We start from the raw sequence: 66,727 nt of genomic DNA on the forward strand, positions 1-66,727 counted from the left end.
ACTAAAAGGGAGGGGAGCGGGGGGCTGGAAATCCTCCCCTCTCGTTTTTTTTTTTTTATTCTTAATTTTCCAAAAGAAAATTATATATATATATATATATATATATATATATATATATATATATATATATATATATATATATATATATATATATATATATATATATATATATATATATATATATATTTTCTTTCAAACTATTCGCCATTTCCCGCGTTAGCAAGGTAGCGTTAAGAACAGAGAACTAGGACTTTGAGGGAATATCCTCACCTGGCCCCATTCTCTGTTCCTTCTTTTGGAAAATTAAAATAAATATATATATATATATATATATATATATATATATATATATATATATATATATATATATATATATATATATATATATATATATATATATATATATATATATATATATACTTGGGAATAGGGGAGAAAGAATACTTCCAACACATGCCTAACGTGTTGTAGAAGTCGACTAAAGGGGACGGGAGCGGGGGGCTGGAAACCCTCCTCTCATTGAATTTTAACTTTCTAAAAGGTGAAACAGATGAAGGAGTCACGCAGGGAGTGCTCATCCTCCTCGGAGGCTCAGATAAGGGTTTCTAAGTGTGTGTGGACGTAACCAACATGAGAGAAAAGGAGCGACAAGTAGTATTTTTGAGGAAAGGAACCTGAATGTTTTGGCTTTGAGTGAGACGAAGCTCAAGGGTAAAGAGGAAGAGTGGTTTGCGAATGTCTTGGGAGTAAAGTCAAGGGTTGGTGAGAGGACAAGAGCAAGGGAAGGAGTAGCACTACCCCTGAAACAGGCGTGGTGGGAATATGTGATAGAGTGTAAGTAAGTAAACTCTGGATTGATATGGGTAAAACTGAAAGTGGATGGAAAGATGTGGGTGATTATTGGTGCATAGTAGTAGTAGTAGTAATAGTAGTAGTAGTAGTAATAGTAGTAGTAGTAGTAATAATAATAATAGCAGTAATAGTAAAAGCAGTAGTAGTAGTAGTAGTAGTAATAGCAGTAGTCATATCATTATCATTATTATAATCGTTAAAATTTCTACTGTTTCCATAGATATTGTTACCATTGTCATCATTGTTAGTCCACTTAAAGTTCAGGTAGGAGTGAACAGTAGAAAAGGAAAACATTCAAATTGTTTCGTGGAAAATATATAAATATGTATTAGATGTTCTTTAGACCTGTGGCCAATGATCAATAATACGAACATAAGTGTTTGGCATAATTACCTCTCATATATCACTGGCCATCAAATCCACTGTGAAAATTTCATGTTAGTGAAGATACCATCACTGGTGTTACTTTTCCCTTCTATCATTGTCCATGAATTACCAGGAACGATGTTTGTTGTCCGTATTTAGATGGTGAAAGTACTTTGTGTCAATAAATGAAAATAATGAGTTCATTAATGATCAGTTTAAGTAAGATGCTGATTAAGAACTCTGAGGTTCATTTTATTGAGGGTTTACGGATCAAAAGGCTCAGTCTTTGATCCAATTAATCCTATGGTACTTAAAAGTGGTCTAGACGTCGATCTAACAAAAGGAAAATGAAGAACTCGTGTCGTGTGTGTTGTAAAGAGAGTGGAGTCACTTACCGAAGAAGTAGAAGCGATCATTATGGCGACGCTCCTCGGCCTGGGTGTGGGGTAGGAACCCAGTCTCGATGACGGAAGTATCTTGAGATTGAAAGTAGATGGTGGCAATCATGGCGACGCATTTGAGGCGCATTTCCCCGCGGGAAAGTGACTGCGGTTGGTTTTGAAGGTGAGACCCAGCACGGCCGTCTCCAGCCCGTCTGGTTCCTTCTGGGGTTCGTACCACCTCAGGAACTCTGGCTGCGTCTGTGAGCACGTCAACTCCGTAGTAGTCAAGTAACAGTCAAGTCACTGGTATAAAACAAAGCTGCAGGTTCAAGCAATAATAAATACAACCTTCCAGACATCATGGTACATTACTGTCATTTTCAGTACAATACTGACAAAACAGGAATCATCATCCTTCACATGAAAAACAACGAAAAAGTCACAACAACACACGCACTTTCATAGAACACATAATACCCTCCAACAACCATGACTCGAACCCAGGACCTTTTGCGTGGTGGTCGGAAACGTTATAGGAGGATATTATGTGTTTTATGACAATCATCGTTCATATGCACTATATTCGTATACATACTAAATCATAGATCTACTTTTCTAAAAGAACTGGGGAAACTATTAGAATTTCTTTATGTTGTTACGAGCCTGCGTGTTCGTTGTGTCTGTGATAGAGAATTTGTATGCTTAGGTAAGCCACGTGGTGACCTGGGAGATCCCAAGAGATTCCTGGGTCGGTACCACGACTACCTGGGATCTGACACACTCAAGCCAGGTGGCCAGATTAGCGGTGTGTCAGATCCCAGGTAGTCGTGGTACCGGCCCAGGAATCTCATTCTCTATCAGAGACACAACGAACACCCAGGCTCGTAACAACGAACACGCAGGTTCGTAACAACGAACACGCAGGTTCGTAACAACGAACACGCAGGTTCGTAACAACGAACACGCAGGCTCGTAACAACGAACACGCAGGTTCGTTCTAATATATGATGAAAAAAGAGAGAGACCTATAGAATGTACAGGGCAAGAGGCAAAAAGAAAGGGAAGATGAGAGACATCAAAGAGGGAAGAGGATGAGCGGCCCAGCCAGAACCTCAGAGAAGTCAGTGATGGGAATGTCAGGCTGCAAGGAATGTACACGAACTCAGACGGACGAGTAGTACATAGTAAAGCACTGGAGTTCAAGGGTCGCAGAGGATAGCAACAAATTTGCAATCTGATTATTAAGCTTGCTGAGCTGCAGGAATAGCGTGGAGGCTTTAAATTTGCCTATTATAAAAGAAAGTAGAGTGAGGGGTGACCTCACAACTGTTAAGCTTTTGAATCACTCTAATGGTACGTAGTGCACAGTTCTTCGTAAGTTGTAGGGACAGCACAACCAGAGACCATAACGTGGAATCAGAGAATGTAAAGAGGAACTTTTATAATGTAAGAATAGTAGATGCATAACATGAACTGGATGAGAATATGATTATTTAGTACAACATACAGAAGCTTAAAACGTTTTATGATGGTAGAAAATATTCAAAGGATGGGGCCCCATAAGTGTGAAACTCCCTCCCCGTAAATGATACATAGGTAGTTACAAACTGATAAGTACACACACACACACACACACACACACACACACACACACACACACACACACACACACACACACACACACACACACACATTTTACGAGGCAAGCACATATAGGGAGAAGATAACTACTTGCAAAGTAGAAACTACCTAACTGGGAGAAACATGGATTTAGGGAGAGGAGGTCCAGTATTACAAACTTCACAGACTTCTATGACAGGGTTAACTACATCTTAGGTCAAAGAGACGGAGGGGTAGACTCTATAGTCCTGAGCTGATTGAAAAATTTTGACACAACCTCCATCCGAGGGTGATTAAAAAGCTTAAACTACAGGAAGGAACATGGGACAAACTCCTGCAATGAATAGATGATCTTAGTGGAAGGGAGCAAAGGACGTGGGTTAGAGGAACATTCCCAAAATAGGTTGGGGTCAGCAGTGGATGCCACAGGGCCATAACGTGGGCCCACTGCTGTTCTCGGTAGGTGTAAATGACCTTGCCTGATTGACTAGACTCTTACGTGAACATGTTTGCGTATGATGCCAAGATCATGAGAGACTTAAAGAATGATGATGATTGCATCAACATACAAAGGTACTTTCCTTAACAAAATTCAAATTTGACCTGATAAAGGGATGGTAAAAATCAGTCCGATTACTTCCAAGCTGAAAGCAAACTGCAGGAACCTATGAGGGAAAGAGGCCTATGGGTAGACATGGTTCCTGGCCTGTCATCCGGGCTCCACATCATATTTGTGAAAGAGGCTCTCTACCTTAAGTCAAACAATAAAAGTTCGTATTATAAGTATATAGAAAAGATGTTTGGTAGACTATTCAAGATACATATTCGACCAAAACCGGACGACGCCTCATAAGTCCGGTTGTTGTACCCAAATGAGTGGAAAGATCCGAGAGAATACATAGGAAAACACCTAAGATGGTACCTGAATTAAGAGAGATGAGGAACAATGAGAGGCTGAGGGCTACAAATTTCTCCACAATGAAGATAAAAAGACTAGATTGGTGACTTGATCACTGCCTTAAGTTTCTGAATGGATTAGATGATGATGATATAGAACAGTTCTTCATGAGAAGCCATACTAGAGTAACCAGAGGCAATGATATGGAGCTTAGCAAGAGGCTTGTTAGAAAGGAAGTGCAGAAGTACTGTTGGGAGTGTAAGGATGGTAGATGGTGGGAATAGAATAAACAAGGAAACTGTTAATGTCAGCGGTATATAGAGGCTTAGAAGGCTACTAAAATGTGATGGAGCCAGGCAGATGGAGAAATCTCTTCCAGTACTGGTCAAATAAGTAATTACAAGTACACACAAGAGAACATATAAAAGTAAAGTTACCTACAAACAAATACACCCTGGCACACAAAAGTGAAAATTGCAAGCAAAAACATAATTACACGATAAGAACACATGTAAAGAATTTGAGAGCGAATACATTTGATTAATCAAAGTTAATAAACATTTACTCATACTGGCAGGTTTAAATTAGCTTTGACTCGTGCATAACTTGCCCTGCTCAAGAGACCTGTTTATAGTCTAGCTCAGGAGATAAACCGTGAAATATTGCAGACATTAAGATCAAATGGTTTAATCCCACAAGTTGTAGGGTTCAGTTAGCAGCAGCAGCAGCAGGGGGAGTAGCTTGCTTCTTAGCCAGCTACCGATAGGCTAAGACGTTGAGCCCACAGTCCGTCTCATGGCCCTGCTCTCCATGTATTCCTGTCATGCTTTATAGTTCCATTTATGTAACCGGTCTGTCCTTACCCCACCAACTTATTGCCAACCAAGGTGACTTATAACACGATTTCTCTCTCCAGATGACACCAGTGTTGCATAAAGATGTATAACTGAGAATTTAATACAGTTACAGTTTGAAGGCACCGCAAGGATACACAATTCATGCATCTATTGATCAGGCAGAATATTGCTGCTTCCGGTAAGCAGTGAATACAAGCAAAGAAAAGCTTGTTGAGACTAAGCTGATTATGGAAGGAAGTTCAATAATGCTGGAGAATTATGGTATGACTGGAGATGCGTAGACAATCGATCAAAAATTTCAGGGCCTTTACTGGGCGATACAGCAGCACAGGAGTCATAGGTACATATATACGTTGATTCTTGCACCCATTGGTCGTGGGACAGGATCATACCGATAGTCTTAAGCTGTTCGTCATGTAGAGGATGATTCTCACGCTGACGCTAGACATGGTGTCTCCTTGTCTGATGGGCTATGGAGTGACAGAAGGTGGCTGAACACCCTCTCACAACATCTTTTAAGACTTACAACTTGATCACCTGCCACATACCATAATGGCACTGGCCTAACATGGTATTCCTCTTCCTTCCTTACTATAGCCATCAAGCCACACTGGCAACGGTCCTCCGCTCTGTGGCCCTGACTGTGTCAGAACTTTGTATGAACCACCATATTACTTTGTCCTAATACAAGTTATGGTTTACGGCACGACTCTGGTATGAAGAATCAGTACAAGTGCAAAGAACTATTCGGTATTTTTCTGGTGTTACAACCCTGCTCATATCCGAGATTGACCATCTGTAACACCCCCCCCCCCGCATACAACACAGTTCTCCATGTAAATGGCCTGAGACTCCATCAAAACTGGACGCTAGCAGAAATCACTTCCATCATTTTCTAGACCCTAGTTCATAACAGTTTTGTAAGTAAGGCCTATAATTTCTAAATTTGCTCAACTGTTCTATCAATTTGTAAGGGAAAGTGCTCGAGCCACATGCAGAAGACGAGCTGGTTCGCTGTATGGGAACAATACGGCCGTAACAATACTGTAATCAGCTAAGTTCAGATTGTTTACCAACTCACTGAAGCAGTTGGTATAATGGGCTGCTTTACCGTACAAGTAGACATCGAGTGTGGTTAGGTTAGGAACCTATGGTTTGATATACTCAGTCTGTTGGGAGAGTAGATAGGATAACCCAATAAACAGAGTCTACAACCCAGCAGCTGATCATCTATATAGATTACTAATTATTACCATTCTCCTTAACTCCTTATGTAATCAAATAGCCTCTTACACCACCTACTTCAGTGAGTTAGTAATCAATTTGAACTTGCCTGATTACAGCAAAGTTATTTCCCTGTTTCACCCTCTGGTTCGCCTCTTCGATCTGATTCAAACAGTACACAACTGTAAACCTGAAATCCCAGAGTGCAACACGGAGAATTATACACCTGCTCAGATCCTACTATTGTTCAAGAAGCCATCTCATTGCGTATGTGTTTTGTACAGGAACAAACCTATCAACTTTACAGATTCATAACATTACCTTCACTGTGAATCATATACATGTAGAGGTAATAATACACCATCCATATGGTTTCATATCTCAGGATTTTACCAAAGACACCATACCTTAGGTCGAGAGACCTGGTGAACTGCAGGTAAAGTTAGGCTTTTAGAGAATAATTAAAAAAAAAGTTGGGATTACCAGTGGCTTGCCCTAAAGCTCGGTCCTGGGACCACTGCTCTTCTTGATCTGTGTATATGACTTGCCGGAAGGACTAAACTAATGATTTCGGACGATGCCAAGTTTATGAAGGAAGGGAAAAATAATGAGGATCACATCAACTCATAAGTGATCCTACACAAAACTGAAAGTTACTCTTATAATCTCATGATGAAATTTACACCGAGTGATTGTAATGAGGATGAGAAATAGTGAAAGGAAGCCTCGATACAAGGATGATCCACAACAAAATATGTTGCTGGAATCTGAATATGAGACTTGGGAGGTGTCATTGTACCTACATAACTTGTCATCAGTGCTCCACGTAAGGAGAATTACAAAAGAGATAAATTATTTCCTGGGAAATAATGAAACTGGTTTTAAGTACATGGATAAGACACGCTCAGGGAACATTCGTAAAGTGTATAGCATTATGCCAAAACTACAAAATGTTTTGCAATATGGTCATCGTACTTGAAAAGGCAGAAAATATTGATATATAAGGTCCAAAGGGAGGCAAAAGAGGTACTATCATGGTTAAGAAAGCCGAGTTACATTGAGGAGCTGGAGGCATAAACTTGCCCTTTACCGAAGAAAGAAGAGTAAGATGTGACTTGATCACAACCTTCAAGTTTCGAAACCAGTTTGATGAAATCGAACAGTTCCTCAAAATATGTAAGGACAGAACAACCAGAGGCCATAACAAGAAATTTGTGGTAGTCGAAAAAATGGATAAATGATAATATATGAAAGTTGACAACATAGAAAAAACAAAAGCTTAGAATATACTTTAATAGCACAGGAACTTTAAGAAATCGAGGCTCAAGAAAGTAGAATCTCGCTCCACACACTGTCAAGATAGGTAATTCCACAAACACACACACACACACACACACACACACACACACACACACACACACACACACACACACACACACACACACAACGAAGACTTATAAGCTATTTCCAATCTTCTGCTAAATATTGTTGATGCATCTCATGTCGTACTTGCCACCTCTCACCACATGTAATCACTCTGGTAATTTGACTTATATGAGGGAATCCTTACCTTACCCAAGACTTAATTATTACACACCACCAGGTCTTCATCCATATCTAGTAGGTCCTCTTATTGTGTAGGTCATCCATAACGTTTTCAGTAACCCACTCTCATAACATGTGCTACACACCTGCATCACATTCGTCACACACCCGTGTCACGCGTCACACACCCAAAACACGTGTTACACACCTAAATCATGTGTTATGTACGCCCAGGCCTCATCACTGAAACTCACACGTACCAAACGTGTCACAAACCTCTACCACATAATATGCCATACGCAAACACCACATACATTACACAATCACTCCATATGTGCTGACCAGGTGGTAGAGTCCTTCTGTGTCGTGTATATATTATAGTGTTGTCATTCAAGATCGTATCAACACTCGATGTGAAGCAGGCTGTCTTTATAGAATACCTATGCTGCTGAATCCTTTTCTTTAGAAATTTACAGACGTCATGTGGACCAGACACCTGATTTTCCATTAGATGATGGGCTGTTCTGTATCAAGGAATTCAATATGGTGTCTCCATATTTCAACACATTATTTCAAAATGATACTAAGAGGTGAAAATTACTAATGACGGTGGAACCACAATTCTTTTTCTTGTTGAATTTGTCTTCCTTCTCATCACAATAACAGATCTTCCTTGCTTTTTATATGCATTTGTCAAGAATCTTTTCACGATAACTAAGTTTTCTTGTGGTATCATAAATGTGATTAAAATCTTCAATGAAGAATTCAGAGTTTTTATAAGAATTTGCGACCCTGATTACAAACCGGTATTAGTAAATATAAATACAAAAAAAAATATTTTAGTATCCTTAGACGTCTTTTGTCAATATAAACAGTGGCAACATAGTGCAAAAGTAGTGAATCGAGCAAAAATTACTACACAGATAATTGATGAAGTGAGATCTACGCCCGAGCGTATATCAAAAGCGCGGATTCGAGAAAGTGACCGCGTTCGAAACTCACCCTTAAAGTACTATCAAATGCGCGGCAAGGTTAATCCGTTCACTCGCTGTGTCATTGAGAATCATTCGGTGTGTCATAATGCTTCACACTGTTCACCGAGACCACCGCGAGTGTCAGAGTGGACAGTACATTGGTGGACGGATGCATTTCTTGGAGATGTACCAACAAGAAATGTAAAGGTAGACTTAGAACAGACGACACAGTGACTGCCATTGTTCCAGTTGATTTGGAGCATAACCATGAAAAAGAAGAAAGAAAACTTGAAAGACAACAACTACGTGCACAGGTGAAACGGAAGGCGACTGACGACATGACGGCAAGGCCATCTAAGCTCATTAGAACGAGTTGCATACATTTCCTGAAAATGAGCTAGAATCAGGTGATCTAAGATCTATAGCACAATCATTATACCGAGAAAGGCGGAAAGCGTATCCTGTATTGCCTAAAACTCGTGAGGAAGTACATCGTGCTCTAAATTCTATGAATACTACTACGACAAAAGGTGAAGATTTCATCCTTGAAAATAATCCATATTCTGGTATGGTTATCATTTCATGTATTACTAATCTTGCATTTCTGGCGAACACTGCTGAAGAGATCTTCGTTGATGGGACCTTCAAGAGCTGTCCGAAGTTCTTCTACCAACTATACACCATACATGGATTGTGTAATGGGCATTATATTCCATTAGTGTATGCCCTCTTGCCAGGTCAGTCTGAAGATATAGAAATCTGTGGAAATGTTTAAATGACATTTGTACCTCAAAGAATATGCAACTGGAACCCTCAGTGATACATGTTGATTTTGAATTTGCCATGCTCACTGTTCTGAGAGAGATATTTCCAACCGCTGTGATCAAATGTTGTCGATTTCATTTAGGCCAGGCATGGTGGAGTTGATCGAGACAGGACAGAGTTTGCCGTGACACAGTACAACAAATTTATCTCTGGGGAAATAAATCGACGCAATTATATGAAGGCCTTGGGAAACAGATTCACAGCAAGAACAAACATATAACTGAGTTTTTATGGAAGAGGAGAAGTGTTTTTATAAAGGATTGCAAGGTGTATGACGAATGTTTTATTACATAAACTGGTTTTATGGACACATATTTTTTATAAAGTTTTTATAAAGTTTTATAAAGTTTTATAAAGCTTTCATAAAGGACTGCAAGGATAAGCCTGTACTAAGGTGCAAGAAGAATATACTTACAAGGACAAGCCTATACTTACTTAACAAATAAGTCCTACTTCCACCTCCCCGTGGTAAGCAGGGGGCAACAGATGATATCATCTGGCTAACGGAAGAGGTGAACGATCGTTAATGAACGTATAAACAATCGGACTTAGACGTGAGTGATAAAACGCGCTTTTGACTCAATATTCTGCCGCGCTTTTGATAGCAATATATCAGCAACGTTTGCCGCGCTTTTGATATGCCAATCCGCGCTTTCGTAAAACGCCGAATCTTCCTCGTATTCCCTCATGACCACAGCGCCAAACCGACTCCCGCCATCAGGCCGAGACGCACAAACATTTCTGACAAAATTGAGACAACCACTTTCGCGTCAGTTTTGACACCAAGTGAATTTATACGACAATTACGTTCAAGATGCTTGGTTTTTCGTTCATGGATTGAACAGAAGCAACCAACGATGGTTGCTACTGCCCAATCCATGAAGTCCCCCCCACCACGGAAAGGTAACCAAGCTTCGGGGGGGATGGGTGTTTACCCTGACGCCAACGGAGAAACTCAATACAATATTTTTATTATAACTTTCCTTAATCTTGAAAAATGAATCAATCAGAGGGAACAATAGCCCCAGTCATATGAAGATTGGCTAACCGAATGTTTATAGTTGTCAGTCCTCCTCAAACTTGTATATTTTCGATCATTAGAGCATCCATCTATTCATATATAAGTGTTGCTAGGACAGTTGTCTATTAGTGCAGAGATCTTTTCCTCGGTAAAGAAAGTGTAGCCGGACTCCGCCCTCATGAGGTTACTGCACGACACCAAAGATCACCCTTTGGGAGGCTGTGCTATAGGCAGCACAGCTCCGTCAAAGATCTCACTCCATAAGTGAACTTATATAGATTCCTTTTTTAACATTTTGTCTTGTCTATAAAGAACTCATCAGTTCTTCTCCAGTGAAAGCAAAAAATCATCGAGAAATTCATTTGCTTCCTCAATATCAGGATCTTGTGGCTCTGTGTGAGGGACGGGGCAGGTGGTCTCTATGGCTGGCTGTGTCTGGAGAGCGGTGCTGGTGGTCTCTGTGACTGGCTGTGTCTGGAGAGCGGTGCTGGTGGTCTCTGTGACTTGCTGTGTCTGGGGAGCGGGGCTGGTTGTCTCTGTGACTGGCTGTGTCTGGAGAGCGGTGCTGGTGGTCTCTGTGACTGGCTGTGTCTGGGAAGCGGGGCTAGTGGTCACTGTGGCTGGCTGTGTCTGGGGAGCGGGGCTGGTGGTCTCTGTGACTGGCTGTGTCTGTAGATCAGGGGAAGTCTTGGGTATAAATTTCAATATACTGTGAGCGATATCGTCTCTCAACCGATTCCTCTCGATCTTCTCTTGCACGGCCTTCATGATACGTTTGGGCGGCTTTCTCCATTTTCTTTGCATTTCAGTTGGTGATCCTGCGCCATCGAGCCACATGATACCAGAATAGTATCGTTCCTGTTTCCCAACGGGTCCAATCTTGGTGTCACACATGATGCCGAGTGAACCCAAATGGCGGCCGATGTTTACGTTGGAAGCCACGGGCTCGTTATGTATCTTGCAGTAACTTTCATACCGTTGCTGCAGCTCTTTCCTGCTGATAAGGTACCGCTTCATAGTAATAGTCTTTCCCTTCATTTGAACGAAGGTATTCATGAAGCTAACAAAGGAAGCCTTTCCTTTGTAATCCCGTTTGTAGTAACAGAAAGCCATTGAAGACGTGGATTGGGTCAGGCGAAGTTACACAGACTAACAAGACAGTCCTATAATCAATGGTCCTGTATCAGCACTGAACTCGAAAAACGTCAGTACGACAATTTCAACCCAGGGCTGGAGGGCTAGTTGATGATATTCTTACGTCTTGCTCAACCAAGTAACCTCGGTTAGACCTTGTTTATATTTAAATATAGTAAAGTTAATATAGTGAAGCTTGATGATTCTATTTATATGTAAGTTGCAATGTAGTTTGTATATATATATATATATATATATATATATATATATATATATATATATATATATATATATATATATATATATATATGTATTTTCAATAATGGATGGAACTCGGCTCCTAAGGTGATTTTGTTGTTGGAGTGGGACCTCCAGCCATTCTGTCCACCTTTTCCCTTTCTGGACATGTGGTGGTGCATTGGGTAGTGTGGCAACCTTCGTCTTCATCTTTTTGGGTGCAGGCTTGCAAACCTCGTGGAGTAGTTGTGGGGTTTGCTTCTTTACTGCACCCGATATAGCCATCTGGGCGTAGCTATCTACCCGGGCTGGTGGGTCAGCCAGCATAGCTACACTCTCACTCGGTACCTGGGCTGGTGGACGAGCAGCCTTCCTTTCTTCCATGGCTACAGTCTGCCTAACGACCTGGGGTTGTGGAACAGCCATCCTTACTACCAACCAGGTTGGTTGGGCAGCCTTCTTTCGTTTCTTTGCTACACCCTTCTGGTTGGGTTGGTTGGGCAACCTTCTTTTTCCTCTTCTTCGATACAACCTGCCAACCGAATTCGTCTGCTGGTGGGTCCGTTTCTTTTATAGATACAACCTCTGTAGCCACTTGGGCTGGCCGGTCAACCTTCGGTTGTAGGTAAAAGTATATATATAGAATAATGTGGTTATCATCAGCAGCCAGAGGCCATTCCTCCCTCCTTGCCTGCAGAGTTCTTGATTTTCTGGAAAGTTCTACGAAATTCTGGTAAGATAAATACTATTGAGAGGACGTTGTTAGGGGACAGTCAGGTTCAGTTTAGAGTTTGTTGTGGGATGGTTCTTTTACTGTGTCGTATCAGCCAGATGGGTATTTCTTTTCACAATTTTCGTTAAAGTTTCTGTTTTCTAGAGGCATAATCTAGAACACTATTTTCCATATGTTTATCATTTTTCTCGTTATATTTTCATTATCATCATTAGTTATGTTATTGTTGACTTTCAGATATTTGATGTTATGTTTGTGATTCCCGTGGAAGCGTCTGACATCTTGCTAGAAGACTTTCTGGTCACAATATTTCTGCACTGGGGAGTTGATCGTATTCTTTTATTGCAGGTTTTGTTATTATCTTGCTTTACATTAAGGTCTACTGGAGGTTTTCCCAATGTTGGTTGAACATATGTCCAGCAACAGGAGATGGAGTAAGATACAGTATTGATGAGATTTATCTATCTATATAACTATCTAAATATTGCTCTATCAATCTATCAATCTAACTATCTATCTATCTATCTGTCTATATATCTATCTTTATCTGAAAGTCAACAATAATAAAATCAATGATATATGAAGTATAACAATGTCCTCTCAATGGCAATTATCTCACCAGAATCTTCTAGAACCTTCCAGAAAACTATGAACTCTGCAGGCAAGGAGGGAGGAATGGTCTCTGGCTATTGATAAAACCATATTATTCCATATATATGTTTATATATAAATATTTATGTATATATATGAATGTATACATAACGTACAGAATAATGCTGTCATCATCAGTATCGAAGAAAACTGAAAAGATGAGTTCCCACCGAGATTCGAACTCGGATTGCTGGATCCAAAGTCCAGAGTGCTAACCCTTACACCATGGGACCTGGTAAGAACAGATGTGATTTCATCTAAATGTTTTACATATAATCAACCAGAGGCCATTCCTCCCTCCCTGCCTGCAGGGTTCAAGGTTTTCTAGAAGGTTCTCGAAGATTCTGGGTAGGAACTGCCATTGAGAGGACGTAGTTATACGTATCATTAATGATATTGTTGTTGACTTTCTGATTTAGAAAGATAGATAGATGGATAGATAGATAGATAGATAGGTAAAAAACAGATATTAGATAGATCGATAGATACGTAAGGCAGTATATGTCAATTTTCACAGAAATCATTGATATCTGCGTTATTCTGCAAGAAATACATGTACATGGATGTAGTGATAATATGGGTTAGGTATAAGACCAGTCGTGTTGAGATTGTAGTGAATGTGACCATTGACTTCAACCTTAATGGTTTAGTGAAGATAAAGTTGTAGTGAAGATAAATCTTGAAGTGACTCATAAGGTTGTTGTGAGTATAAGGATGCATCGTAAATGAGTACTTCCTACCTGAAAGTCAACAATTACAAAATTGATCAAGTATAACAACATCCTCGGACAACCAACTACAAACACCAACCATAGAGTGAACCTGACTGTTACCTAACGACGACCTCTCAAAGGTAATGATCTTACCAGAATCTTCGAGAACCTTCTAGAAAACCTTGAACCCTGCAGGCAGGGAGGGAGGAATGGCCTCTGGTTGATTATATGTAAAACATTTAGATGAAATCACATCTTTTCTTATCAGGTCCCATGGTGTAAGGGTTAGCACTCTGGACTTTGGATCCAGCAATCCGAGTTCGAATCTCGGTGGGAACTCATCTTTTCAGTTTTCTTCGATACTGATGATGACAGCATTATTCTGTACGTTATGTATACATTCATATATATAAATAAATATTTATATATAAACATATATATGGAATAATATGGTTTTATCAATAGCCAGAGACCATTCCTCCCTCCTTGCATGCAGAGTTCATAGTTTTCTGGAAGGTTCTAGAAGATTCTGGTGAGATAATTGCCATTGAGAGGACATTGTTATACTTCATATATCATTGATTTTATTATTGTTGACTTTCAGATAAAGATAGATATATAGACAGATAGATAGATAGATAGATAGTTAGATTGATAGATTGATAGAGCAATATTTAGATAGTTATATAGATAGATAAATCTCATCAATACTGTATCTTACTCCATCTCCTGTTGCTGGACATATGTTCAACCAACATTGGGAAAACCTCCAGTAGACCTTAATGTAAAGCAAGATAATAACAAAACCTGCAATAAAAGAATACGATCAACTCCCCAGTGCAGAAATATTGTGACCAGAAAGTCTTCTAGCAAGATGTCAGACGCTTCCACGGGAATCACAAACATAACATCAAATATCTGAAAGTCAACAATAACATAACTAATGATGATAATGAAAATATAACGAGAAAAATGATAAACATATGGAAAATAGTGCTCTAGATTATGCCTCTAGAAACCAAACTTTAACGAAAACTGTGAAAAGAAATACCCATCTGGCTGATACGACACAGTAAAAGAACCATCCCACAACAAACTCTAAACTGAACCTGACTGTCCCCTAACAACGTCCTCTCAATAGTATTTATCTTACCAGAATTTCGTAGAACTTTCCAGAAAATCAAGCACTCTGCAGGCAAGGAGGGAGGAATGGCCTCTGGCTGCTGATGATAACCACATTATTCTATATATATACTTTTACCTACAACCGAAGGTTGACCGGCCAGCCCAAGTGGCTACAGAGGTTGTATCCATGAAAGAAACGGACCCACCAGCAGACGAATTCGGTTGGCAGGTTGTATCGAAGAAGAGGAAAAAGAAGGTTGCCCAACCAACCCAACCAGAAGGGTGTAGCAAAGAAACGAAAGAAGGCTGCCCAACCAACCTGGGTGGTAGTAAGGATGGCTGCTCCACAACCCCAGGTCGTTAGGCAGACTGTAGCTATGGAAGAAAGGAAGGCTGCTCGTCCACCAGCCCAGGTACCGAGTGAGCGTGTAGCTATGCTGGCTGACCCACCAGCCCGGGTAGATAGCTACGCCCAGATGGCTATATCGGGTGCAGTAAAGAAGCAAACCAAACAACTACTCCACGAGGTTTACAAGCCTGCACCCAAAAAGATGAAGACGAAGGTTGCCACACTACCCAATGCACCACCACATGTCCGGAAAGGGAAAAGGTGGACAGAATGGCTGGAGGTCCCACTCCAACAACAAAATCACCTTAGGAGCCGAGTTCCATCCATTATTGAAAATACATACATACATATATATATATATATATATATATATATATATATATATATATATATATATATATATATATATATATATACATATATATATATATATACATATATATATATATATATATATATATATATATATATATATATATATATATATATATATATATATATATATATATATATATACAAACTACATTGCAACTTACATATAAATAGAATCATCAAGCTTCACTATATTAACTTCACTATATTTAAATATAAACAAGGTCTAACCGAGGTTACTTGGTTGAGCAAGACGTGAGAATATCATCAACTAGCCCTCCAGCCCTGGGTTGAAAGTGTCGTTCCGACGTATTTCGAGTTCAGTGCTGATACAGGACCATTGATTATAGGACTGTCTTCTTAGTCTGTGTAACTTCGCCTGACCCAATCCACGTCTTCAATGGCTTTCTGTTACTACAAACGGGATTACAAAGGAAAGGCTTCCTTTGTTAGTTTCATGAATACCTTCGTTCAAATGAAGGGAAAGACTATTACTATGAAGCGGTACCTTATCAGCAGGAAAGAGCTGCAGCAACGGTATGAAAGTTACTGCAAGATACATAACGAGCCCGTGGCTTCCAACGTAAACATCGGCCGCCATTTGGGTTCACTCGGCATCATGTGTGACACCAAGATTGGACCCGTTGGGAAACAGGAACGATACTATTCTGGTATCATGTGGCTCGATGGCGCAGGATCACCAACTGAAATGCAAAGAAAATGGAGAAAGCCGCCCAAACGTATCATGAAGGCCGTGCAAGAGAAGATCGAGAGGAATCGGTTGAGAGACGATATCGCTCACAGTATATTGAAATTTATACCCAAGACTTCCCCTGATCTCCAGACACAGCCAGTCACAGAGACAACCAGCCCCGCTCTCCAGACACAGCCAGTCACAGAGACAACCAGCCCCGCTCCCCAGACACAGCCAGTCACAGAGACCACCAGCCCCGCTACCCAGACACAGCCAGACACACAGCCCACCAGCCCCGTCCCCCACACAGAGCCTCAAGATCCTGATATTGAGGAAGCAAATGAATTTCTCGATGATTTTTTGCTTTCACTGGAGAAGAACTGATGAGTTCCTTATAGACAAGACAAAATGTTAAAAAAGGAATCTATATAAGTTCACTTATGGAGTGAGATCTTTGACGGAGCTGTGCTGCCTATAGCACAGTCTACCAAAGGGTGATCTTTGGTGTCGTGCAGTAACCTCATGAGGGCGGAGTCCGGCTACACTTTCTTTACCGAGGAAAAGATCTCTGCACTAATAGACAACTGTCCTAGCAACACTTATATGAGATGAATAGATGGATGCTCTAATGATCGAAAATATACAAGTTTGAGGACTGACAACTATATACATTCGGTTAGCCAATCTTCATTTGACGGGCTATTGTTCCCTCTGATTGATTCATTTTTCAAGATTAAGGAAAGTTATGATAAAAATATTGTATTGAGTTTCTCCGTTGGCGTCAGGGTAAACACCCATCCCCCCCGAAGCTTGGTTACCTTTCCGTGGTGGGGGGGACTTCATGGATTGGGCAGTAGCAACCATCGTTGGTTGCTTCTGTTCAATCCATGAACGAAAAACCAAGCATCTTGAGCGTAATTGTCGTATAAATTCACTTGATGTCAAAACTGACGCGAAAGTGGTTGTCTCAATTTTGTCAGAAATGTTTGTGCGTCTCGGCCTGATGGCGGGAGTCGGTTTGGCGCTGTGGTCATGAGGGAATACGAGGAAGATTGGCAACCGTCCCAGAAGTAGCTACAGTGAGGCCCAGCAGCTGTCCCTAATACTGTGGAAGGCACTCATGTAAGGTGTGCGGTGAGGCGTAGCAGTAACAAGGGAAACGGACAACCAAAACAGCAATCTTGATCATCAGGAGGATATCCAATGCTCAGAGTAGATAAGGACGATTATTGTATGGCTTCGCTCAGAGGATGAAAATCTTAGCCGTCAAAATCAACAAGTAAAACAACTAGTAGTTAGTGGTAGTGAAGTGGAATTACCGCATTTCTGTGGTCTTAATAGTAAAACGAAACTTTTCGTTTTCTCCATCAATCTAGAGGTGTTGTAGACCACCATCCTTAAGGTTGTAAGGTAATGGTAACTACAAGGTTATGACCTCAGCAAATTTGTGATGGAAAATGCAGGAAATGTGGTAATGTATATAATATAAATTATATATTGTTGTATAATAAATGTGTAATAAAATTTTGTCTTCTCTGTTCCCGTTCATTAATTCAAATACAGGTAACTTTTCTCTCTAACGAGGTGGGATAAGCTACGTGCACTTGGCTTGTAAATGTGGTAACTTTCCCTTCATTACGACAATGTTGTGCTGAACTGAAGATGTAGAATTCCGTAGACGAAACTAAGATAGGAAATCAATCTACATCAAAAATTGAACGTATGCATCTTTAGATGGACATAAAACAAACGGACGGAGGGGCACACTGGAGCAAATGAATTTCAATATCACCACTTAAAGTAGGCCTTTCAACTAGTTGTGGCTTTAAAGCAAACTTTTTCTAGCCAAGGTTTAGTTAGCACCTAAACTAATCCCCACGATCTTACCTTAAGAAATATTTTCAGAAGGCACTGTCTGAACATATTTCTAAGGTAAGGTCATTTAGGTTTGGTTTAGATGCTACCCTAACCTAGGCTAGAAAAAGTTTCCTTTGCTTCAGAGCCCCAACTACGTAGACGGGCTACTGTTGATATCAAACAGTAACAGAAAGGTGATAAAACTGAGATGAAATGAATAAAAGCATAGAATGGGTCAGTTGAAAGTTGAAGTATTTGCTAGATACAATTTTTGACTGATCCGAATGCATCCTAAAGTCAGTCACTTAAATCACAATGCTGAATATTGTTTTAATTGTTGGAACTAGTTACAGGGAGTAAAAATATCAAGCTTAAAGTGATGCCATTACAATAACTTCATATACCTGTATAGGATCTCTTAAAGTTCTTTTCCCTAAAGCTGAATGGATTTAAGTCGTTTAATCTGCTCTCTGAATTTGTTTCTCAGTCCAATAATCATCTTTGGAGATTACCTCAGAAATTTCTCCATTCAATGTCTTCCTTTTCAAATTAGTTGACGACCACAGCAGTACAATATCCACGCTGGGATGGCTATGTTTTGGGAAGGCGAGAGGTCAGGTCATGCAAGAATGTTAGAAATGGCTTCCATCATTTTCTCCCTTATCTACTCTAAAAATTTTGGGTTATTAGAACTTAAAGATTGATGAGTACATAATACTGAAAGTTGGTCTAAAGTTGTCTGACCCAACATAACAACACCTTGGTAATGGTGACCTGATGAAGGATACTAAACCTACCCTAACCTATATTAACACCTGACTAGTGATTATATGATCAAGGATGCCTCAGCTATCCTAACTTTAACGTTAAGCTCTATCTCACTTTCCTTAACCTTCATTTTAAGGATAACATCAGAAGGGAAAACTCTTTAACATCGACGATAATATATTCTATGTACTCAAGTGATTAAAGTGGGTGGAGCCGTCCCAACATTACTTAGTAAAAATGGGCCTGGATAAGCAACACAAACGTATTAGGCTTTTATGATTTTTTTTTTATTTTCTGTTTGATTTTGTTGAAAAACAAATTTCATTATTACTTGATAACTTATTGCTCTCTAAATGTAATTCAATTTACTAATTTCTCAATGGAATAAATTCAAAGGTTTTCACCACTATTCAGTATTTTATCTTTCTTTAATGAGCACCTCTTTTGTACGAATAATCCACTCCTGCCATTTTATTGATATTTGCACACACACACACACACACACACACACACACACACACACACACACACAGACACACACACACACACACACACACACACACACACACACACGCACACACACACACACACACACACATACATATGTATATTCCTATGAGTCCACGAGGAAAATGAAACACGAAAAGTTCCCAAGTGCACTTTCGTGTAATAATCACATCATCAGGGGAGACACAAGAGAGAAATATATCAGTCAGTTGATATTCATCGAAGAGACGAAGCTAGGACGCCTTTTGGGAAACATGTGATTGTCCAAAACGAGCGTTCATAAACTTATCATTTTACAAATCTTATCAACAATAAAGTTTTCTAATTTGTATAGACCATCACTAATATTAAGATTATAATTCTTTGTGTATTTAATAATAATTTTTAACATGATTAAACAAGGCATTTGATTCTTGTCCCGTTCTTATACTATATTTATGTTGCTTAAGTATTACAGAAAGATCCAACATGAAATGTTTTGTTTAATCATTTTAAAAACTATGATCATTGTATTGACTGGAGTAACCTCATCTCAGTTATTAACTCTAACTCTATTACCAAGAGAAATATCATTGAATCTTCTATTATTAACTTTCTAAAATGGGAAACAGAAGAAGGAGTCACGCGGGGAGTGCTCATCCTCCTCGAAAGCTCAGATTGGGGTGCCTAAATGTGTGTGGATGTAACCAAGATGTGAAAAAAGGAGAGATAGGTAGTATGTTTGAGGAAAGGAACCTGGATGTTTTGGCTCTGAGTGAAACGAAGCTCAAGGGTAAAGGGGAAGAGTGGTTTGGGAATGTCTTGGGAGTAAAGTCAGGGGTTAGTGAGAAGACAAGAGCAAGGGAAGGAGTAGCAATACTCCTGAAACAGGAGTTGTGGGAGTATGTGATAGAATGTAAGAAAGTAAATTCTCGATTAATATGTGTAAAACTGAAAGTTGATGGAGAGAGATGGGTGATTATTGGTGCATATGCACCTGGGCATGAGAAGAAAGATCATGAGAGGCAAGTGTCTTGGGAGCAGCTGAATGAGTGTGTTAGTGGTTTTGATGCACGAGACCGGGTTATAGTGATGGGTGATTTGAATGCAAAGGTGAGTAATGTGGCAGTTGAGGGAATAATTGGTATACATGGGGTGTTCAGTGTTGTAAATGGAAATGGTGAAGAGCTTGTAGATTTATGTGCTGAAAAAGGACTGATGATTGGGAATACCTGGTTTAAAAAGCGAGATATACATAAGTATACTTATGTAAGTAGGAGAGATGGCCAGAGAGCGTTATTGGATTACGTGTTAATTGACAGGCGCGCGAAAGAGAGACCTTTGGATGTTAATGTGCTGAGAGGTGCAACTGGAGGGATGTCTGATCATTATCTTGTGGAGGCTAAGGTGAAGATTTGTATGGGTTTTCAGAAAAGAAGAGTGAATGTTGGGGTGAAGAGGGTGGTGAGAGTAAGTGAGCTTGGGAAGGAGACTTGTGTGAGGAAGTACCAGGAGAGACTGAGTACAGAATGGAAAAAGGTGAGAACAATGGAAGTAAGGGGAGTGGGGGAGGAATGGAATGTATTTAGGGAATCAGTGATGGATTGCGCAAAAGATGCTTGTGGCATGAGAAGAGTGGGAGGTGGGTTGATTAGAAAGGGTAGTGAGTGGTGGGATGAAGAAGTAAGAGTATTAGTGAAAGAGAAGAGAGAGGCATTTGGACGATTTTTGCAGGGAAAAAATGCAATTGAGTGGGAGATGTATAAAAGAAAGAGACAGGAGGTCAAGAGAAAGGTGCAAGAGGTGAAAAAGAGGGCAAATGAGAGTTGGGGTGAGAGAGTATCATTAAATTTTAGGAAGAATAAAAAGATGTTCTGGAAGGAGGTAAATAAAGTGCGTAAGACAAGGGAGCAAATGGGAACTTCAGTGAAGGGCGCTAATGGGGAGGTGATAACAAGTAGTGGTGCTGTGAGAAGGAGATGGAGTGAGTATTTTGAAGGTTTGTTGAATGTGTTTGATGATAGAGTGGCAGATATAGGGTGTTTTGGTCGAGGTGGTGTGCAAAGTATATATATATATATATATATATATATATATATATATATATATATATATATATATATATATATATATATATATATATATATATATATATATATATTTTTTTTTTTTTTTTTTTTTTTATACTTTGTCGCTGTCTCCCGCGTTTGCGAGGTAGCGCAAGGAAACAGACGAAAGAAATGGCCCAACCCCTCCCATACACATGTATATACATACGTCCACACACGCAAATATACATACATACACAGCTTTCCATGGTTTACCCCAGACGCTTCACATGCCCTGATTCAATCCACCGACAGCACGTCAACCCCGGTATACCACATCGCTCCAATTCACTCTATTCCTTGCCCTCCTTTCACCCTCCTGCATGTTCAGGCCCCGATCACACAAAATCTTTTTCACTCCATCTTTCCACCTCCAATTTGGTCTCCCTCTTCTCCTCGTTCCCTCCACCTCCGACACATATATCCTCTTGGTCAATCTTTCCTCACTCATTCTCTCCATGTGCCCAAACCACTTCAAAACACCCTCTTCTGCTCTCTCAACCACGCTCTTTTTATTTCCACACATCTCTCTTACCCTTACGTTACTCACTCGATCAAACCACCTCACACCACACATTGTCCTCAAACATCTCATTTCCAGCACATCCATCCTCCTGCGCACAACTCTATCCATAGCCCACGCCTCACAACCATACAACATTGTTGGAACCACTATTCCTTCAAACATACCCATTTTTGCTTTCCGAGATAATGTTCTCGACTTCCACACATTCTTCAAGGCCCCCAGAATTTTCGCCCCCTCCCCCACCCTATGATCCACTTCCGCTTCCATGGTTCCATCCGCTGCCAGATCCACTCCCAGATATCTAAAACACTTCACTTCCTCCAGTTTTTCTCCATTCAAACTCACCTCCCAATTGACTTGACCCTCAACCCTACTGTACCTAATAACCTTGCTCTTATTCACATTTACTCTTAACTTTCTTCTTCCACACACTTTACCAAACTCAGTCACCAGCTTCTGCAGTTTCTCACATGAATCAGCCACCAGCGCTGTATCATCAGCGAACAACAACTGACTCACTTCCCAAGCTCTCTCATCCCCAACAGACTTCATACTTGCCCCTCTTTCCAAAACTCTTGCATTCACCTCCCTAACAACCCCATCCATAAACAAATTAAACAACCATGGAGACATCACACACCCCTGCCGCAAACCTACATTCACTGAGAACCAATCACTTTCTTCTCTTCCTACACGTACACATGCCTTACATCCTCGATAAAAACTTTTCACTGCTTCTAACAACTTTCCTCCCACACCATATATTCTTAATACCTTCCACAGAGCATCTCTATCAACTCTATCATATGCCTTCTCCAGATCCATAAATGCTACATACAAATCCATTTGCTTTTCTAAGTATTTCTCACATACATTCTTCAAAGCAAACACCTGATCCACACATCCTCTACCACTTCTGAAACCACACTGCTCTTCCCCAATCTGATGCTCTGTACATGCCTTCACCCTCTCAATCAATACCCTCCCATATAATTTACCAGGAATACTCAACAAACTTATACCTCTGTAATTTGAGCATTCACTCTTATCCCCTTTGCCCTTGTACAATGGCACTATGCACGCATTCCGCCAATCCTCAGGCACCTCACCATGCGTCATACATACATTAAATAACCTTACCAACCAGTCAACAATACAGTCACCCCCTTTTTTAATAAATTCCACTGCAATACCATCCAAACCTGCTGCCTTGCCGGCTTTCATCTTCCGCAAAGCTTTCACTACCTCTTCTCTGTTTACCAAATCATTTTCCCCAACCCTCTCACTTTGCACACCACCTCGACCAAAACACCCTATATCTGCCACTCTATCATCAAACACATTCAACAAACCTTCAAAATACTCACTCCATCTCCTTCTCACATCACCACTACTTGTTATCACCTCCCCATTTGCGCCCTTCACTGAAGTTCCCATTTGCTCCCTTGTCTTACGCACTTTATTTACCTCCTTCCAGAGCACCTTTTTATTCTCCCTAAAATTTAATGATACTCTCTCACCCCAACTCTCATTTGCCCTTTTTTTCACCTCTTGCACCTTTCTCTTGACCTCCTGTCTCTTTCTTTTATACATCTCCCACTCAATTGCATTTTTTCCCTGCAAAAATCGTCCAAATGCCTCTCTCTTCTCTTTCACTAATACTCTTACTTCTTCATCCCACCACTCACTACCCTTTCTAATCAACCCACCTCCCACTCTTCTCATGCCACAAGCATCTTTTGCGCAATCCATCACTGATTCCCGAAATACATCCCACTCCTCCCCCACTCCCCCCGCTTCCATTGTTCTCACCTTTTTCCATTCTGTACTCAGTCTCTCCTGGTACTTCCTCACACAGGTCTCCTTCTCAAGCTCACTTACTCTCACCACCCTCTTCACCCCAACATTCACTCTTCTTTTCTGAAAACCCATACAGATCTTCACCTTAGCCTCCACAAGATAATGATCAGACATCCCACCAGTTGCACCTCTCAGCACATTAACATCCAAAAGTCTCTCTTTCGCACGCCTGTCAATTAACACGTAATCCAATAACGCTCTCTGGCCATCTCTCCTACTTACATAAGTATACTTATGTATATCTCGCTTTTTAAACCAGGTATTCCCAATCATCAGTCCTTTTTCAGCACATAAATCTACATATATATATATATATATATATATATATATATATATATATATATATATATATATATATATATATATATATATATATATATATATATATATATCTACATATATATATATATATATATATATATATATATATATATATATATATATATATATATATATATATATATATATATATATATACATATTGGAAAGTATCTCAATTTTGTGCGTGATCAAGCGATCTCAATTTGACAGAGTTAAATTATCATCATTTCAATCTATGTTCCTTAGGGCATTACGTATTTGCAGTCCAGAGTTTAATGATAATGTGTTTAAGGGGATATATTCAATTGGATCTAAGTTGAAGTAAACTAGATCTTTCATTGATAAATCCCTTAAATTAGCAAAGAAATCATTTTATAGAGTTGAGCCCATACCTTCCACTGACACGAAGAATATTTTAGTTCTCCCTTTTGATAATAACTTTACTGTACTTCTCATATTGCTTAGATCTTTTAATGTAAATGTTGCCTTCAGCAACAATATTATCATAAAGAATATCTTAATCAGGAACTCACCAAAAAATTCTTCTGGGAGCATCTATAAAGTGCCATGTAGAAATTGTGATAAGTTTTATGTTGTGCAGACTGGTAAGGATATTTCTGTTAGACTTAAGCAACATATATATAGCATAAGAAAAGGGAAAGAATCGAAACTTGTTTAATCAAGTTAAAAACTGTGACCATTGTATTGACTGGGGTAATGCCATATCAGCTATTAACTTTAACTCCAGTACCACGAGAAATACCATTGAATCTTCTATTATAAAATGCACAAAGAATTATGACTTTGATATTGGATAACTTTATTGTTGATATGATTTGCAAACAATCCGCCTTCTTGTCTATATAATAAGTCTATGATACACTAGTTGTCTGTCTTGAACAATCGCATGTTTGCCAAATGGCGTCCTAGCTACGTTTATTCGTTATATATCAACTAACTGTTATACATATATATATATATATATATATATATATATATATATATATATATATAGAGAGAGAGAGAGAGAGAGAGAGAGAGAGAGAGAGAGAGAGTTGAGCCCATACCTTCCACTGACACGAAGAAGAAGGAGTCACGCGGGGAGTGCTCATCCTCCTCGAAGGCTCAGAGTGGGGTGCCTAAATGTGTGTGGATGTAACCAAGATGTGAAAAAAGGAGAGATAGGTAGTATGTTTGAGGAAAGGAACCTGGATGTTTTGGCTCTGAGTGAAACGAAGCTCAAGGGTAAAGGGGAAGAGTGGTTTGGAAATGTCTGGGGAGTGAAGTCAGGGGTTAGTGAGAGGACAAGAGCAAGGGAAGGAGTAGCAATACTCCTGAAACAGGAGTTGTGGGAGTATGTGATAGAATGTAAGAAAGTAAATTCTCGATTAATATGGGTAAAATTGAAAGTTGATGGAGAGAGGTGGGTGATTATTGGTGCATATGCACCTGGGCATGAGAAGAAAGATCATGAGAGGCAAGTGTTTTGGGAGCAGCTAAATGAGTGTGTTAGCGGTTTTGATGCACGAGACCGGGTTATAGTGATGGGTGATTTGAATGCAAAGGTGAGTAATGTGGCAGTTGAGGGAATAATTGGTATGCATGGGGTGTTCAGTGTTGTAAATGGAAATGGTGAAGAGCTTGTAGATTTATGTGCTGAAAAAGGACTGATGATTGGGAATACCTGGTTTAAAAAGCGAGATATACATAAGTATACTTATGTAAGTAGGAGAGATGGCCAGAGAGCGTTATTGGATTACGTGTTAATTGACAGGCGTGCGAAAGAGAGACTTTTGGATGTCAATGTGCTGAGAGGTGCAACTGGAGGGATGTCTGATCATTATCTTGTGGAGGCTAAGGTGAAGATTGGTATGGGTTTTCAGAAAAGAAGAGTGAATGTTGGGGTGAAGAAGGTGGTGAGAGTAAGTGAGCTTGGGAAGGAGACCTGTGTGAAGAAGTATCAGGAGAGACTGTGTACAGAATGGAAAAAGGTGAGAACAATGGAAGTGGGGGGAGTGGGGGAGGAATGGGATGTATTTAGGAAATCAGTGATGGATTGCGCAAAGGATGCTTGTGGCATGAGAAGAGTGGGAGGTGGGCTGTTTAGAAAGGGTAGTGAGTGGTGGGATGAAGAAGTAAGAGTATTAGTGAAGGAGAAGAGAGAGGCATTTGGACGATTTTTGCAGGGAAAAAATGCAATTGAGTGGGAGAAGTATAAAAGAAAGAGACAGGAGGTCAAGAGAAAGGTGCAAGAGGTGAAAAAAAGGGCAAATGAGAGTTGGGGTGAGAGACTATCAGTAAATTTTAGGGAGAATAAAAAGATGTTCTGGAAGGAGGTGAATAGGGTGCGTAAGACAAGGGAGCGAATGGGAACTTCAGTGAAGGGCGTAAATGGGGAGGTGATAACAAGTAGTGGTGATGTGAGAAGGAGATGGAATGAGTATTTTGAAGGTTTGTTGAATGTGTCTGATGACAGAGTGGCAGATATAGGGTGTTTGGGTCGAGGTGGTGTGCAAAGTGAGAGGGTTAGGGAAAATGATTTGGTAAACAGAGAAGAGGTAGTAAAAGCTTTGCGGAAGATGAAAGCCGGCAAGGCAGCAGGTTTGGATGGTATTGCAGTGGAATTTATTAAAAAAGGGGGTGACTGTATTGTTAACTGGTTGGTAAGGTTATTTAATGTATGTATGACTCATGGTGAGGTGCCTGAGGATTGGCGGAATGCGTGCATAGTGCCATTGTACAAAGGCAAAGGGGATAAGAGTGAGTGCTCAAATTACAGAGGTATAAGTTTGTTGAGTATTCCTGGTAAATCATATGGGAGGGTATTGATTGAGAGGGTGAAGGCATGTACAGAGCATCAGATTGGGGAAGAGCAGTGTGGTTTCAGAAGTGGTAGAGGATGTGTGGATCAGGTGTTTGCTTTGAAGAATGTATGTGAGAAATACTTAGAAAAGCAAATGGATTTGTATGTAGCATTTATGGATCTGGAGAAGGCATATGATAGAGTTGATAGAGATGCTCTGTGGAAGGTATTAAGAATATATGGTGTGGGAGGCAAGTTGTTAGAAGCAGTGAAAAGTTTTTATCGAGGATGTAAGGCATGTGTACGTGTAGGAAGAGAGGAAAGTGATTGGTTCTCAGTGAATGTAGGTTTGCGGCAGGGGTGTGTGATGTCTCCACGGTTGTTTAATTTGTTTATGGATGGGGTTGTTAGGGAGGTAAATGCAAGAGTCTTGGAAAGAGGGGCAAGTATGAAGTCTGTTGGGGATGAGAGAGCTTGGGAAGTGAGTCAGTTGTTGTTCGCTGATGATACAACGCTGGTGGCGGATTCATGTGAGAAACTGCAGAAGCTGGTGACGGAGTTTGGTAAAGTGTGTGGAAGAAGAAAGTTAAGAGTAAATGTGAATAAGAGCAAGGTTATTAGGTACAGTAGGGTTGAGGGTCAAGTCAATTGGGAGGTGAGTTTGAATGGTGAAAAACTGGAGGAATTGAAGTGTTTTAGATATCTGGGAGTGGATCTGTCAGCGGAAGGAACCATGGAAGCGGAAGTGGATCATAGGGTGGGGGAGGGGGCGAAAATTTTGGGAGCCTTGAAAAATGTGTGGAAGTCGAGAACATTATCCCGGAAAGCAAAAATGGGTATGTTTGAAGGAATAGTGGTTCCAACAATGTTGTATGGTTGCGAGGCGTGGGCTATGGATAGAGTTGTGCGCAGGAGGATGGATGTGCTGGAAATGAGATGTTTGAGGACAATATGTGGTGTGAGGTGGTTTGATCGAGTAAGTAACGTAAGGGTAAGAGAGATGTGTGGAAATGGAAAGAGCGTGGTTGAGAGAGCAGAAGAGGGTGTTTTGAAATGGTTTGGGCACATGGAGAGAATGAGTGAGGAAAGATTGACCAAGAGGATATATGTGTCGGAGGTGGAGGGAACGAGGAGAAGAGGGAGACCAAATTGGAGGTGGAAAGATGGAGTGAAAAGGATTTTGTGTGATCGGGGCCTGAACATGCAGGAGGGTGAAAGGAGGGCAAGGAATAGAGTGAATTGGAGCGATGTGGTATACAGGGGTTGACGTGCTGTCAGTGGATTGAATCAAGGCATGTGAAGCGTCCGGGGTAAACCATGGAAAGCTGTGTAGGTATGTATATTTGCGTGTGTGGACGTGTGTATGTACATGTGTATGGGGGGGGGGTTGGGCCATTTCTTTCGTCTGTTTCCTTGCGCTACCTCGCAAACGCGGGAGACAGCGGCAAAGTATAAAAAAGAAAAAAAAAAAAAATATATATATATATATATATATATATATATATATATATATATATATATATATATATATATATATATATATATATATATATATATATATATATATATATATATATATATATATATATATATACACATGTACATAATTCATACTGTCTGCCCTTGTTAACTTCCGTCGCCACCCCGCCACACATGAAATGACAACCCCCTACTCCCGCATGTGCGCGAGGTAGCACTAGGAAAAAACAACAAAGGCCACATTCGTTCACACTCAGTCTCTAGCTGTCATGTATAATGCACCGAAATCACAGCTCCCTTCCCACATCCAAGCCCCATAAAACTTTCCATGGTTTACCCCAGACGCTTCACACGCCCTGGTTCAATTCATTCACGGCACTTCGACCCCGGTGCACCACATCGTTCCAATTCATTCTATTCCTTGCACACCTTTCATCCTCCACCATGTTCAGGCCCCAATCACACAAAATCTTTTCACTCCATCTTTCCACCTCCAATTTGGTCTCCCACTTCTCCTCGTTCCCTCTACTTCTGACGCATATATCCTCTTTGTCAAACTTTCCTCACTCATTCTCTTCATGTGGCCAAACCATTTCAAAACACTCTCTTCTGCTCTCTCAACCACACTCATTTTATTACCACACACCTCTCTTACCCTTTCATTACTTACTCGATCAAACCACCTCACACCACATATTGTCCTCAAGCATCTCATTTCCAGCACATCCACCCTCCTCCGCACAACTCTATCTATAGCCCACCCCTCGCAACCATATAATATTGTTGGAACCACTATTCCTTCAAACATGCCCATTTTTGCTTTCCAAGATAACGTTCTCGACTTCCACACATTCTTCAACGCTCCCAGAATTTTCGCCCCCTTCCCCACCCTATGATTCGCTTTCGCTTCCATGGCTACATCCGCTGCCAAATCCACTCCCAGATATCTAAAGCACTTCACTTCCTCCAGTTTTTCTCCATTCAAACTTACCTCCCAATTGATTTGACCCTCAACCCTACTGTACCTAATAACCTTGCTCTTATTCACATTTACTTTCAGCTTTCTTCTTTCACACACTTTACCAAACTCAGTCACCAGCTTCTGCAATTTCTCACCCGAATCATCCACCAGTACTGTATCATGAGCGAACAACAACTGATTCACTTCCCAAGCTCCCTCATCCACAACAGACTGCATACTTGCACATCTTTCCAAAACTCTTGCATTCACCTCCCAAACAGCCCCATCCATAAACAAATTAAACAACCATGGAGATATCACACACCCCTGCCGCAAACCAGCATTCACTGAAAACTAATCACTTTCCTCTCTTCCTACACGTACACATGCCTTACATCCTCGATTAAAACTTTTCGCTGCTTCTAACAACTTACCTCCCACACCATATATTCTTAATACCTTCCACCATATATTCTTAATACCTTCAACTCAATCATATGCCTTCTCCTGATCCATAAATGCTACATACAAATCCATTTGCTTTTCTAAGTATTTCTCACATACATTCTTCAAAGCAAACACCTGATCCACACATCCTCTACCACTTCTGGAGCAACAATACTCTTCCCCAATCTAATGCTCTGTACTTGACTTTACCCTCTCAATCAATACCCTCCCATATAATTTACCAGGAATACTCAACAAACTTATACCTCTGTAATTTGAGCCTTGCACTCACGAAAACCATGACCAGTTTCCGCGCATTGACTACAGGTTTGGTGGGGTTCTTTACAGTTCTTAGTGTCATGTCCGTATTGCAGACATTTGTAACATTGTTGAACGTCGAGATATTTATCTTCCTTCAGGTATTTTGCGGGCATAGAGATCATGGGGAACAGGATTCCTCGGGAGAGCAGGTGATCGGCCTCGGTCGGGTTTGAACATTGTATCTTTATTAATCTGGAGTTATTCAGTTTATATACGGTGATGATGTTAACGTCATTGTTTTCACCATTGATGGCTTCAGCAATTTCCGTGGGGCTGAGGGTCAAGATAGATGCATCAACATTATAGGTAATAATGGTACATCTAGCTTGAAGGGGGCAGCGGTCTTGAACGATTTGGTAATTTGTTTTAGCTAATTCATCAAGGAGAGGTTTGGATAGGATTTTATCTAAATCACTATCTTTGCCCAAGCAAAATTTAAACTGGTATTTGTTCGTAGGGAATTGAATAACCCTAGTAGGACGGATCTCAGTGGTCTTAAATACGATGGACAGGAGTTCGAACGTGGAAGGGGGAGGACAGTCAGTTTTGAGAGATTTTAGTCGTATGTCGGGTCGTATGTCGGGCGGCATATTGGTGGCATCAGTGTCCTAGTACGTGAAAACGTGGGTGAGGGACGCTCAGCGGTCCAAGGTAAGGGAGAGGTAAGAGATAGTTGGTGGCATCAGTGTCCAAGTACGTGAAAATGTGAGTGAGGGACGCTCAGCGGTCCAAGGTAGGGGAGAGGTAAGAGAGAGTGTGAGGGTCTCCACCCCGTCAGGTGAGAACTGCTCCACTCCAGCCTCCACTCCTTAGGAAAATGAGTTTTCCAGAATGGGGTGGGGAAGCTGGGGTAGAGATTGCTCAAACCTAGCGGTCGAGAGATGGATGATGGATGATAAAACAAATGAAAAAAAAAATTGGATGAGAAAGATTGAGTGGAGGCAACGCAGGGGTGTAGGGTGCAGCGGCGAGGGTGGTGAGGGAACAGCTTGGCTGCGTCAGCTCACCGTAACTGTCGCCCGCGGGAAGGAGGCAATGTTACTATCCGCTTCTTTCTCCTCCCTCTTCTTTTTTCGGTCTTCTCTCTTCTTTCTTCTGTCTTCTGTCTTCTCTCTTCTTTCTTCTGTCTTCTGTCTTCTCTCTTCTTTCTTCTGTCTTCTGTCTTCTCTCTTCTTTCGTCTTCTTTCGCCAGACGGACCTTAACGAGGAGCGTAATATGGAGGAGAGGATGGAGGAGGTGGTCCACTATGATGATAAACCTGCTGAGTTCTGGCAACGTGTCGTCTATGGTGACGAAAACACGTTCACCTCAGATGGTCATCCACAAACACATTATGTTGGGCCTAACACCAGGCTACTCTCTCTCTCTCTCTCTCTCTCTCTCTCTCTCTCTCTCTCTCTCTCTCTCTCTCTCTCTCTCGTAGCTGCCTATTCCTAACAATAGGTGCCTCAGCTTCATCCATATCCATAGATTGTTGTTGTCTGTAGGTTGGAGAATGCCTCACTACTGCAACGTAACTGAACGTCAAACAAATTGAAGGAAATACGTTATCCTACAACATAGTAACTATCTGCAGCCTTGTTATCCTACAACATAGTAACTATCTGCAGCCTTTTTAGGTTTCTACTGTATATATGTCACACAACCGTAACTAGTTTAACATATTGACATGATTCAGCAACACCTACACAAACGTTAATGATCAATAAAACCTCCATCATGATGTGGTATGTTTGACATACACACTTCACTATCACTTATATAGTGACAGTGGACGAGACTGAACGATTAATTATCGTGCCCTGGCAACCTACCGGAAGCACTGGGACGGTGCCAGGTCACGATGATTAAACTTTCACACTCGTCCACCATGACTATAGATGGGTTAATGATGTGTGGCTACTGTATGTTGCCACATGTGCCACACCTGCAACGACCCCGGACGGACCCGTGCTGCTGCTGCTGCTGCTGTCATGGCCGGTGGTGTGGAGACGTGGCACCACAGCGACCGACCGACGCCGTCCTGGAGTACACGTCACATGGTGACGTCAGCCATGTCTGAGGCTGGACTGTGTTAGCACAGCGCCAGGATATACTCGTTGTTTATATATTAATAAAGATGTGAAGCAGGTCTTACTTTGGTTTTCCTGAACATATGACACAATATATTGTAAATATAGTATTATATTACCTGAGCGTAATAGAGTATATGATTTTGCCTAACAATCATATTGTAATGATGGCCAGTCAGCGACCAACCATACATAATTGTCATACATTGCATTACACAGGTGATGTGTATTAACGTGACACGTGAGGTGTTTGGTCACGTGATTAGATCTATGCTGTGTGTGTGTGTGTGTGTGGGTAATAAGCACATGACGTCATCCGTTGATCACATTATCGGCACACAAAGATCGGCCTGTATACGTCACCAATGTGAATCACGTGACCCACTGGTCTCCCATGATAAATGACCAATGTGTATGACCAATGTGTGTTTATATAAACATATGTTAACAAGGGGATATCGGTAGTTGGCGATATATGGCAACTCCCGACATCAGGGCTACCAACATGTGCTACGACCGACACTAATATTTCAGTGAGTTTCGTAGTGTGTTGCCAAATGTTTCACTCATATTGTACACCGATACTTTTGTGATGTAGTGTACATACTGCGTCTTATATACTGACATGATTTTCATTGTTCACAAGATACAAGGAGGAATTAATGACCACTTAGCTGAGCCTCAACAATACTGAGATATACAATACAAAATGTCAAATGTATTAAGAATATGAACGAGGGGAAAGAGAGGGGGGTGGGGGTGAGGATCTGGTGGAAGGTCAAAGTGGTGGTCAGGTTAAGGTTGGGTCACCGCTGCCAGACGTAGCGTAACACAATGTTATTAATGGTCATATCTGCAGTGCATTACACACATGTCTCACTCCCTACAGGTGTTAGTGGTGTCATGTCTCACTCCCCACAGGTGTTAGTGGTGTCATGTCTCACTCCCCACAGGTGTTAGTGGTGTCATGTCTCACTCCCCACAGGTGTTAGTGGTGTCATGTCTCACTCCCCACAGGTGTTAGTGGTGTCATGTCTCACTCCCCACAGGTGTTAGTGGTGTCATGTCTCACTCCCCACAGGTGTTAGTGGTGTCATGTCTCACTCCCCACAGGTGTTAGTGGTGTCATGTCTCACTCCCCACAGGTGTTAGTGGTGTCATGTCTCACTCCCCACAGGTGTTAGTGGTGTCATGTCTCACTCCCCACAGGTGTTAGTGGTGTCATGTCTCACTCCCCACAGGTGTTAGTGGTGTCATGTCTCACTCCCCACAGGTGTTAGTGGTCTCATGTCTCATTCCCCACAGGTGTTAGTGGTGTCATGTCTCACTCCCCACAGGTGTTAGTGGTGTCATGTCTCACTCCCCACAGGTGTTAGTGGTGTCATGTCTCACTCCCCACAGATGTTAGTGGTGTCATGTCTCACTCCCCACAGGTGTTAGTGGTGTCATGTCTCACTCCCCACAGGTGTTAGTGGTGTCATGTCTCACTCCCCACAGGTGTTAGTGGTGTCATGTCTCACTCCCCACAGGTGTTAGTGGTGTCATGTCTCACTCCCCACAGGTGTTAGTGGTGTCATGTCTCACTACCCACAGGTGTTAGTGGTGTCATGTCTCACTCCCCACAGGTGTTAGTGGTGTCATGTCTCACTCCCCACAGGTGTTAGTGGTGTCATGTCAAGATATTTCCTACAAGTGGCTTCTGTCTGACGTGTAGTTCATTCGTATTTACACAATATCCCCTGCATGACCTGACCTAAGACTCGTATTACTCTTCATCTCTTGTAACTGATCCAGAATGACAAAGTTCCCTCCATCCTCACTGATCCTGGCTACTGAACCCTCTGGCTATATATGCTTCCTCCCTGATTCAAGCCTCATATATATATATATATATATATATATATATATATATATATATATATATATATATATATATATATATATATATATATATATATATAAGAGCAGTACATATGAATTTTTTACATAGTAGAGTTAGAATTAGGAGGCTATTTACAGCAAAGTATGAAGATGGGAGAATGTTTTATTGTGTGAAGAATTCAATAAAAAAGCGCATGGATGAAGAAAGTACAGAATGGTATGGTTATGTAGAGCGGACGGCAGATAATAGGTGTGTCGATAAGATACAGAGCAAGAGAGCAGAGGGTACAAGGAGAGGCAGACTTTGGAAGAGATGAACTGATGAGAGACAATTTTCCTTACAGGGAAGTATATATCAGATGAAGATGTCAGAGCAGTGACTGGGGTTGGATACAGTGGACACATGGTAACTATGGATCTGGTGCGACTGCCGACGTTGATCTCACAAGACGAATCAACTTACTGTAGTGAAAACGTAAGAATCACTTTCCGAAGTGTGGAAGTCCGTGTGTCAATCTGACCGCTGGACACGGGTTATGTAGTTTGTGTGATGTTATGGAAGCTTTATGTATCTGGTCCACCTGATTAAGATGGGAATGGGTGATAAAATGTACTTTACAACACATTGTACTTTACACAATAACTGTATATGCAAATTCATGTGTTTTGTTAAAAGTATCCCAAAACATATTTCATATCCCAAGCTAACTGATGTTCCTGCTTGAGAAATTAACGTTTTAGTGTGGGTGATTTTTATGATGATAATATACAAAGAAAAAATATAATATTAGTAAAGCTTGGTAATACAGGGAAGATAACATGCCAGACACCACTTGCTAATGACACACATTAGTCTGTATAAAACAGTATCATATGGAAGTTCATATGCTTTTGCATTATTTTCATTGGGTCGCTTACATCCAATGCCAGCTTCTGCTTCTGCTATGGGAATGGAAGTGTAAGTGATAATACAACGTACAACGTAAATAGAAAGATATGAGATAAGAAATGTGAAGTACTTAGATAAGAGGAGATGCCAGATACCACTTGCAGAGGACAATCTTTGTGTCACTGGAACCACACCAAGTTAACCTAAATTGATATGACTCGAGAAGACTAAACCAGAGATTACTTAACTGTCTGAATTACACATCTAAGTGATACTCAGGAGTATCTTAGATAAAACCATTTTCTTTTTTCCTGGTAATGTCATCGCCCTCGATGGGAGAAATCTATTACAAAAGACAAACTTTCTTGAAGCAATTGCATCGCTGCCGACACTAAGAACAATGCAGCTGAACTTGTCAACAACTCGATAGAATTCTTTGTTAGTCATGTTTACACTGAGACGACCGCAGCTCCTACATAGGCCTCTCGATAGACCGTCACTAAGTTACTGGTTCATCGGTTCACTGGTAAAAGTATCTGATGTGTATATCTCTCTCACAGTCATGTTCACTGAAGATGGACACTCTTGTGTGACGATGAGAGGTCCATTGAGGGGCAATACAAGCATCAGGCTGAGAGAGAGAGAGAGAGAGAGAGAGAGAGAGAGAGAGAGAGAGAGAGAGAGAGAGAGAGAGAGAGAGAGAGAGAGAGAGTTCAGGTCGACATCTTGATCTGTAGGCGGTCCGGTAGTATGTTTTGTGTAAGTGATAACGAATGTTAAGTAACGTAATATTTCGTGGTGTTGGTAAGACCAGCTGTCAAACAGCTGTCATTACTTACTTAATAATTATGTTACATGACACTTTATTAGCAAGTGTCTGTTGTGGAGGTCCATGCAAGATTCTGTGTAACATATATTAAATACAAACACAGCAACTGTGACAAACATGAACAAGCAACATTTACGGGAAAATTGTCATGTCTTGTGACCTGTAGACACTCACCCTCTCCCTCTGCTGCCCCTCCCAGACACACTAACCCCCCTTACCCCGTTTTCACCCAACCTTCCCTGGCCAGTGATATCGCTGCCTTCACACTTCTGTGATTACGTCTGATCGAATAAAAATCATTGTTGCTTTCCCTTATGATATTAGTGGTAATCACCATTTGCACCTGAAAACAGTTAACAGTTCACGTCACTCTACTGTGTTCCACGTCCCATTACTCCTCCCCCATACAGTCTTACCAGTTCAGTTGACATACGCATTACTTTTGACCTATTATATTGCTATCATTGCTAACGACTGTACATCATATTGTGCACTATTTCAAATACACATTTATACTCTGTATAAATGTATATTTATGTGTAAATTGTAAGTCTAAAATGTTTCATCACTTTCCCATGTATATATGTCAATGTTAAGATGATATTCTGTATGACTTATGTCATACCTCCTTCGTATTACACAAACGTTGTTACCTATGTTACTATCAGTATACACTACGTCGTGTTATACCTACTTTGTGTTACACAAACGTAGTGACCTATGTTACTATCAGTATACTGTATGTCGTGTTATACCTGCTTTGTGTTACACAAACGTTGTTACCTATGTTACTATCAGTATACTGTATGTCGTGTTATACCTGCTATGTGTTACACAAACGTTGTTATCTATGTTACTATCAGTATCGCTTAGTATACTGTAATTAATGTATCCTAGACCCACCTCTGAAGGGAGTGTACCCTTGGGGTGCCTGAGCCCGCTCGCCTTCCCCCGTCACTCTCCTATGTTGATGCATTTTACCCACTGTGCGCTCTATACTGGCCTCCACCTACACCTAGATATGTATGTACACTTCACCCATACAATCACTGAGATGCTTTTTCTATGGATATCCAGACAATAATCTTTCTTTTAATAAAAGAAATAACATTTATTGAATTATAACAAACTTACCTCAATCTTCAACATTATCAACGTCACGAGCAGGTTTCTCAACTAATTGGATTATGGAAATATCAAGCAAATTTACGTGCATCCGAACATTAACAATATCTAAAATACTTTATGTCGTCGCAAAAACGACACATTTCTTTATAGATACCAGTACACGGCTTCACTTTCATGAACCAATGACAGTAAAACAATGCAAAGTTCAATATTAGTATTAGGTGCAGCGACAAGTGTAACATTGCAAACTGTTGCCACTCGTTACCACCACACATAAGTATTAAGGTTTTCTACACAGTCTAATGGCAATAAACAGACAACTTACCTACAGTGAGCTTATTTTAATGAAAAATCACGTTTCCTTCAGGAACTTCGCCTTATGTGCTTGCAGACAGTAACCTGAGTTCTCCTGGCTTAATGTTGAGGCTCTATATATACTGTACTACACGTCTGTACATACCATTATGCATAGTTAATTTTCATTGTAAGTAACATGTGTCCTGCTGTTGCTTTTATAAGTAGATGCAAGTGACATGACATATACTGCTGATCAGGCAAATAAAAAGTGAAATGATTAATCAAAAGGCAATCTATTTTGATAACATATCACTAATAGAGTAAACACGGTAGATCAATACTTTGTTCTAAAACAATTGATATTTCTGTAGTGAGAGTTTTTACAAATCAAGTAATCTATGGCACAGTCTACTGAGGCCGTAATGTATATATTTGATCAAAAGGTTGTGAACATAAAGTTGCTTAAGCCGCAGACACCCACCAGAGATGATCATATGTGAGCAAGAGGATGACACCTGTGTTACTATAGACCAGACCTGGGAGTGAGGCAGTATGCCTCCCACACACTAGACCAGGCACTGGGCTGCTGTATTCTACACTCATCATGGATGGTACAAGATAATGAATTTCCCACAAACCAGACTTAATGTTGAGATAGTTTGTCCTCAAACATCAAGACTGGCAACGTGTCTCTGCAGACCAGACCTGCAGAGAAGCTTGCCGATTGTGTCACTACACAACAGACTTAGCACTGTGGTACTGTGTCACTAGGCACTGCACCTGGCACAAGGGTCCTGTGGCACCACACATACACTAAATCTGTGGTAGTGTCTCACCACACACCACACCTGTCACGAGGGTCCTGTACCACCATACCACACCTACACTAACACTGGGGTATTGATGTCACCAGACACCTCACCGTAGTGAAGGAAGGTCTGGTAGGTTGGCAATGAGGGTGAGTAGTGTACGTAGGTGGTGAAGGAAGGTAGTGTTGGCACTTCAGCGCTGTACCACCACACCTACACCGACACTGGGGTACTGTGTTACCAGACACCCACAAGGCACTAGGACGGTGTAACACCACACGTACACTGACACTGGGGTACTGTCTCACCACACACCACATATGACACTAAGACATTTCATCTCACACTCACCAGTATTGCACTGGCACTGAGGCACTCTGTTCCTCACATACCAGACCTGGCAGGTAGTACTATGTCCCACACACCGCAAGCTTGTACCGGGATGAGGATACTGTGATAAGAGTTCCGTATCTCTGCTTGGGCATGGCGTTCCTTCACACATCACATCTCACACATAGGTATTGTGTCCCTCACACACCAGACGTAGCACTGGGGAACTGTTCCTGCACACCACACCTGGAGCTGGGATCCTGTTTTCCCACATCCTGAAAAATAATGAATATAACTCTCAGCACTGGTAGGCTTCCTGTAGATCTTAAAGGATAACTAATCAAAATACCTAATTATCACCACATTAAGGAAGGGTGATTTGCCTTTGTGTTTCCATTTAGTCTTAAACTTGATGGTGGGATGAATCGTAATTCATTAAAGAAAACATCATGATCTTGGTAAGATGGCCATAAGGACCACACATCGTTAACGTATCTTAACCATATTTTTGGACTGTTACTAACGGAAGTTTGGATCTCAGTATTCCATGAATAAGTTACTGAGAATGGGAGTGAGGGAATTTATCATGGCTAAACCGAATTTCTTTCAATAAGAATCAGCCTCAGCATCTTGGAAAACGTTATTGTCAACAAAGTTTTATTAAGTCAATGAAAGTTTTTGAGGGTAGGGGCATCTCAGCTACGTTAAAGGAAAAAGAATCTCGCCATATAATGTAAATAATAGATTAGATTTTGCTAAGAGGGCTAGGATCATCTATTTGCCTGATCATGAACTTCTTAGATTTAATATCAATTTCTCTTTACCAAAGTCTATATTGATGAAACCATTGCTTACTTAACCCTAAAACACTATTGTCAATAATGAGGAATGGTTTTACTTTCCTCGGGTCCAACAGACACAGAGGGGAAAAAGATCTCATTACGATTTACTAAACAAATTACATGGACTTAAGCTTTAATTTACCTTATTGAAATATACGAGTAAAGAGAACAAATATAGGAGTAGTTATTGTGTATAATGCAAAAAATAAAAGATACGAGAAATGAAAAGAGAGAGTAGAGAGAATTTGTACGTGTGTGTGTGTGTGTGTGTGTGTGTGTGTGTGTGTGTGTGTGTGTGTGTGTGTGTGTGTGTGTGTGTGTGTGTGTGTGTGTGTGTGTATTTTCAGGTCTGCCATTACATGTTAATCAGATCAACAATTCCACGTACTTCAGGTGGAGTGAGCGAGGATCTTAAGCCGCGGCAACAATGTATTAAAGTGTGTAATAAGGCTAATAGTTTGTTTGGGTTCATTAATGGGACTGTTAGCAATGAAACTCCTAGAGTATTATTACAACATTATCTTGAATTGGTGAGACTCACATTTGAATCATGCGGTTTAGTTTTGGGCTCCATACTATGCAGTTAATAATGATTATTAGAGAGAGAGAGAGAGAGAGAGAGAGAGAGAGAGAGAGAGAGAGAGAGAGAGAGAGAGAGAGAGAGAGAGAGAGAGAGAGCACAAATGCGAATAACATAAATGATTCCTGGAATTAGAAACCTCACTTATGAAGAAAGGTAAAAAAGGCTGAATTTGCAGTCATTTAAGAGGAGAAGGTCTAGAGGGGATGTGAATGAAGTTTTTGAATAGGTGAAGACCATACATAGAGGTAACATGAATAAAGTTCTTAGAATGACGCCACTGGGTAGGACCAAAAATAATGGATTTAGATAGATTCAGGTCGGATGTGGGTAGATATTGGTTCGGGAATAGGGTAGTAGATTTATGGAACAAGCTGTCAAGTACAGTAGTTGAAGTTAGTTCTTTAGTTAGCTTTAAACGAAGGTTGGATGTGTTTATGGGTACAGGCAGTTGGTTTGTGGACAGACTCAGGACCTGCCTAGCTCGGGCCAATACGCCTCTTGCAGTGTCCTTACTTCTCATGTTCTTATGGTATGTAGTTTTGTAATATACTCTATAATACAGTTGGACTATGTATCCCTGATAATACCTTTGTATTTTTCTAGACAGTTTTCTCGTATATTATTATCATTTTGCTTTGTCGCTGTCTCCCGCGTTTGCGAGGTAGCGCAAGGAAACAGACGAAAGAAATGGCACAACCCACCCCCATACACAATGTACACACACACACGCCCACACACGCAAATATACATACCTATACATCTCATTGTACACATATATATACACACACAGACACATACATATATACCCATGCACACAATTCACACTGCCCCTATTCATTCCCATCGCCACCTCGCCACACATGGAATACCATCCCCCTCCCCCCTTATGTGTGCGAGGTAGCTCCAGGAAAAGACGACAAAGGCCCCATTCGTTCACACTCAGTCTCCAGCTGTCACGCAATAATGCCCGAAACCACAGTTCCCTTTCCACATCCAGGCCCCACACAACTTTCCATGGTTTACCCCAGATGGTTCACATGCCCTGATTCAGTCCCCTGACAGCACGTCAACCCCGGTATACCACATCGATCCAAATCACTCTATTCCTTGCCCGCCTTTCACCCTCCTACATGTTCAGGCCCCGATCACACAAAATCTTTTTCACTCCATCTTTCCACCTCCAATTTGGTCTCCCACTTCTCCTCGTTCCCTCCACCTCCGACACATATATCCTCTTGGTCAATCTTTCCTCACTCATTCTCTCCATGTGCCCAAACCATTTCAAAACACCCTCTTCTGCTCTCTCAACCACGCTCTTTTTATTTCCACACATCTCTCTTACCCTTACATTACTTACTCGATCAAACCACCTCACACCACACATTGTCCTCAAACATCTCATTTCCAGCACATCCACCCTCCTGCGCACAACTCTATCCATAGCCCACGCCTCGCAACCATACAACATTGTTGGAACCACTATTCCTTCAAACATAGCCATTTTTGCTTTCCGAGATAATGTTCTCGACTTAGACACATTCTTCAAGGCTCCCAGGATTTTCGCCCCCTCCCCACCCTATGATTCACTTCCGCTTCCATGGTTCCATCCGCTGCCAGATCCACTCCCAGATATCTAAAACATTTACTTCCACCAGTTTTTCTCCATTCAAACTTACCTCCCAATTGACTTGACCCTCAACCCTACTGTACCTAATAACCTTGCTCTTATTCACATTTACTCTTAACTTTCTTCTTTCACACACTTTACCAAACTCAGTCACCAGCTTCTGCAGTTTCTCACTAAACAACCATGGAGATATCACACACCCCTGCCGCAAACCAGCATTCACTGAAAAACTAATCATTTCCTCTCTTCCTACACGTTACACATGCCTTACATCCTCGATTAAAACTTTTCGCTGCTTCTAACAACTTACCTCCACACCATATTATTCTTAATACCTTCCACCATATATTCTTAATACCTTCAACTCAATCATATGCCTTCTCCTGATCCATAAATGCTACATACAAATCCATTTGCTTTTCTAAGTATTTCTCACATACATTCTTCAAAGCAAACACCTGATCCACACATCCTCTACCACTTCTGGAGCAACAATACTCTTCCCCATCTAATGCTCTGTACTTGACTTTACCCTCTCAATCAATACCCTCCCATATAATTTACCAGGAATACTCAACAAACTTATACTCTGTAATTTGAGCCTTGCACTCACGAAAACCATGACCAGTTTCCGCGCATTGACTACAGGTTTGGTGGGGTTCTTTACAGTTCTTAGTGTCATGTCCGTATTGCAGACATTTGTAACATTGTTGAACGTCGAGATATTTATCTTCCTTCAGGTATTTTGCGGGCATAGAGATCATGGGGAACAGGATTCCTCGGGAGAGCAGGTGATCGGCCTCGGTCGGGTTTGAACATTGTATCTTTATTAATCTGGAGTTATTCAGTTTATATACGGTGATGATGTTAACGTCATTGTTTTCACCATTGATGGCTTCAGCAATTTCCGTGGGGCTGAGGGTCAAGATAGATGCATCAACATTATAGGTAATAATGGTACATCTAGCTTGAAGGGGGCAGCGGTCTTGAACGATTTGGTAATTTGTTTTAGCTAATTCATCAAGGAGAGGTTTGGATAGGATTTTATCTAAATCACTATCTTTGCCCAAGCAAAATTTAAACTGGTATTTGTTCGTAGGGAATTGAATAACCCTAGTAGGGACGGATCTCAGTGGTCTTAAATACGATGGACAGGAGTTCGATCGTGGAAGGGGGAGGACAGTCAGTTTTGAGAGATTTTAGTCATATGTCGGGTCGTATGTCGGGCGGCATATTGGTGGCATCAGTGTCCTAGTACGTGAAAACGTGGGTGAGGGACGCTCAGCGGTCCAAGGTAAGGGAGAGGTAAGAGATAGTTGGTGGCATCAGTGTCCAAGTACGTGAAAATGTGAGTGAGGGACGCTCAGCGGTCCAAGGTAGGGAGAGAGGTAAGAGAGAGTGTGAGGGTCTCCACCCCGTCAGGTGAGAACTGCTCCACTCCAGCCTCCACTCCTTAGGAAAATGAGTTTTCCAGAATGGGGTGGGGAAGCTGGGGTAGAGATTGCTCAAACCTAGCGGTCGAGAGATGGATGATGGATGATAAAACAAATGAAAAAAAAAATTGGATGAGAAAGATTGAGTGGAAGGCAACGCAGGGGTGTAGGGTGCAGCGGCGAGGGTGGTGAGGGAACAGCTTGGCTGCGTCAGCTCACCGTAACTGTCGCCCGCGGGAAGGAGGCAATGTTACTATCCGCTTCTTTCTCCTCCCTCTTCTTTTTTCGGTCTTCTCTCTTCTTTCTTCTGTCTTCTGTCTTCTCTCTTCTTTCTTCTGTCTTCTGTCTTCTCTCTTCTTTCTTCTGTCTTCTGTCTTCTCTCTTCTTTCGTCTTCTTTCGCCAGACGGACCTTAACGAGGAGCGTAATATGGAGGAGAGGATGGAGGAGGTGGTCCACTATGATGATAAACCTGCTGAGTTCTGGCAACGTGTCGTCTATGGTGACGAAAACACGTTCACCTCAGATGGTCATCCACAAACACATTATGTTGGGCCTAACACCAGGCTACTCTCTCTCTCTCTCTCTCTCTCTCTCTCTCTCTCTCTCTCTCTCTCTCTCTCTCTCTCTCTCGTGGCTGCCTATTCCTAACAATAGGTGCCTCAGCTTCATCCATATCCATAGATTGTTGTTGTCTGTAGGTTGGAGAATGCCTCACTACTGCAACGTAACTGAACGTCAAACAAATTGAAGGAAATACGTTATCCTACAACATAGTAACTATCTGCAGCCTTGTTATCCTACAACATAGTAACTATCTGCAGCCTTGTTAGGTTTCTACTGTATATATGTCACACAACCGTAACTAGTTTAACATATTGACATGATTCAGCAACACCTACACAAACGTTAATGATCAATAAAACCTCCATCATGATGTGGTATGTTTGACATACACACTTCACTATCACTTATATAGTGACAGTGGACGAGACTGAACGATTAATTATCGTGCCCTGGCAACCTACCGGACGCACTGGGACGGTGCCAGGTCACGATGATTAAACTTCACACTCGTCCACCATGACTATAGATGGGTTAATGATGTGTGGCTACTGTATGTTGCCACATGTGCCACACCTGCAACGACCCCGGACGGACCCGTGCTGCTGCTGCTGCTGCTGTCATCGCCGGTGGTGTGGAGACGTGGCACCACAGCGACCGACCGACGCCGTCCTGGAGTACACGTCACATGGTGACGTCAGCCATGTCTGAGGCTGGACTGTGTTAGCACAGCGCCAGGATATACTCGTTGTTTATATATTAATAAAGATGTGAAGCAGGTCTTACTTTGGTTTTCCTGAACATATGACACAATATATTGTAAATATAGTATTATATTACCTGAGCGTAATAGAGTATATGATTTTGCCTAACAATCATATTGTAATGATGGCCAGTCAGCGACCAACCATACATAATTGTCATACATTGCATTACACAGGTGATGTGTATTAACGTGACACGTGAGGTGTTTGGTCACGTGATTAGATCTATGCTGTGTGTGTGTGTGTGTGTGGGTAATAAGCACATGACGTCATCCGTTGATCACATTATCGGCACACAAAGATCGGCCTGTATACGTCACCAATGTGAATCACGTGACCCACTGGTCTCCCATGATAAATGACCAATGTGTATGACCAATGTGTGTTTATATAAACATATGTTAACAAGGGGATATCGGTAGTTGGCGATATATGGCAACTCCCGACATCAGGGCTACCAACATGTGCTACGACCGACACTAATATTTCAGTGAGTTTCGTAGTGTGTTGCCAAATGTTTCACTCATATTGTACACCGATACTTTTGTGATGTAGTGTACATACTGCGTCTTATATACTGACATGATTTTCATTGTTCACAAGATACAAGGAGGAATTAATGACCACTTAGCTGAGCCTCAACAATACTGAGATATACAATACAAAATGTCAAATGTATTAAGAATATGAACGAGGGGGAAAGAGAGGGGGGTGGGGGTGAGGATCTGGTGGAAGGTCAAAGTGGTGGTCAGGTTAAGGTTGGGTCACCGCTGCCAGACGTAGCGTAACACAATGTTATTAATGGTCATATCTGCAGTGCATTACACACATGTCTCACTCCCTACAGGTGTTAGTGGTGTCATGTCTCACTCCCCACAGGTGTTAGTGGTGTCATGTCTCACTCCCCACAGGTGTTAGTGGTGTCATGTCTCACTCCCCACAGGTGTTAGTGGTGTCATGTCTCACTCCCCACAGGTGTTAGTGGTGTCATGTCTCACTCCCCACAGGTGTTAGTGGTGTCATGTCTCACTCCCCACAGGTGTTAGTGGTGTCATGTCTCACTCCCCACAGGTGTTAGTGGTGTCATGTCTCACTCCCCACAGGTGTTAGTGGTGTCATGTCTCACTCCCCACAGGTGTTAGTGGTGTCATGTCTCACTCCCCACAGGTGTTAGTGGTGTCATGTCTCACTCCCACAGGTGTTAGTGGTGTCATGTCTCACTCCCCACAGGTGTTAGTGGTCTCATGTCTCATTCCCCACAGGTGTTAGTGGTGTCATGTCTCACTCCCCACAGGTGTTAGTGGTGTCATGTCTCACTCCCCACAGGTGTTAGTGGTGTCATGTCTCACTCCCCACAGATGTTAGTGGTGTCATGTCTCACTCCCCACAGGTGTTAGTGGTGTCATGTCTCACTCCCCACAGGTGTTAGTGGTGTCATGTCTCACTCCCCACAGGTGTTAGTGGTGTCATGTCTCACTCCCCACAGGTGTTAGTGGTGTCATGTCTCACTCCCCACAGGTGTTAGTGGTGTCATGTCTCACTACCCACAGGTGTTAGTGGTGTCATGTCTCACTCCCCACAGGTGTTAGTGGTGTCATGTCTCACTCCCCACAGGTGTTAGTGGTGTCATGTCAAGATATTTCCTACAAGTGGCTTCTGTCTGACGTGTAGTTCATTCGTATTTACACAATATCCCCTGCATGACCTGACCTAAGACTCGTATTACTCTTCATCTCTTGTAACTGATCCAGAATGACAAAGTTCCCTCCATCCTCACTGATCCTGGCTACTGAACCCTCTGGCTATATATGCTTCCTCCCTGATTCAAGCCTCATATATATATATATATATATATATATATATATATATATATATATATATATATATATATATATATATATATATATATATATATATAAGAGCAGTACATATGAATTTTTTACATAGTAGAGTTAGAATTAGGAGGCTGTTTACAGTAAAGTATGAAGATGTGAGAAGGTTATATTGTGTGAAGAATTCAATAAAAAAGCGCATGGATGAAGAAAGTACAGAATGGTATGGTTATGTAGAGCGGACGGCAGATAATAGGTGTGTCGAGAAGATACAGAGCAGGAGAGCAGAGGGTACAAGGAGAGGCAGACTTTGGAAGAGATGAACTGATGAGAGACAATTTTCCTTACAGGGAAGTATATATCAGATGAAGATGTCAGAGCAGTGACTGGGGTTGGATACAGTGGACACATGGTAACTATGGATCTGGTGCGACTGCCGACGTTGATCTCACAAGACGAATCAACTTACTGTAGTGAAAACGTAAGAATCACTTTCCGAAGTGTGGAAGTCCGTGTGTCAATCTGACCGCTGGACACGGGTTATGTAGTTTGTGTGATGTTATGGAAGCTTTATGTATCTGGTCCACCTGATTAAGATGGGAATGGGTGATAAAATGTACTTTACAACACATTGTACTTTACACAATAACTGTATATGCAAATTCATGTGTTTTGTTAAAAGTATCCCAAAACATATTTCATATCCCAAGCTAACTGATGTTCCTGCTTGAGAAATTAACGTTTTAGTGTGTGTGATTTTTATGATGATAATATACAAAGAAAAAATATAATATTAGTAAAGCTTGGTAATACAGGGAAGATAACATGCCAGACACCACTTGCAAATGACACACATTAGTCTGTATAAAACAGTATCATATGGAAGTTCATATGCTTTTGCATTATTTTCATTGGGTCGCTTACATCCAATGCCAGCTTCTGCTTCTGCTATGGGAATGGAAGTGTAAGTGATAATACAACGTACAACGTAAATAGAAAGATATGAGATAAGAAATGTGAAGTACTTAGATAAGAGGAGATGCCAGATACCACTTGCAGAGGACAGAATCTTTGTCACTGGAACCACACCAAGTTAACCTAAATTGATATGACTCGAGAAGACTAAACCAGAGATTACTTAACTGTCTGAATTACACATCTAAGTGATACTCAGGAGTATCTTAGATAAAACCATTTTCTTTTTTCCTGGTAATGTCATCGCCCTCGATGGGAGAAATCTATTACAAAAGACAAACTTTCTTGAAGCAATTGCATCGCTGCCGACACTAAGAACAATGCAGCTGAACTTGTCAACAACTCGACAGAATTCTTTGTTAGTCATGTTTACACTGAGGCGACCGCAGCTCCTACATAGGCCTCTCGATAGACCGTCACTAAGTTACTGGTTCATCGGTTCACTGGTAAAAGTATCTGATGTGTATATCTCTCTCACAGTCATGTTCACTGAAGATGGACACTCTTGTGTGACGATGAGAGGTCCATTGAGGGGCAATACAAGCATCAGGCTGAGAGAGAGAGAGAGAGAGAGAGAGAGAGAGAGAGAGAGAGAGAGAGAGAGAGAGAGAGAGAGAGAGAGAGAGAGTTCAGGTCGACATCTTGATCTGTAGGCGGTCCGGTAGTATGTTTTGTGTAAGTGATAACGAATGTTAAGTAACGTAATATTTCGTGGTGTTGGTAAGACCAGCTGTCAAACAGCTGTCATTACTTACTTAATAATTATGTTACATGACACTTTATTAGCAAGTGTCTGTTGTGGAGGTCCATGCAAGATTCTGTGTAACATATATTAAATACAAACACAGCAACTGTGACAAACATGAACAAGCAACATTTACGGGAAAATTGTCATGTCTTGTGACCTGTAGACACTCACCCTCTCCCTCTGCTGCCCCTCCCAGACACCCTAACACCCCTTACCCCGTTTTCACCCAACCTTCCCTGGCCAGTGATATCGCTGCCTTCACACTTCTGTGATTACTTCTGATCGAATAAAAATCATTGTTGCTTTCCCTTATGATATTAGTGGTAATCACCATTTGCACCTGAAAACAGTTAACAGTTCACGTCACTCTACTGTGTTCCACGTCCCATTACTCCTCCCCCATACTGTCTTACCAGTTCAGTTGACATACGCATTACTTTTGACCTATTATATTGCTATCATTGCTAACGACTGTACATCATATTGTGCACTATTTCAAATACACATTTATACTCTGTATAAATGTATATTTATGTGTAAATTGTAAGTCTAAAATGTTTCATCACTTTCCCATGTATATATGTCAATGTTAAGATGATATTCTGTATGACTTATGTCATACCTCCTTCGTATTACACAAACGTTGTTACCTATGTTACTATCAGTATACACTACGTCGTGTTATACCTACTTTGTGTTACACAAACGTTGTGACCTATGTTACTATCAGTATACTGTATGTCGTGTTATACCTGCTTTGTGTTACACAAACGTTGTTACCTATGTTACTATCAGTATACTGTATGTCGTGTTATACCTGCTATGTGTTACACAAACGTTGTTATCTATGTTACTATCAGTATCGCTTAGTATACTGTAATTAATGTATCCTAGACCCACCTCTGAAGGGAGTGTACCCTTGGGGTGCCTGAGCCCGCTCGCCTTCCCCCGTCACTCTCCTATGTTGATGTATTTTACCCACTGTGCGCTCTATACTGGCCTCCACCTACACCTAGATATGTATGTACACTTCACCCATACAATCACTGAGATGCTTTTTCTATGGATATCCAGACAATAATCTTTCTTTTAATAAAAGAAATAACATTTATTGAATTATAACAAACTTACCTCAATCTTCAACATTATCAACGTCACGAGCAGGTTTCTCAACTAATTGGATTATGGAAATATCAAGCAAATTTACGTGCATCCGAACATTAACAATATCTAAAATACTTTATGTCGTCGCAAAAACGACACATTTCTTTATAGATACCAGTACACGGCTTCACTTTCATGAACCAATGACAGTAAAACAATGCACAGTTCAATATTAGTATTAGGTGCAGCGACAAGTATAACATTGCAAACTGTTGGCACCCGTTACCACCACACATAAGTATTAAGGTTTTCTACACAGTCTAATGGCAATAAACAGACAACTTACCTACAGTGAGCTTATTTTAATGAAAAATCACGTTTCCTTCAGGAACTTCGCCTTATGTGCTTGCAGACAGTAACCTGAGTTCTCCTGGCTTAATGTTGAGGCTCTATATATACTGTACTACACGTCTGTACATACCATTATGCATAGTTAATTTTCATTGTAAGTAACATGTGTCCTGCTGTTGCTTTTATAAGTAGATGCAAGTGACATGACATATACTGCTGATCAGGCAAATAAAAAGTGAAATGATTAATCAAAAGGCAATCTATTTTGATAACATATCACTAATAGAGTAAACACGGTAGATCAATACTTTGTTCTAAAACAATTGATATTTCTGTAGTGAGAGTTTTTACAAATCAAGTAATCTATGGCACAGTCTACTGAGGCCGTAATGTATATATTTGATCAAAAGGTTGTGAACATAAAGTTGCTTAAGCCGCAGACACCCACCAGAGATGATCATATGTGAGCAAGAGGGTGACACCTGTGTTACTATAGACCAGACCTGAGGGTGAGGCAGTGTGCCTCCCACACACTAGACCAGGCACTGGGCTGCTGTATTCTACACTCATCATGGATGGTACAAGATAATGAATTTCCCATAAACCAGACTTAATGTTGAGATAGTTTGTCCTCAAACATCAAGACTGGCAACGTGTCTCTGCAGACCAGACCTGCAGAGAAGCTTGCCGATTGTGTCACTACACAACAGACTTAGCACTGTGGTACTGTGTCACTAGGCACTGCACCTGGCACAAGGGTCCTGTGGCACCACACATACACTAAATCTGTGGTAGTGTCTCACCACACACCACACCTGTCACGAGGGTCCTGTACCACCATACCACACCTACACTAACACTGGGGTACTGATGTCACCAGACACCTCACCGTAGTGAAGGAAGGTCTGGTAGGTTGGCAATGAGGGTGAGTAGTGTACGTAGGTGGTGAAGGAAGGTAGTGTTGGCACTTCAGCGCTGTACCACCACACCTACACCGACACTGGGGTACTGTGTTACCAGACACCCACAAGGCACTAGGACGGTGTAACACCACACGTACACTGACACTGGGGTACTGTCTCACCACACACCACATATGACACTAAGACATTTCATCTCACACTCACCAGTATTGCACTGGCACTGAGGCACTCTGTTCCTCACATACCAGACCTGGCAGGTAGTACTATGTCCCACACACCGCAAGCTTGTACCGGGATGAGGATACTGTGATAAGAGTTCCGTATCTCTGCTTGGGCATGGCGTTCCTTCACACATCACATCTCACACATAGGTATTGTGTCCCTCACACACCAGACGTAGCACTGGGGAACTGTTCCTGCACACCACACCTGGAGCTGGGATCCTGTTTTCCCACATCCTGAAAAATAATGAATATAACTCTCAGCACTGGTAGGCTTCCTGTAGATCTTAAAGGATAACTAATCAAAATACCTAATTATCACCACATTAAGGAAGGGTGATTTGCCTTTGTGTTTCCATTTAGTCTTAAACTTGATGGTGGGATGAATCGTAATTCATTAAAGAAAACATCATGATCTTGGTGAGATGGCCATAAGGACCACACATCGTTAACGTATCTTAACCATATTTTTGGACTGTTACTAACGGAAGTTTGGATCTCAGTATTCCATGAATAAGTTACTGAGAATGGGAGTGAGGGAATTTATCATGGCTAAACCGAATTTCTTTCAATAAGAATCAGCCTCAGCATCTTAGAAAACGTTATTGTCAACAAAGTTTCATTAAGTCAATGAAAGTTTTTGAGGGTAGGGGCATCTCAGCTACGTTAAAGGAAAAAGAATCTCGCCATATAATGTAAATAATAGATTAGATTTTGCTAAGAGGGCTAGGACCATTTATTTGCCTGATCATGATCTTCTTAAATTTAATATCAATTTCTCTTTACCAAAGTCTATATTGATGAAACCATTGCTTACTTAACCCTAAAACACTATTGTCAATAATGAGGAATAGTTTTACTTTCCTCGGGTCCAACAGACACAGAGGGGAAAAAGATCTCATTACGATTTACTAAACAAATTACATGGACTTAAGCTTTAATTTACCTTATTGAAATATACGAGTAAAGAGAACAAATATAGGAGTGGTTATTATGTATAATGCAAAAAATAAAAGATACCAGAAATGAGAAGAGAGAAGTAGAGAGAATTAGTACGTGTGTGTGTGTGTGTGTGTGTGTGTGTGTGTGTGTGTGTGTGTGTGTGTGTGTGTGTGTGTCTGTGTGTGTGTGTGTCTGTGTTGTGTGTGTGCGTGTGTGTGTGTGTGTGTGTGTGTGTGTGTGTGTGTGTGTGTATTTTCAGGTCTGCCATTACATTTTAATCAGATCAACAATTCCACGTACTTCAGGTGGAGTGAGCGAGGATCTTAAGCCGCGGCAACAATGTATTAAAGTGTGTAATAAGGCTAATAGTATGTTTGGGTTCATTAATGGGACTGTTAGCAATGAAACTCCTAGAGTATTATTACAACATTATCTTGAATTGGTGAGACTCACATTTGAATCATGCGGTTTAGTTTTGGGCTCCATACTATGCAGCTAATAATGATTATTAGAGAGAGAGAGAGAGAGAGAGAGAGAGAGAGAGAGAGAGAGAGAGAGAGAGAGAGAGAGAGAGAGAGAGAGAGAGAGAGAGAGAGAGAGAGAGAGAGAGAGAGCACAAATGCGAATAACATAAATGATTCCTGGAATTAGAAACCTCACTTATGAAGAAAGGTAAAAAAGGCTGAATTTGCAGTCATTTAAGAGGAGAAGGTCTAGAGGGGATGTGAATGAAGTTTTTGAATAGGTGAAGACCATACATAGAGGTAACATGAATAAAGTTCTTAGAATGACGCCACTGGGTAGGACCAAAAATAATGGATTTAGATAGATTCAGGTCGGATGTGGGTAGATATTGGTTCGGGAATAGGGTAGTAGATTTATGGAACAAGCTGTCAAGTCCAGTAGTTGAAGTTAGTTCTTTAGTTAGCTTTAAACGAAGGTTGGATGTGTTTATGGGTACAGGCAGTTGGTTTGTGGACAGACTCAGGACCTGCCTAGCTCGGGCCAATACGCCTCTTGCAGTGTCCTTACTTCTCATGTTCTTATGGTATGTAGTTTTGTAATATACTTTATAATACAGTTGGACTATGTATCCCTAATAATACCTTTATATTTTTCTAGACAGTTTTCTCGTTATTATCATTATTTTGCTTTGTCGCTGTCTCCCGCGTTTGCGAGGTAGCGCAAGGAAACAGACGAAAGAAATGGCACAACCCACCCCCATACACAATGTACACACACACACGCCCACACACGCAAATATACATACCTATACATCTCATTGTACACATATATATACACACACAGACACATACATATATACCCATGCACACAATTCACACTGCCCCTATTCATTCCCATCGCCACCTCGCCACACATGGAATACCATCCCCCTCCCCCCTCATGTGTGCGAGGTAGCACTAGGAAAAGACGACAAAGGCCCCATTCGTTCACACTCAGTCTCTAGCTGTCATGCAATAATGCCCGAAACCACAGTTTTCTTTCCACATCCAGGCCCCACACAACTTTCCATGGTTTGCCCCAGATGGTTCACATGCCCTGATTCAGTCCCCAGCACATCAACCCCGGTATACCACATCGATCCAATTCACTCTATTCCTTGTCCGCCTTTCACCCTCCTACATGTTCAGGCCCCGATCACACAAAATCTTTTTCACTCCATCTTTCCACCTCCAATTTGGTCTCCCACTTCTCCTCGTTCCCTCCACCTCCGACACATATATCCTCTTCGTCAATCTTTCCTCACTCATTCTCTCCATGCGCCCAAACCATTTCAAAACACCCTCTTCTGCTCTCTCAACCACGCTCTTTTTATCTCCACACATCTCTCTTACCCTTACATTACTTACTCGATCAAACCACCTCACACCACACATTGTCCTCAAACATCTCATTTCCAGCACATCCATCCTCCTGCGCACAACTCTATCCATAGCCCACACCCCGCAACCATACAACATTGTTGGAACCACTATTCCTTCAAACATAGCCATTTTTGCTTTCCGAGATAATGTTCTCGACTTAGACACATTCTCCAATACTCCCAGGATTTTCGCCCCCTCCCCCACCCTATGATTCACTTCCGCTTCCATGGTTCCATCCGCTGCCAGATCCACTCCCAGATATCTAAAACATTTTACTTCCACCAGTTTTTCTCCATTCAAACTTACCTCCCAATTGACTTGACCCTCAACCCTACTGTACCTAATAACCTTGCTCTTATTCACATTTACTCTTAACTTTCTTCTTTCACACACTTTACCAAACTCAGTCACCAGCTTCTGCAGTTTCTCACATGAATCAGCCACCAGGGCTGTTTTCTCGTATAGGCATTAATATCAAAAATCAATCCCAGAGATAGAACAAACATACTTATAAACCGGTACAAACATACTTATAAACCGGTACAAACATACTTATAAACCGGTACAAACATACTTATAAACCGGTACAAACATACTTATAAACCGGTACAAACATACTTATAAACCCGTACAAACATACTTATAAACCGGTACAAACATACTTATAAACCGGTACAAACATACTTATAAACCGGTACAAACATACTTATAAACCGGTACAAACATACTTATAAACCGGTACAAACATACTTATAAACCGGTACAAACATACTTATAAACCGGTACAAACATACTTATAAACCGGTACAAACATACTTATAAACCGGTACAAACATACTTATAAACCCGTACAAACATACTTATAAACCGGTACAAACATACTTATAAACCGGTACAAACATACTTATAAACCGGTACAAACATACTTATAAACCGGTACAAACATACTTATAAACCGGTACAAACATACTTATAAACCGGTACAAACATACTTATAAACCGGTACAAACATACTTATAAACCGTACAAACATACTTTTAAACCGGTACAAACATACTTATAAACCGGTACAAACATACTTTTAAACCGGTACAAACATACTTATAAACCGGTACAAACATACTTATAAACCCGTACAAACATACTTATAAACCGGTACAAACATACTTATAAACCGGTACAAACATACTTATAAACCGGTATAAACATACTTATAAACCGGTACAAACATACTTATAAACCGGTACAAACATACTTATAAACCCGTACAAACATACTTTTAAACCGGTACAAACATACTTATAAACCGGTACAAACATACTTATAAACCGGTACAAACATACTTATAAACCGGTACAAACATACTTATAAACCCGTACAAACATACTTTTAAACCGGTACAAACATACTTATAAACCGGTACAAACATACTTATAAACCGGTACAAACATACTTATAAACCGGTACAAACATACTTATAAACCGGTACAAACATACTTATAAACCCGTACAAACATACTTATAAACCCGTACAAACATACTTATAAACCGGTACAAACATACTTATAAACCGGTACAAACATACTTATAAACCGGTATAAACATACTTATAAACCGGTACAAACATACTTATAAACCGGTACAAACATTAAAAAATGACGATTTTTTTCATCCAAACTTTCTAATATATATATATATATATATATATATATATATACATATATATATATATATATATATATATATATATATATATATATATATATATATATATATATATATATTTCTTTCATTCTTACTATTCGCCATTTCCCGCGATAGAGAGGTAGCGTTAAGAAGTGGGGAATATCTTCACCTGGCCCCCTTCTCTGTTCTTTCTTTTAGAAAATCAATATATATATATATATATATATATATATATATATATATATATATATATATATATATATATATATATATATATATATTTTTTTTTTTTTTTTTTTTTTTTTATACTTTGTCGCTGTCTCCCGCGTTTGCGAGGTAGCGCAAGGAAACAGACGAAAGAAATGGCCCAACCCCCCCATACACATGTACATACACACGTCCACACACGGAAATATACATACCTACACAGCTTTCCATGGTTTACCCCGGACGCTTCACATGCCTTGATTCAATCCACTGACAGCACGTCAACCCCTGTATACCACATCGCTCCAATTCACTCTATTCCTTGCCCTCCTTTCACCCTCCTGCATGTTCAGGCCCCGATCACACAAAATCCTTTTCACTCCATCTTTCCACCTCCAATTTGGTCTCCCTCTTCTCCTCGTTCCCTCCACCTCCGACACATATATCCTCATGGTCAATCTTTCCTCACTCATTCTCTCCATGTGCCCAAACCATTTCAAAACACCCTCTTCTGCTCTCTCAACCACGCTCTTTTTATTTCCACACATCTCTCTTACCCTTACGTTACTTACTCGATCAAACCACCTCACACCACACATTGTCCTCAAACATCTCATTTCCAGCACATCCATCCTCCTGCGCACAACTCTATCCATAGCCCACGCCTCGCAACCATACAACATTGTTGGAACTACTATTCCTTCAAACATACCCATTTTTGCTTTCCGGGATAATGTTCTCGACTTCCACACATTTTTCAAGGCTCCCAAAATTTTCGCCCCCTCCCCCACCCTATGATCCACTTCCGCTTCCATGGTTCCATCCGCTGACAGATCCACTCCCAGATATCTAAAACACTTCACTTCCTCCAGTTTTTCACCATTCAAACTCACCTCCCAATTGACTTGACCCTCAACCCTACTGTACCTAATAACCTTGCTCTTATTCACATTTACTCTTAACTTTCTTCTTCCACACACTTTACCAAACTCCGTCACCAGCTTCTGCAGTTTCTCACATGAATCCGCCACCAGCGCTGTATCATCAGCGAACAACAACTGACTCACTTACCAAGCTCTCTCATCCCCAACAGACTTCATACTTGCCCCTCTTTCCAAGACTCTTGCATTTACCTCCCTAACAACCCCATCCATAAATAAATTAAACAACCATGGAGACATCACACACCCCTGCCGCAAACCTACATTCACTGAGAACCAATCACTTTCCTCTCTTCCTACACGTACACATGCCTTACATCCTCGATAAAAACTTTTCACTGCTTCTAACAACTTGCCTCCCACACCATATATTCTTAATACCTTCCACAGAGCATCTCTATCAACTCTATCATATGCCTTCTCCAGATCCATAAATGCTACATACAAATCCATTTGCTTTTCTAAGTATTTCTCACATACATTCTTCAAAGCAAACACCTGATCCACACATCCTCTACCACTTCTGAAACCACACTGCTCTTCCCCAATCTGATGCTCTGTACATGCCTTCACCCTCTCAATCAATACCCTCCCATATAATTTACCAGGAATACTCAACAAACTTATACCTCTGTAATTTGAGCACTCACTCTTATCCCCTTTGCCTTTGTACAATGGCACTATGCACGCATTCCGCCAATCCTCAGGCACCTCACCATGAGTCATACATACATTAAATAACCTTACCAACCAGTCAACAATACAGTCACCCCCTTTTTTAATAAATTCCACTGCAATACCATCCAAACCTGCTGCCTTGCCGGCTTTCATCTTCCGCAAAGCTTTTACTACCTCTTCTCTGTTTACCAAATCATTTTCCCTAACCCTCTCACTTTGCACACCACCTCGACCCAAACACCCTATATCTGCCACTCTGTCATCAAACACATTCAACAAACCTTCAAAATACTCATTCCATCTCCTTCTCACATCACCACTACTTGTTATCACCTCCCCATTTACGCCCTTCACTGAAGTTCCCATTTGCTCCCTTGTCTTACGCACCCTATTTACCTCCTTCCAGAACATCTTTTTATTCTCCCTAAAATTTACTGATAGTCTCTCACCCCAACTCTCATTTGCCCTTTTTTTCACCTCTTGCACCTTTCTCTTGACCTCCTGTCTCTTTCTTTTATACTTCTCCCACTCAATTGCATTTTTTCCCTGCAAAAATCGTCCAAATGCCTCTCTCTTCTCTTTCACTAATACTCTTACTTCTTCATCCCACCACTCACTACCCTTTCTAAACAGCCCACCTCCCACTCTTCTCATGCCACAAGCATCTTTTGCGCAATCCATCACTGATTCCCTAAATACATCCCATTCCTCCCCCACTCCCCTTACTTCCATTGTTCTCACCTTTTTCCATTCTGTACACAGTCTCTCCTGATACTTCTTCACACAGGTCTCCTTCCCAAGCTCACTTACTCTCACCACCTTCTTCACCCCAACATTCACTCTTCTTTTCTGAAAACCCATACTAATCTTCACCTTAGCCTCCACAAGATAATGATCAGACATCCCTCCAGTTGCACCTCTCAGCACATTGACATCCAAAAGTCTCTCTTTCGCACGCCTGTCAATTAACACGTAATCCAATAACGCTCTCTGGCCATCTCTCCTACTTACATAAGTATACTTATGTATATCTCGCTTTTTAAACCAGGTATTCCCAATCATCAGTCCTTTTTCAGCACATAAATCTACAAGCTCTTCACCATTTCCATTTACAACACTGAACACCCCATGCATACCAATTATTCCCTCAACTGCCACATTACTCACCTTTGCATTCAAATCACCCATCACTATAACCCGGTCTCGTGCATCAAAACCGCTAACACACTCATTTAGCTGCTCCCAAAACACTTGCCTCTCATGATCTTTCTTCTCATGCCCAGGTGCATATGCACCAATAATCACCCACCTCTCTCCATCAACTTTCAATTTCACCCATATATATATATTTGAATCATGCGGTTTAGTTTTGGGCTCCATACTATGCAGTTTATAATGATTATTAGAGAGAGAGAGAGAGAGAGAGAGAGAGAGAGAGAGAGAGAGAGAGAGAGAGAGAGAGAGAGAGAGAGAGAGAGAGTAATGTTATTTTACAGAAATACTAGTATATTACCAGAGATGAAACAATATCATTTGTTTATCATTGTGTGGTCTCACCTGTTTGGCGCCTGACCTCCCTGGTGGGGTCCTCTGTGATCTTGGTAAAGATGGGTGTGACGTCATGAGTCGCTCCAGTACAAGCGGGTCGTGGCCGGTTCTCACCACATGAGATCTTGAATGCGTTCAACTACCTTACGTTTTACTATACTGCTTTTTCGGGAGAAACATTTAGGACATTCTGAACATAAGTAAGGTTTCTACACTGTGTGAACTCTCCGATGTCTTCCTGAATCACCTCTTCAAGAAAATTGTTTTTGACATTCTGAACACCAGTATGGCTTCTTGCCTTGTGAACTCTCAGGTGTCTGACTAAAGCACTTTTACCAGGGAGAGTTTCTTGACATTCTGAACACTATTATGGTTCCTCGCTTCTGTAACCTCTCGATGTGTCACTGAAGTACTTATACCAGAAAAGGTTTTTTGATATTCTTTTTACTTGTCTGGCTTCTCGGCTGTGTGAACTCTCAGACGTTTTACTAAATTACCTCTGTTATAGGATTGTTTTTGACATTCTTAACATTGGTATGGCTTCTCGCCCGTGTGAACTCTCAGGTGTGTCACTAAAGTACTTTTCTGAGAAAAAGTTTTTTGACATTCTGAACATTGGTATGGCTTCTCACCTGTGTGAACTCTCAGGTGTGTCACTAAACTGCTTTTCTCAGAAAAAGTTCATTGACATTCTGAACATTGGTATGGCTTCTCGCCTGTGTGAACTCTCAGGTGTGTCACTAAATTACTTTTCTGAGAAAAACTTTTTTGACATTCTGAACATTGGTATGGCTTCTCGCCCGTGTGACCTCTCAGATGTGTCACTATCCCAATTTTAGAAGAAAAACTTTTCAGACATTCTGAACATTGGTATGGCTTCTCGCCTGTGTGAACTCTCACGTGTGTCACTAAATTACTTTTCTGAGAAAAAGTTTTTTGACATTCTGAACATTGGTATGGCTTCTCGCCTGTGTGAACTCTCAGGTGTGTCACTAAATTAATTTTCTGAGAAAATTTTTTTTGACATTCTGAACATTGGTACGGCTTCTCGCCTGTGTGAACTCTCAAGTGTGCCACTAAATTACTTTTCTGAGAAAAAGTTTTTTGACATTCTGAACATTGGTATGGCATCTCGCCGGTGTGAACTCTCGGGTGTCTCACTAATTTTCTTTTCTGAGAAAAAGTGTTATGACATTCTGAACATTGCTATGGCTTCTCGCCCGTGTGAACTCTCAGGTGTGTCACTAACTTACTTTTAAAAGAAAAACTTTTTTTTGACATTCTGAACATTGGTATGGGTTCTCACCAGTATGGATTCTCATGTGTTTCTTTAAATCACATTTCTTAGAAAAATACTTTTGACGCTCTGAACACTGATATTGCTTTTGTCCAATGTGAACTTTCATCTGCAACACTAAGTGTTCTTTCGGGAGAAGGTACTCTGGTATTCTTTACACTGATATGTCTTTTCAAAAGTATGTAATTTCATGTGCCTATGAAGATAGACGTGTTTCGTATAGCTTTTCTGACACTCAGGACATTTGAAGGGTTTTTCTTGTGTTTATGACCTTGTGTCTCCTGTTGTCAAAACTGTTTGAGGAGGTTTCGCTGCACGGAGAATATGGCTCTGGTTGTCCCTCCATGCTGCAGTCTTCTGTATCACCATAACACGTTTATAACACAGTGTAGCTCACCCTGTCAGTCCACAACTGCCGTCCGTGACACCATGAGATGCTTTGCGAGTGAACACCAGAGAGAGACTGACCTTGGCTAGAGTGTGGGATATAAAGGCAACTCACTCTCTACCCTACGTTGCCTCCAGTCCATTTCTCTCGTGCTTTTTTCTATTATTTTTACCATCCATCATCCAACATCTCTCGACCGTTAGGCTTGAACAATTTCTACCCCAGCTTCCCCACACCATTCAGGAAAATTACTTCCTGAGGAGCGGAGGCTTGGTGTGGACCTGTTCTCACCTAACGGGGTTGAGACCCTCACATTCTTACCACTCCCGCCGAGCCTCCTGGGTTACCCTGTGATAGTGCAGGGTCCTCCCTGGAGTGAGGTTGTGGTCCCTCACCGGCGTTTTACGAAAGCTTGGATTGGCATATGAAAAGCGCGGCAAACGTTGCTGATATATTGCTATCAAAAGCGCGGCAGAATATTAAGTCAAAAGCGCGTTTTATCACTCACCTCTAAGTCCGATTGTTTATACGTTCATTAACGATCGTTCACCTCTTCCGTTAGCCAGATGATATCATCTGTTGCCCCCTGCTTACCACGGGGAGGTGGAAGTAGGACTTTTAAGCAGGAAAAATTATATATTTGTTAAGTAAGTATAGTCTTGTCCTTGTAAATATATTCTTCTTGCACCTTAGTACAGGCTTGTCCTTGCAGTCCTTTATGAAAGATTTATAAAACTTTATAAAACTTTATAAAAACTTTATAAAAAATATGTGTCCATAAAACCAGTTTATGTAATAAAACATTCGTCATACACCTTGCAATCCTTTATAAAAACACTTCTCCTCTTCCATAAAAACTCAGTTATATGTTTGTTCTTGCTGTGAATCTGTTTCTCAAGGCCTTCATATAATTGCGTCGATTTATTTCCCCAGAGATAAATTTGTTGTACTGTGTCACGGCATACTCTGTCCTGTCTCGATCAACTTTCCGCGTACTTGCTGGTTTACCGACACTCTTGATCTTAACATAAGTAGCAGTCTGGAGCTTTCCTAGTACATCCATGAATACAAATATAGATGGGTGGGATGCATAAAATTGCTCACTGAAATGAGCATGAAAAGATTCGGCAACATTGTTCGTACGCTTTGTATTTGAGGGGACTTCAGCCCAAAGCACTGGAGGATATCTTGACTCTGCTGTTACATAATTATCAACCAGATAGTCTGCAAAGCGAATACATCTTTCATCTTGAGGTGCCTCTGTCATTACTTCCTCGACAAAGCAATCTTCTACATCTGTTGGGTCAATGAAATGTAGACCAAATGATAATTTCAGCCACTGGCCTATATCACTGTTGGTGTCCTTGTAATCCTTACTTAGGCCCAGGTTCTGAATTTTTCTCCACCATGCCTGGCCTAAATGAAATCGTCAACATTTGATCACAGCGGTTGGAAATATCTCTCTCTCAGAACAGTGAGCATGGCAAATTCAAAATCAACATGTATCACTGAGGGTTCCAGTTGCATATTCTTTGAGGTACAAATGTCATTTAAACATTTCCGTTCTAATGAGCTTAGATGGCCTTGCCGTCATGTCGTCAGTCGCCTTCCGTTTCACCTGTGCACGTAGTTGTTGTCTTTCAAGTTTTCTTTCTTCTTTTTCATGGTTATGCTCCAAATCAACTGGAACAATGGCAGTCACTGTGTTGTCTGTTCTAAGTCTACCTTTACATTTCTTGTTGGTACATCTCCAAGAAATGCATCCGTCCACCAATGTACTGTCCACTCTGTATTTATATCCATCGTGCATCAAACACTTCTTGCCTTTGTTTGTTTGGGAAATCGTAAACTCCATAGCTGAAAGTTATGACAACACAGGATTGACTGTCAGGTTCAGACTGAGCACCGTGGCCTTCAGCACTGTGAACACGAAACCATCGAGACAGACACTCGCGGTGGTCTCGGTGAACAGTGTGAAGCATTATGACACACCGAATGATTCTCAATGACACAGCAAGTGAACGGATTAACCTTGCCGCGCATTTGATAGTACTTTAAGGGTGAGTTTCGAACGCGGTCACTTTCTCGAATCCGCGCTTTTGATATACGCTCGGGGCTACACACACACACACACACACACACACACACACACACACACACAAACACCGCCCACTGACCTGACCACCGGCCGGTGGGTGGCTGTGGCCAACATGAACGCAGGGGCTACACACACACACACACACACACACACACACACCGCCCACTGACCTGACCACCGGCCGGTGGGTGGCTGTGGCCAACATGAACGCAGGGGCTACACACACACACACACACACACACACTGCCCACTGACCTGACCACCACCACTGTGACCTGACCACGTGTGGCATGTAGCTCATCCTTGGACAACATTAATCAAATACCTAGACAGAATTTTTATGTTAGAAAAAGACATTTCTTGATAGGAAACATAAGAAATGATGACGAAAGATAAGGGACGCTATTACAGGTAAATATTTTGTTAAAATATGAAATACTCTTCCTCAAACTAGCTCCCTGTACTGTATTTTCTTTTACATACCCAGAGGAAAATATATTCTGTGGTTAATCACTATAAATGTTTATGTTTAACAGGTTTTCTATTTCTGATAGTATTTCACTGATTCAGGTTTAAGAACCTTGGTCCTGAACAACCATTATAATGCAACACAATACATATTTACCATAAATAAATCATTTATCACAATAACCATTATGTTTGTACCAGATTCTTTAAGTCCTCAATCACGTTTGTTAATATATAAGGCATTTTTCCGCCACATTTCAATACATAACATATATCTACACGTGTGGAAATATATGTATATGTTTTTATAAATTTTTCTTTGGCTTTTATAATCAAGGTGTAAGATATCCGTCTGAAGAAAATACTAGATGATATTATAGGTTATATGTGTGTGTGTGTGTGTGTGTGTGTGTGTGTGTGCGCACATAGGAGTGAAAACATATCTTACACTTACAAGGTTAAGAGACGGGGCAACACGAGTGTACAAATTCTTCCTCAAAAGACTCACGTGATAATGATTAAAGTAGTACACACACACACACACACACACACACACACACACACACACACACAGAGCGGCGCCAGGCTGGAGGCGGGGCATCGTGACGTCACAGGCAAGTCCCTCCCCCCGCCAGATCCAAACATGTGTTGTGTCTGGTGATGGCGGTTCAAGATTTCCCACATTTATATTGATCTTTACATTATCATCCACTCCCAAAGTCACCTGGCATTCTTGTGTTTCAACAACAGACGTGATATATGCAACACCAGGCAAACATTGTACCATTATCTGATAGGTTAATTGGTGCACAATCAAGAACCAGTGAATTTCATCGCCGCCATAAGTAAGTAAGGAAGGTGACTTTAATGATGATAAATACGACCTGGTATGGCTGTGTCTACACACTACCGCCATCTGGTCAACATTGTACTTATGATCATTTAAACTCTGACATTTAAACAATTTGTTTCAAAACGACTCCATGAAACGCGAACTTAAAATTCATCCATTTAACTCCCTCATTCATTAACGAACATTTAAACATTATCATTTGAACGTAAACTTTCCAGCTACATTATGTCAACAAAGTCCTTTTAAATACGTCATAAAAACACAAACATTGAAAATACGTCAGTTAAACAATAACTTTTGCAAATCGTCATTAAAATTCGAACTTTTAACCTCGTCAATTAAACACTTTAATACTACCATGCAACAGCGAACTTTTAAACACCGTCAAATTGCAGCTGTTGTATGAAATGCTTCACATAACTAAGGAATTTTAAAGGGAATTATTTTAACGATATTCGTGGAATTCTGCACTTTAAAGATGAACCTTTAAATTCTGTCTCTGGAGGTAAACATGACCTTTAAATTCCACCAGAGCAATGTAAGTTTGTACAATTAATTTAACTCTACCACTGAACGCGAACTTTTAAATTTAGCTGGGCGGGGCTCTTATTCCCTGGCTGCCATTACTACTTTGTCCATTTCAACTGTGTGTTTATATCGCTCTCATTCACTCTTAATTACGAGGCTGGTGGCCATTTGTCAACAAAAGCTCTGCCATTCATTGACCGAGAACTAGAGAACAACAACAACAACAACAAGCAATAAGCAAGTATGTGATGGGGGGGAGGTGGCGTGTATGTAAGTGCAACTCTGAGGATAGTTTGGAGAATGTGTGGGTCGTAATAGTAATTAGAGGAGGTGGAAAATGGCAGAAATCTTGGGTGTATTATGGTGGTGAGTGTGGAGGCAGGTGGCGGGCGCCTCCTTAATTTCGTGGGTGTTGGAGTGTTTGGCTGGTGGGTGCCGGAAACCTGGTCCTGTTACTGGAGACGTGCAGCCAAGGACAGTAAGATTCACCAAGTCGTCCATGGTGTGGAGAGGTTGGTGCCAGACCTGGTCTAGGTAGCCTAAGACAACTTGACATTCTCCTGCGAGATGCTGGTATTGTAAGCTACAAGTGCAGCACTATTGATGGTGTGAGGATAGTGCCAACTACAACTCAGGAGTGGAGTGTGAGTACCACCAGCTGGTTGATGGTGAGGATAGTGCCAACTACAACTCAGGAGTGGAGTACATGTGGTGTGAGTGAGGAGTGGAGTACATGTGGTGTGAGTGAGGAGTGGAGTACATGTGGTGTGAGTAAGGAGTGGAGTACATGTGGTGTGAGTGAGGAGTGGAGTACATGTGGTGTGAGTGAGGAGTGGAGTACATGTGGTGTGAATGGCGCCACTGTCAGGCAACCCATTGTATACTGTGGTTAAGGCAGCCACTTTCCTAACACAGTAGTCGGTCTACGGTCGATGACCAATCAACTACCGCGGGGGCGAAGCACGGAAACCATTGGTCCGCGGAGGACCAATCATGAATCAGGAGCGGCAGTGGTCCTCCAATAGGGAGTCGACGCGCAGTAGCGCTGCCCAAGTGGCTACCTGGGAAACAATATGGAGGAGTGGCCACGCCTGGACACTGGTACTAGTACTTTTAACAATGTTATATGGTTGCGAGGTATGGGCTCTCGATAGTGTTGTGGGAAGGAGGGTGGATGTTTGGGAAATGAAATGTTTGAGGAATGTATTTAGTGTGAGGCGGCTTGATCGAGTATGTAATGAAAGGGTGAGAGAGAAGTGTGATAATGAAAAGAAAAAACAGGAATGTGGCTGAGGGAGCAGAAGAGGGTGTGCACGTAATAGAGAAAATGGAACTATGTTGTATACTAGGGTCACCGTGCCGTCAGTGGACTGAACCAGGGCATGAGAAACGTGATGGGAAGGTCTGTGGGGCCTGGTTGTAGATAGGGAGCTGTGGTTTCGGTGCATTACACATGACAGCTTGTGTGTGGATGTGAGCGGATTTGGTCTTCCTTCGTCTGTTTCTTAGCGCTACCTTTCTGACGCAGGAGATGGCGATGTTATTTCCTGTGACGCTGGATGGTGTCGGAAATGTGGGGTTCATTAAGAATGGACGAGTAAGGTCTTAACAGGTCGTGTGTGTGTGTGTGTGTGTGTGTGTGTGTGTGTGTGTGTGTGTGTGTGTGTGTGTGCATGTATAAATACATACATAGGTGTAAAGATATGGTACATATACAGAAAGTCAGGAGACTGGGCAACGCGAGTGTAAAACTCTCTCCCCTTAAGGCATAAACAAGGATCATTTAAGAATGAATAATCACTATTTGCTTGTGGACAAAATGAACCAGTACAGGCAGTGGAATTCTTTAACAGCATCAGGGGAGGGAGGGAGGGGGCAGAGGTGTTGTTAATCCTGGGAGAAGCGAAGCAATCCCCACTGGGAGAGGCAGAGTCATCCCCTACATTCCTACCACTAGAGCTGGACCTGTGAGTGGTGGTGGGGGAGAGGCTGGAGTTCGACTCTGGGTGTAAGTGTTGGCCATATTGGTGGGTGGTGTTGTTGTTTGTAGAGGCCGAGGTCGAACTTGTGACACCATCGCTCCACTGCCAGGCATATCCAGGAGAGGCAGGTGCAGGTGAACTGGTCGACCTCTGATTGTAATTACCCGTTTTGTACTGTAACGTGGTAAGGGGGAGGGAGGGGCGGGGGTTTGGTTCTGACACTCGTAATGCACCTCTCTCTCTCTCTCTCTCTCTCTCTCTCTCTCTCTCTCTCTCTCTCTCTCTCTCTCTCTCTCTCTCTCTCTCTCTCTCTCTCTCTCTCTCTCTCTCTCTCTCTCTCTCTCTCTCTCTCTCCACAACTGTGAAGAAATCCTTTTTTGACCAAGCGAGACAGAAGACACAGTCAGGTGTGCAGACGTGACAACACGGTCAGGAGGTGTACACACCCAGCAGCGGGGCCATCTTGACCCTCTGAGACATGGATAGAAATTTTAAAAAGTTCAGTAGATATTA

At 41.3% G+C, this 66,727-nt stretch overlaps 1 long non-coding RNA gene across 1 annotated transcript; it reads right to left on the reverse strand.

Moving 5' to 3' along the window:
* Positions 1-49,809: 49,809 nt before the first annotated feature.
* On the reverse strand, positions 49,810-60,335 carry LOC139762569 (uncharacterized). The gene is made up of 2 exons (XR_011715747.1): positions 58,610-60,335; positions 49,810-50,949 (listed from the first exon to the last, which is right to left on the reverse strand). It is a non-coding gene; the product is annotated as an uncharacterized lncRNA (long non-coding RNA).
* Positions 60,336-66,727: the final 6,392 nt, after the last annotated feature.

This window comes from Panulirus ornatus, chromosome 43 (genome assembly GCF_036320965.1).
Source record: "Panulirus ornatus isolate Po-2019 chromosome 43, ASM3632096v1, whole genome shotgun sequence".
NCBI classification, from domain to species: domain Eukaryota; kingdom Metazoa; phylum Arthropoda; class Malacostraca; order Decapoda; family Palinuridae; genus Panulirus; species Panulirus ornatus.